The sequence below is a fragment of the Juglans microcarpa x Juglans regia genome, chromosome 2D, assembly GCF_004785595.1.
Source record: "Juglans microcarpa x Juglans regia isolate MS1-56 chromosome 2D, Jm3101_v1.0, whole genome shotgun sequence".
In the NCBI taxonomy this organism is placed as follows: domain Eukaryota; kingdom Viridiplantae; phylum Streptophyta; class Magnoliopsida; order Fagales; family Juglandaceae; genus Juglans; species Juglans microcarpa x Juglans regia.
In genome coordinates this window covers 26,805,438-26,877,526 of record NC_054596.1, presented here as the reverse complement: position 1 = coordinate 26,877,526, position 72,089 = coordinate 26,805,438, and the positions used below count along the sequence as shown (strand labels likewise).

General features: G+C 38.7%; 1 protein-coding gene and 1 non-coding gene across 4 annotated transcripts; one reads left to right on the top strand and one right to left on the bottom strand.

The window, feature by feature from the left end:
* The first annotated feature begins 40,886 nt into the window (after positions 1–40,886).
* LOC121251316 lies at positions 40,887–40,994 on the top strand. The gene has a single exon (XR_005937984.1). It is a non-coding gene; the product is annotated as a small nucleolar RNA R71 (small nucleolar RNA).
* A 10,957-nt stretch (positions 40,995–51,951) lies between these two features.
* Positions 51,952–63,944, bottom strand: LOC121250309 (phosphatidylglycerophosphate phosphatase 1, chloroplastic/mitochondrial). Of its 3 annotated transcripts, none has more exons than XM_041149406.1 (6): positions 63,902–63,944; positions 54,755–55,211; positions 54,573–54,650; positions 54,213–54,307; positions 54,015–54,122; positions 51,952–52,335 (listed from the first exon to the last, which is right to left on the bottom strand). In XM_041149406.1, exons 2-6 carry the CDS (start codon positions 55,053–55,055, stop codon positions 52,219–52,221), a joined length of 699 nt encoding a protein of 232 aa, XP_041005340.1. In that variant the 5' UTR covers positions 55,056–55,211; positions 63,902–63,944; the 3' UTR covers positions 51,952–52,218. The 3 variants fall into 3 exon arrangements, with proteins under 3 accessions (XP_041005340.1, XP_041005342.1, XP_041005341.1); XM_041149408.1 differs by having other exon boundaries at positions 54,213–54,286; XM_041149407.1 differs by lacking the exon at positions 63,902–63,944 and adding an exon at positions 59,717–59,958.
* Positions 63,945–72,089: the final 8,145 nt, after the last annotated feature.

Sequence of the window (72,089 nt, the reverse complement as noted above, 5' to 3'; positions counted from 1 at the left end):
GGGATTTAAATTATGTTAAAAACTCTAACTAATTAGATGGTTTTATTCTCTTAAATATATTAAATAAGACTTCATCATTTTATTAATGATGAAGGAATATTATTTTATAAACTAATGTTTAGTGTAAATAATATTCTATCTTAATTCCTCTCAATTTTTTTAAGTTAAATCAGTGTTTAATCTCTTACCGTTAGATCGTTTTGAGGATTCCAAGATGAAGGGCCTGATTTAAAAACCCAAACCTCCTCTCTTTCTCCCTCACTTTCCCTGTCGCTCTCTCTCCTCTCCCCTTTCAGTTTACGTTGCAAGCTTCCCCTCTCCCTCAGCAGAATCTTCTTCAGCCCAGCCTCACGCGGCGCGGCCGTGCACCATCCAGCCTCACCGCCACCACTAACGGCCTCCTCTCACGCTGGTGAGCTCCCACCATTGAACCCATCCTCCATGTCACAACCACCCTCTCCCATGCATGCCCGCATCTCCTCATGCAAGGGTTCACAATGCGTAGCTCCTAGCGCTGTTGTACGCGGCCACCCAGGCCACCGAGCACCCCTGACCTCCCTTTCCTCCTCCCCTTGACCCGAAGCCAGTAGCCCCTCCCTCACATGCAAATGTTCTCTCCCTCACGCACGGGTTCTCCATACCCATGGCCATCACACCATCACTAGAGGCTTCTCCTCCCACCGACGACCACCCCTAGCCATCCCCACACCCAGCCGAGTCACATAGCTTTCCCACACCCTTTCACTCTCTTACGGGTGTTTCTCCACCCTTTGGCCCAGATCTGTCGTTGTAGGCTGTTGTGCCGCCTCCCCAACGCCACCACAAGCTCCATCGCATCTCCCTCAGCTCCTCCATGGCAAGCCATGACCAACCAAGCTCCCCCTCCATTTCTATGCTTTGAGACACACGGGTTCCCCTTGGAAACCCACGGCTCTGCCGTGCTCTGCCACCCTAGCCACCATGAGACCACCCTTAGCCTCCCTTGGCCTCCCCTAGCCTAGCTCTAAGCCCAAACCGCCACTCTATGTGGTGGACAGCCACCATACATGGTGGACAGCCACTGTATGTAGCTAACAGCCATTGTACACGGCCTTCCGCCACCCATGAACTCCCCACCATGTCGGCCACCCTCGCGTAGCCCAGATCCACCCATTAGAATCCTAGATTCGATCCCCGAGATAGCCCGTTGTAAGGTTACAGTAATGATCGCTACCGCCCAAGCTAGTGGCTTCTGACGCCATTGGCCATGTCGGACAGCGAGCGACGCATGGGTTAACCCTGACGATGGGATAACCCTCTCTCCCTTGTTATTTGTGTTATATGTTAGTTGGTTGATTAGGTTGTGGACTGTACTGTTAGTAATTGTGGAGTTCGTTGTGTAGTGAAGTGTTGGGCGTATCTGTGTAGTGTGCTGTAAAGTGTGGGTGTGAAATGCGTGCTATAGTAGTGATGTGGCGCAGTGTGTGAAAGGAGTACACATGGAGTGTACTCCAGGTGATGGAGTGATGCACCATAAGGTGTGTAAGCCATAGTGGTGATGTGGTGTAGTGTGTGTGAAGGGAGTACACGTGGGGTGTACTCCATGAGGTGAAGCGATACAACTTGTGGCGTGTTGCGAAGATAAGGTTGGTTGCGTGGTTGATGAGCGTAGAGGGTGATGAGTAGTGTCAGAAACTATGGAACAGTGTCCTGAAGTAGTTATGACGTGGCCTTTACTCTTAGGTGACGGGTGTTACCGTGTAGTTGACTTATGGCTGGGAGTATGTGTGAAGTGACTGAACAAGTGTAAAAGTGGCGCAGCGGAAGCATGATGGGGGAATATCATGAAGTGACATGGTTAAGCACGAAGTCGTGCTTGTGATGGGTGAGGAGTTAGCGTAAGAGTGATGTAGCGGGATGTCAGGTGACTTGACAAGGTCACGGTGTGGCTTAGGAGTAGTCTTGAGCTACGACGTGACTTAAGGTGTAGTTATGAATAGAGTCTTGTCGTGTTAAGTGTTGGGATGAACTGTCAAGAGGGATGAGTAGCATGAAGAGTAATGCTAGCCGGGTTAAGAGAAGATTGGTATCAGAGTATGGCCTTGTTTACACAAGCATGTGATTAACATGTTATATGTTGGTCTTAAGTGATAAAGGGGTAAGGTACATGTGTAATCTGGTGAGGCACATGTACTGGATGGATTCACCATATGTAATGGGTAATCTGTCCTAAGCATGGTTACACGGTGCTTAAGCCTCAGAGTTGGCTTAGAGCCGTGTGGCATGTATGGATAGGAATGAGGACTTAGTGTGGGTTAAGATGCATGAATGTAGTGACGGGTGTATTGTCTAGGATTGAGATGCATGACTTCGTCGGTCGGAATCATGCATTGGAATGTGATCAATAATAAGAATTAGATGAAGGTCTTAGTGTCTTCATCATAAGGTGAATCATGGGTTCAGTCTTGTGGATAAGCACTCGAAGTAGAACGTTGAGTTTGGGAGAGTTAGTGACCGTAAGTGGATCCTGAAGGTTTTAGCATAGTAAAGGGCATGAGATAGAAGGAGAGTATTTTCAAGTGAAGTGTAGTTCTATTCTAGTTTAAGTTGCTTATCCACTAGATAGAGAATGACATCAAGGTTATGTGTATGCATGCAGGTTGCCATCTGACACGCACATAAATGGACTGCATGATATGAAAGTAGCATGGAGTCCAGGTAAGTATTGTATTCATAATCTTCTAGAGTTTTCTAAACAATATGAATGGAAAATGAAATGCTTCTCTTTACGACGCTTACGAAACGAAACAAAACGATGTTTATGAAAAAGCATGCAAGTGTTCGAAGGTATATATGTATGTACGACCCTTCTAGGCAGCCACTTTTTATGCAACCAAAGTATTAATTATATGCATGTGAATGGATGACTATACACAGTATCTATTGTATGTATTTTCACGAAATGAGATGAGAGGCTTATTCCTTGTGCTTTAAGCGATGCTTTAATGAAGCGAAGAAAGTGTTTTAAATGTCCCTATGAACTGATGTTAAAATGCCCCTATGAGTTGATGCTTTATGGATGCCATGAAAGATGATGTTCAAGCTTATACTTTTAAATGATGTTTTTCCATGAATGAACTGTTAAATGAAAGGGCTAAAAAGGAAATGATTGAAAGGACTGAACGTTTAATGTATAAAAATACGTAACAGCCATATAAATGAATGTAAAGGGTACCAAAGGACTAGGCAGATTGCAATGCTGGGTAAGTAGTACTGGAAGTGCACCTAGTACTGCCCCTAACTAAAAGGGACTCCCAACTCGTAGCCAATACACGGGGTGTAACAGTGTGTACCAGCCAAAGAAAGTGATAAGAAATAATGTATAAATGTATGAATGCATCGAACTCTTGAAGAAATGAAAGCACTGACGGGAGATACATTATATGAAAGAAAACCCATTTTTTAAAGAAAAATCCCACCGAGTGATGTTTTTAAAAGGAATGCATGTCTCATGTACGTATAATATGTATGGAGTGATGAATGCATGAATGAAAACCTATGTTAGTATATTTTAACTGTATGAAGTATTGCTTACGAGTCATTGACTCATTTTAGTTTTTATGTATGCCCCTCCCCCCACAGGAACTAAATGAGCAGTACGCGTTAGGACGGACACGACCTAAGGAAAAGAGCACGGAAGTCTAGGCATGAGAGTTTTAATTGTATGAGAGGACTTTTTGTTGTAAGATTAATACTTTCCGTTGTAAACCTCTTTTATTTTCAAAGCACATTTTATTTTATAACATAGAGTCTTGCACCCTGGATACGGAAGTAAAGAATTTTAAAACGAATGGAAATTCCCATCCTCCTTTCTTAAAATCGTTTTATAAAAGTCCCACCACAAGGACGGATGTTATAAGTATGCAATAATCGTAGGGGAAAAAGTTCAAACCTAAGTAAAGATTGAGAAGTTAAAAGTATGGTACCAAATAAAGAAAACTATTAATCCCAAAAGTACTTGCTTACAGACTCCCAAATAGAAAATGAGGGTTTAAACCACAACCCTTGTCATCAAAATATCATTGTACTGTGTTTACATAGCTGAGAAAATGTCCAATTTTCCCTTATCCTTTCTATGATCTTTTGCAGGTCCTCAAAAAAGTTTAACACTTCATAGATGAAGTTCTCGACTAACTCTAGTCTTTCTACTAATCTTCGCTCCACAGAGAGTTCCAGACTCTTAGGGGTCTCCTTAGATCTTGGGGGATCTTCTCTCTTGCGTTTCTCCATCACTTTCGCCTAGACCTATTACAACTTCTACCATTTTGGGAGAATGACAGTGGAAACTACCACGGTGAGATTTCAAAAAATCTTAGCAAGTTAAATCAATAATATACAAAAAGATAATATAAGCATGTATAGGCAAACCATAGTATGAATGCATGGGCTTGAATTTGACCAAAACTTATTTCATTCTTGTATGTGTTCTTTTCAAAACATTGACCAGTAATCATGTAACAGAGTGACAAAATAACCATATAAGAATATCATTTTTTAATCCATATCAATCAGTTATAACCATTAATTCATACAACAATGTAGGTGGACACCTCACAACTCCCTTATGCTCTGTTGGCTCCTTGCCATCACATTGCCAGCCATCTTGATCGGGTGTGATTACACCAGAGACCATATGATACAACAGTTCACAATTCGCCTCCACCACATTTTCAATGTGCTACACTGTGGCGCCCTCGACCCTCACGTGTTATTTTTGTGGAGTTCGTGACATCGGGATGATGACCACACGGATTACGCACCCCAACAAAGTGTGTACAACATGCAATAAATGTACACAATAATATTCGCAGCGGAAAAAATAAAAGGTCTTTCTTTATTAAGTACCAGAATTGTTCAAAAAGCAGTAAAATAACTTTACAAGAATTTTACAGTTTTTCAACAGATAATTTTAAGAAAACATATAACTTAAGGGAAACAAATCTCGCTGAACAACATATCAGCAACTTAAGCTTCTGGCAGAGTCGGTCCTTCAGGTTCATACTTGGGCTCTGCGTCAAACTCTACGGCACTATAAAACGGAACCGTAGGGTAAAACACCACAATGAGATTATGACATCTCAGCAAGTAATTAACCAAAACAACATCCAAGAGATTTAAAACATATTTATATAACCACGCGTCCCCATACGGACAGAATAATAAACCACATTCAATTTTTCAAAAATACCATTTTTATACTTACACCAAAAATTCTATTTTTGGTCCCAATTATAATTATTACGAAATTACGCATGCACCACGGTCTCCTCTATGGATCGTTCGCACACCCTGGCTCTCTTCGTCACATCACGAGTAACGTCCATGCATGAGACTTTGTAACGAGCGATGCCCAGTTCTGTGCCCAGTTCATACATGACCAAGCATCCTCTTACCTCGCCAGCCGAAAGATCACGGAATCGGTACGAGAGCGTTACCGTCTTGTCCGTTCCCTTCGTCGCCCTAAGACAACTCAGGGGATGTCACGTCAGTCTGTTACATTCTTGAGTGACTAGAGAAGCTCCACCGAGATAATACCTCATCTCGGCTTGGGGTCGTGATACACACGCACCCATATATTCAGTAACCAATCCAACAGACCACGTAACATCACAGCACATTTTAATAAAAACCATAAATATACAGTTCAATCATTTAATAGGAATATACAATTAAAATAATTCATTTATAAAACTAATCCTTTATTTACAATTTCACCATTTCACAATACACGTCAAACCCCGTCCTCCAAACCGGCCCAAGGCCCAATTCTAACAAATCATTACAATCAACAGTTACATCAGAAATGACAGTTTACAAAATACAATTACAAAAACTTTATTAATAAAACTGGAAAATTACATACACACGAAGATGGGTATTTCTGAAAGATCAAGCGAAAGAACGTTTGCTCAAGGTGGCGGCTCAGCAAAACAGTGCCAAAAAATTGGGTTTTATCAAACGGCAACAACAAACACCAACCGATCGATTTTCCCTCAATTAGAACAAAACCAAGCACAACAAAATCTCAAACTCTCAGATTTAACACCCAAAACTCACAAATTTCAGAATCAAAAGCACTCGGCAAAGCCACAAAACCACTTGGGTTCACTCAAAAATTCACAGACCAAACATTCCAATTACAAAGGGATGAATAGTTTAAGAGAGACATAGATTGAGGAATTCGGAACCACCAAAAACTTGAGGAACCCGTGGCCTTAAATAGGTCAAGTGTGGCGGTTGGAGGGACCGCGTGTCACACAGGTGGAAGAAAAGAAAACGGCAGCTTAAGCCGTGCGTGGCAGTGCGGGTTGACAGCAGACGAATGATGGACACGGAGAAACCATGGAAACTCGAGGTGGAAGGTGGTGGTGGCCGTGTGAAGCCACGGCTTGACAGCAAGGCGTCGGAGCCTCCATCGAACGACATGGAGGGGAAGAAGCAAGATGGAGGTGGCGACAAACGGCTGAAATGGGTGACTAAGGTCCGGTTGGCGTCGGCAGCTGCTGCATGGAGGAAGAGGAACTCGCTGGAAGAAAGAAGAAGAAGAAAGGAGGAAGAAGAAGAAGAGTTGCTGCTGCACGGCGCAAGAAGAAAATGGATGAAACCCTAGACTCCATCAAAACGTCGCCGTTCGATTTAAGGGAAAGCTGGTTACCAGATGCCTCACAGGCTGGGCTCATTACGGGTTGGATCAAACACAAGGGCTGGGCTTACACTTTGCACGGGCTGGGTTTAATTAAAACACACACACAGCCCAAGAATAAAAACAATAAAATTCACAAGCCCAAACTAAAATAACACAATAACATAATTAAAATAATACACTAAATTTAAAAATATAAGGAAAAATACACCAAAATAAATTAAAATAAAATAACACAATTAAACTAACTAAACTTATGAAATTCTGGGATCTCACATCCTTCTCCCCTTAAAAGAAATTTCGTCCTTGAAATTGCGAAGTTCCTTCATTGATTCCGAAACAAGATATAATACAAAACTCAAAGCAAACTTGAGAAAGAAAACAAACATTCAAAACTACGCGAACAAGTAAGGGTAGAACTTTCTCATGTCTTCTTCTCTCTCCCACGAAAAATCCTGAGCTAAAGGATCTCCCCAAGATACTATAACTAGAGGTATCGACTTGGATCTCAATTGTTGCTCATTTCTGTCCAAGATCTGAGTTGGAACAACTTCATACATGAGATCGGGCCAGAGTTGAATGCTCCCTGGATCAACGAAACGTGACTCCTGCTGACTAAAGCTCTTCTTCAATGACGACACGTGGAAAGCATCATGAATCTCTCCAAAATATTCTTGCAAGGCAATACGATAAGCAACTAGTCCAACCTTCTCCAGAATCTGAAAAGGGCCAACATACCTCGGACTAAGTTTCCCTTTTTTACCAAAACGCTTAAAGCCTTTCATTGGAGAAACTTTGAGGTACACCCAATCACCTTCCTCAAATAATAGATCTTTTCTCCTCGTGTTCGAATAGCTTTTCTGACGACTCTGCACAGCTGCCATCTTGTCTCTTATAACACGAACCTGATTCCTCATTTCCTGAATAATCTCTGGTCCAAGTAGGTTCCCTTCGCCAACATCATCCCAAAACAAAGGAGATCTGCACTTTCTCCCATAAAGATCTTTATAAGGGGCCATTTGGATAGTCGCTTGAAAACTGTTATTATAAGCAAACTCTATAAACTACAGATGATTTTCCTAACTTCCCTTAAAATCCAAAACACAAGCTCGCAACATATCCTCAAGGGTCTGAATAGTGCAATCTGATTGGTCGTCAGTTTGAAGATGATAAGCACTGCTGAATTTCAACTTGGTGCCCAAAGCTGTCTGCAAACTTTTCCAAAAGTGAGACGTGAATCGTGGGTCCCTATCTAACACTATACTCTTGGGTATTCCATGAAGACGCACAATTTCCTTGACATATATCCAAGTCAAAGTTCCCAAAGTATCAGTGTTAGAAATAGGTAAGAAACGGGCACTCTTGGTCAACCGATCAATAATAACCTAGATTGAATTCTTCCCACTAGGGGTCCTTGGTAGACCAATTACAAAATCCATTGCGATGTCGTCCCATTTCCACTCAGGAATAGGGAGTGGTTGAAGATAGCCAGCGGGCCTCTGATGCTCAGCTTTAACCTGCCGACAAGTTGTACATTTTGCAATAAACAAAGCAATGTCTCTTTTCATTCCCTCCCACCAAAAATTTTTCTTCAAGTCTCGGTATATTTTTGTACTTCCAGGATGAACTGAATAAGGCGCGGCATGGGCCTCAGCCAAGATTCTTTCTTTAAATTCTGAATCTGTAGGAATCACCCTACGATTACGGAATAAAAGAATGTCATCTCTGCTTAGACTGAAATGCGCGGGTCCTTGTGACTTCTTGACTCTTTTTTTAATATCTAACAACTTAGAGTCATTTTCCTGCAGAGTCTTAAACTCCTCAAAATCAAGAACTCGAATATCATGAATTGAAGTCAACACCTCTTCCTGTTGTGAACTCACAGCAAGAAGTCTCCTTATTTCAGAAAGGAAAGAGTCTAACCTTGATAACTCAGCCTCATTAACTGAATAAGACTTCCGACTTAGTGCATCTGCAACCAGATTTGCTTTTCCTGGGTGGTACTTATTCTCACACTGATAATCACTGATTGACTCTAACCATCTCCTCTGTCTCATGTTAATATTTTTCTGTGAGAAAAGATGTTTAAGGCTCTTATGATTAGTGTAAATTTCACAAGTCTCACCATATAAATAGTACCGCCAAATTTTGAGAGCGAAAACCACAGCTGTTAACTCTAAGTCATGCGTGGGATAATTCTTCTCATGATCCTTCAGTTGGCGGGATGCATACGCCACAACTCTTCCCGCCTGCATAAGAACACATCCCAAACCAAATTTGGAAGCATTACTAAAAACCACAAACGGCTTATGAGGTTTCGGAAGTGCCAAAACAGGTGCTGTTGTTAACCTCTTCTTCAGCTCCTGAAAACTCTTCTCGCATTTGTCGGACCAAACAAACTCCACATTTTTCCTGGTAAGAGTAGTAAGAGGTCTAGACAATCGAGCAAAGCCTTCCACAAACCTGCGATAATAACCATCAAGTCCCAAGAAACTTCAAATTTCGTGCAACGTTGAAGGACCTGGCCATGCCAATACAGCTTCGACCTTACTTGGATCAACTGCTACTCCATCACGGGACATAACATGACCAAGAAATTTAATCTCCTCCAACCAAAATTCACACTTGTTCAGATTTGCAAAGAGTTGATGATCTCTTAACTTACCCAAAACCAATCGAAGATGACTGGCGTGCTCTTCCGGTTCTCGAGAATAAACCAAAATATCATCAATAAAAACTATCACAAAGGAATCTAGATAGGGTCAGAATACTCTATTCATCATATCCATAAATGCTGTAGGGGCATTGGCTAATCCAAACGGCATCATTTTAAACTCATAATGCCCATACCTAGACCTAAAGACAGTCTTAGGTATATCCTGATCCTTTATCTTCAATTGATAGTATCCTGATTTTAAGTCAATTTTTGAAAAAGTAGTAGCACCTTGAAGTTGATCGAATAAATCATCAATTCGAGGTAAGGGATACTTATTCTTAATGGTTACTTTATTGAGCTCTCGATAATCTATACACATTCTAGGGGTACCATCCTTCCTTTAACAAGCAGCACTGGTGCTCCCCAAGGTGAAAAACTAGGCTGAATAAACCCCTTATCAACTATTTCATGCAATTGACTTTTCAGCTCTTTTAATTCCACTGGCGCCATTCGGTACTGGGCCTTATGAACTGGTGCCGCAGGTGTTTCTAGATCAATGGCGAACTCCAAATCACGAATAGGTGGTAAGCCAGGCAAATCATCTACAAACACATCAGAGAACTCCCTCACAATCGAAATATCTGCTAAAGATTTTTTCTTCAAAAATGCAGACACCACATGAACCAAGAAGGCATCTGCCCCATTTGCTAAGTCCCTGTTTGCTTGAATGGCAGATATAACTGCAGGTTTCGCCTTTATCTTACTGACTGCAAACTCTAAATACTTTCCCCCAGGTAGATGGAAACTAACAATCCGACTACGACAATTAATGCTAGTGAAATACTGATATAACCAATCCATTCCTAAAATAATGTCAAACTCAAGTAATTTAAACCTTATCAAATCTGCCTTAAGAGTCATTCCATTAATAACCAGAGGACAACCTAGGGTAACCTTCGAACACCACACAGTTTCCCCATTTGGTAACTTCACTACCAAAGACTGAGATAAGGGTTTAAAGACCAGGTTGCACATCCGTGCATACGTGACAGAAATGAATGACTGAGATGCTCCCGAGTCAAACAAAATGCAAGCATAATAATCATACAGTTGAACTCTACCTAAAAAGATTTAAAACTACCAATTAAATCTAACAAAACAAAACACCCAGTAAAGTAACTTCAAATGATTGGATAGAAATCTATACCTGTGATGACTCCAGCATTTTGGGTTTCCTGAGCTTCATCATCTACCTCACCAGGTGTCACTGCGTAGACCCTAGCTTGAACAGTTAGTCTTGGGGTAGTCCTCCCACCACGGTAACCGCCTCGGTTCGCCTGCATCATAGTAGGGCAGCTGCGAGCAAGATGTCCTGTTTGCCAGCATCTGAAACACTGAATCCCAGACATGTGGCACTCGCCGACATGCGACCTATTGCATTTGCCACATACTGGCGCTCGACCCCCCATTCGTACTCCGGTGGCCATCTGCAGTCGGGCCCCAGTCCTGGAAATAAACTTAGGTGCAGACTCCGAACTACTTCCTTCCCCGAAAACTCTTCTCTTTTGCCCAATTAGAGCAGCAATAGGATCAATAAACTCCCGCTCTGCAATTGAAGAAACCTCCACTAATTGCTGAAAAGTCAGAATTTGCAAACAAGCAACCTGTCTACGGATCTCTCGCTGTAGACCCTCCTGAAATCTCTCGATCCGCATCTCCTCTGTAGCAATCAAATGTGTAGCAAACTTCCCGAGTTCTATAAACTTCCGGGCATACTGCTCGACCGTCATCTCCCCTTGCACTAAATTGTTAAACTCTCGTGCCTTTTGTTTCCTCATAGTGTTCGGGAAGAAACGATCATTGAATTCTTTTTTAAACCGCGGCCAAGATACCGTTGCAATTGATCCTAACTCCATTTCCAGAAGCTCCCGCTTGTTCTCCCACCAAGCAGTCGCGTCACCTTGCAACAGGTAACTTGAGTATAACACCTTCTGAGTTTCAGTACACCCACAGATCTCAAATGTCTTTTCAAGATCACTAATCCACCTTCTAGTACGAAGTGGATCTTTTTATCCAGAAAAAGCAGCGGTCCTATGAGCTAAAAAGCGTTCGTACAGACAACGTTCTGTTGCTCCCTTTGCGGCGGAAAATTCTGTTGAAGAAATTCTGTCATACGGGTTAAAGCTCTAGCAATGGCGAGATTCCCATCAGTACGAGACAAGTCTTTCTCAGGTTTCGGATGTGGCATTCCTGATCGGTCCATCTTTCTGATAAAACGTGTCTTTTAAAACTCGATTACAATAAAATTTTCTGGTATTGCACCTAGGTATTTATAGGGTTTTACCAAGAGCCAGACCGCTCTGATACCACCTGTGGCGCCCTCGACCCCCACGTGTTATTTTTGTGGAGTTCGTGATACCGAAATGATGACCACACGGATCACGCACCCCAACGACCAGTGCTCAAAGTGTGTATAACATGTAATAAATATACCCAATAATATTCACAATGGAGAAAATAAAAGGTCTTTCTTTATTAAGTACCAGAATTGTTCAAAAAGCAGTAAAATAACTTTACAAGAATTTTACAGTTTTCCAACAGATAATTTAAAGAAAATATATAACATAAGGGAAACAAATCTCAAAACGCTGAACAACATATCAGCAACTTAAGCTTCTGGCGGAGTTGGTCCTTCAGGTTCATACTCGGGCTCTGCGTCAAACTCTACGGCACCATAAAACGGAATTGTAAGGTAAAACACCACAATGAGATTATGAAATCTCAGCAAGTAATTAACCAAAACAACATCCAAGAAATTTAAAACATATTTATATAACCATGCGTCCCCATACGGACATAATAACAACCCACATTCAATTTTTCAAAAATACCCTTTTTATACTTACACCAAAAATTCTATTTTTGGTCCCAATCATAATTATTACGAAATTACGCATGCACCACGGTCTCCCCTATGGACCGTCTGCACACCCTGACTCTCTTCGTCACATCACGGGTAACGTCCGTGCATGAGACTTCGTAATGAGCGATGCCCAGTTCCGTGCCCAGCGCGTACATGGCCAAGCATCCTCTAACCTCGCCAGCCAAAAGGTCACGGAATCTGTACGAGAGCGTTACCGTCTTGTCCGTTCCCTTCGTCGCCCTAAGACAACTCAGGGGATGTCACGTCAGTCTGTTACATTCTTGAGTGACTAGAGAAGCTCCACCGAGATAATACCTCATCTCGACTTGGGGTCGTGATACACACGCACCCATATATTCAGTAACCAATGCAACAGACCACGTAATATCACAACACATTTTAATAAAAACCATAAATATACAGTTCAATCATTTAATAGGAATATACAATTAAAATAATTCATTTATAAAACTAATCCTTTATTTACAATTTCACCATTTCACAATACACGTCAAACCCCGTCCTCCAAACTGGCCCATGGCCCAATTCTAACAAATCATTACAATCAACAGTTACATCAGAAATGACAGTTTACAAAATACAATTACAAAAACTTTATTAATAAAACTGGAAAATTACATACACACGAAGATGGGTATTTCTGAAAGATCAAGCGAAAGAACGTTTGCTCAAGGTGGTGGCTCAGCGGAACAGTGCCCAAAAATTGGGTTTTATCACACGGCAATAACAAACACCAATCGATCGATTTTCCCTCAATTAGAACAAAACCAGGCACAACAAAATCTCAAGCTCTCGGATTTAATACCCAAAACTCACAAATTTCAAAATCAAAAGCACTCGGCAAAGCCACACAACCACTTGGGTTCACTCAAAAATTCACAGACCAAACACTCCAATTACAAAGGGATGAATAGTTTAAGAGAGACAAGATTGAGGAACTCGAAACTACCAAAAACTTGAGAAACCTGTGGCCTTAAATAGGCCAACTGTGGCGGTTGGAGGGACCGCGTGTCACACAGTTGGAAGGAAAGAAAACGGCAGCTCAAGCTGTGCGTGGCAGTATGGGTTGACACCAGATGAATGATGGATACGGAGAAACCATGGAAGCTCGAGGTGGAAGGTGGTGGTGGCCGTGTGAAGCCACGGCTTGACAGCAAGGCTTCGGAGCCTCCATCGAAAGACACGGAGAGGAAGAAGCAAGATGGAGGTGGTGACAAACGGCTGAAATGCGTGACTAAGGTCCGGTTGGCGTTGGCAGCTGCTGCGTGGAGGAAGAGGAACCGCTGGAAGAAAGAAGAAGAAGAAAGAAGAAGAAGAAAGGAGGAAGAAGAAGAGTTGCTGTTGCACGGCGCAAGAAGAAAAGGGATGAAACCCTAGACTCCATCAAAACGACGCTGTTCGATTTAAGGGAAAGCTGGTTACCAGATGCCTCACGGGCTGGGCTCATTACGGGTTGGATCAAACACAAGGGCTGGGCTTACACTTTGCACGGGCTGGGTTTAATTAAAACACACACACAACCCAAACAAAACACACACATAGCCCAAGAATAAAAACAATAAAATTCACAAGCCCAAACTAAAATAACACAATAACATAATTAAAATAATACACTAAATTTAAAAATATAAGGAAAAATACACCAAAATAAAATAAAATAAAATAACACAATTAAAATAATTAAAACTTATGAAATTCTAGGATCTCACATACACCCACTAGTGTTAGGTGTTACTTCACTCCATAATCCTTTAAAAAAAACTCATTCTAAGTCCATTGACTGTGCTTCGTCAACCTAGGGGTTACTATTCCAAAATAATCACTATAGAGTAGACAGAGGAGTTCCACCAGGATATTCTCTCATCCTAGCATTTGGGGTCATAACAAAATCATTTATTTTAATACCCAACCCAAAACAACATGTGACCATGTAACTTTCATACAACAATGTCATGTACTTATTTAACACACAAAGAGTGCTCTACTTTTATAGATGAAAGAATTAGAACATGCAGAACGTATACTTGGGTATAACATATGGAAACTTCAACAAAGCATATGCCATTTCTCAAAACTTCAAACATGTCATTTGAATCAATAAGCAACATTTGAGCATAACATGCACATATAAGAGATAAGCCATAGCATGTGACAAGTAACAATTCTATAATCCAATTTGAATGACAAAATGCAAAGTTTATACATGACATAAATACATTATCCAAGAGTCAATCAGATGCTAACTTACAAAGTTTTAAAAGTATTGTCTCGACGATCATGCAAGCTGAAAGTGTATGTTTCAATTATTAGACTACTAAAAGCAATAATACTTCAAACCAAACACGTGCTTCGTGTTCTTGGGTTATGCTTCTTGCCCCTAATTGGTTCTAGGGCTTCTTTGATCACTTCATGACCTTTCTTTTATCTTAAGCCTCATAGACTCATGTCCTGAGGAAACCCTAGGCCGAATTATATTAGCACTTTCCTCACTCGGTTAAGACCATGTTGGGTGCTAGTTCATCCTTGCAAATCCTAATGGCCTTTTTTGTACATTGTCTGAAAGGAGCATACTTGTGTGTGTATAACAACCCTATGCCAGAATGTTTCTTGAAGATGTACAAGAATTTCTAACTTGTGAGTTACTAGAAGGAAAGCCTTCATGGAAACCCTAGTGGTGGCCGAAAGTGTCCTAACCCTACAAGGGTTCCTTCCTTTCCTTTTTTGCCATTGATGATTCGGGTTCTTTGACAAGAAAACCCTATACAACCCATATTCAATAAGATTAAGTATGGTTGCGTTTTAATGGTAAAACCAAGTACTACCTTAAACCCGTGAGACTCATAACAAAGCCATAACACAAATCCCTCAACTCTCTGAAGCCGAATCCTTTTCAACCCAAAAACCCTTGTAAGTGCGTGTGTGTTCAAGAGAAGAGAATGAGATAATAGCTTGAAGGTTCTTACTGTGCAAACCTTCCCAATGTAGTGTTGTTGGTTTCCTTGTGTTATGAAATATTCTCTGTTACATGTTATGTCGTGTAATCAAATGTTGTCTATAACATGTTATGTCATGCTACAAAATATTTTCTACCAAGTACGCCATGTTTTTCGTCTTACTTTCATGTCATATTACACTACGTCAGGACTTCTACCCTTTCGTATTCATGTCATGTTTCGTCTCAGACATAGTTTGTGTATTCGAGAATAGTCATGTCAAATTATTCATGTCAATCATGACCCTAAGTGCTAGGATGGGGTAATATCCTAGTGAAACTCATTTTTTATGCTGGAGTGACTAATAGATGTGAAATTCCCAAGGTTGAGGAAATACAGTCAACAGGTTGTGCATGGGGCTTAACTAGCTTGTCACCGTATCACGCCAGGTGTAACACCTTGCTTAATTAACCATTAGATCAACCCTGAATCATTCTAGATTGGGCTTTTAATTTTGGGTTATTGCTTACATTAAGGTTAATAGTAAGGTTAGCTTTAATCTTGGCACTTAGTGTCGTTAAGCTAATGATTAGATAAACAAGTCCAATAGTGAATTTAGTGAGGCTTTTAGGATCTTAGAGCATTCATGGGCCTAGCCCAAGAGCCCTTAAGCCATGAACCCACACACTTGGCCCTTTTAAGCCCACAAGGCCCAAAGCCATGTTTGGGTTTATTTCGATATTCAACTTGAAAGCCCAATACACCATACTAATGGTTTCCTTAAGCCCAAATCATACCCTAAGTACCCAAATTAAGTTTCCAAAGTTGGCTAAGACCATTAACCATTATATTTGAGGTCAGTGAACTTTAAGCCATGCTTTGAACCTTAATTTTTTTTAATCTTTTCTTAAATCTTTTAATTCTAATTTTCTTGAATTACTACTTCATTACATCATAATTATACCTTGCTAGTACCCTAGCTAAACCTCCCTATATGTCATTAAGGAAAATGACATATCAAACCCAAAGCTTGCATCAATCGGCTTTGTGTATTGTCCTTTGTATGCTTGGACTGTTTTGCCCTTAGGCCCAACATTTTGTGGTTTGTCCCCAAAGGTAATATTTCCTCATGAGACCCTTTCAAACCTAGTTTGAGCGTTGGACGAAAATTGATTACACAAACCAACTCAAATGACCAAACCGGGTGCACCTTGGTCTAGTTTGTGTAGGAACCAATTGTGTTGGAATTTAACCAATCATCTGCCATGGTTGAGCCACCACCCCACACCAACTCCTTCACCACCTAATCCCTAAGGGGCCCCATGACCATAGGTGCATGGGTGGTTTGCTTGACTTTTTGTCAACTAAACCATGCCCCACGACCTAGCCACCACTACAGGACCATTATAGCCACAGTAAGGAAGAAATCATGGTGGTTTCAAGCCACTATTCCCCCTGCACAAGAGGACACAAACAGATGAAGACAATATGAAATTTCAACAAACAACCCTCCATTGCATCATCATTTTTTGAACTATACCTCCAAGATCACTTGGCAGCCAACCCTCCACCTTCTACCACCAGAAAAAGCCTTCAAGAAGTGACCTTGCACTTGCACAAATTAGCCATGATGATGATTGAAGACAATGATCAAAACTGTCCAAAGAAAATCACTTTGAACCCATCAGCCCCATGGTTGGTTTTGTTGGCTTTCCTTCTATTTCTTCTGCACCATGACTTGACCAGCCCCCATAGGAGTAATGTAGCAAGTATATAAGTGAAATCATGGTGGTTTAGGGCACTGTTTTGGTCTGCACGCACAAGATAACACAAGTGATAGAGTGAAAATCTAGAAATTTCAGCTTCTTACACCACCTTCCACGAATCACCTTGGACCAACGTCAACGTCCCCTCCCTTTGGCAGCCTATAAAAGACCCCTTCACCCCCTCATTTCCTCCACACCTCAGCTCCAAGCTTTCTCTTGAGTCTTGAAAACACTTCCCCTGTTAGAGAGCAATAGAGTGAAACCAAGTAGGTTTTTGGTGAGTTCTTGAGTGATCTTGAGCAAGGCTGCCTTGAGTGCTTGTAAGGCCATGGAATTTGTAAGTTTTCTTACTCTTGATCTTAGTTAGCATGCCAAGCTTTGTGTCCAAGTGTTGGTATGAAATTTGGTTGAGTTTTGATAAGGTTATCAAGCTTAATTCAAAACTGGGTCATTAAAGGATGGTTTGAATGATTAAATGATTTTAAGTAGAAATTTAGCTATGGCATGTCTTAAGCATGACTTTATTTAATTTATTATTGTCTTAGAATAATTATGGAAGGTTTGATTTGTCATTTTTTTTTTTGATAGAAGAACTGATCTCATTAATTATAATTGTCACTTACATCAACTCAAGATAAACCAAGTGATGACAATTACAACATTTCCTTTGATTTGTCATTGAAAGCATGTCATGATAGGTTTTAAATCTATATTGTTTTGATCATCAAGTATGAATTAGTTTTGAATAAATTGGAGATTTAGGATATTTTAGCCATGATTAAGTGTTGGGATACACTTGATTACCCAATAATTAGCTTTCATTATGTCATTAAAGATGTCAGTGATCATTTTTTATTAAAGAAAATCTCATATGCATGCATTCATAGGGATCAATATTTAAAAACACACTTAGGCATCAACTAGAGTGCATGCCACGGGTTAGGACTGTTTGGGCAAGTTCCACTTTTATTTTTGAAAATCAAAGGGCATAGATGGTTTTAGAATGCCAAAAATATGAAGTCCATCAATTTTTGTTAAATTTGGAGTTTCTTTGCAATTAGTGAAAATTTAGGGCCTTAACGGGAATTTTTAAGGGTCTAGGGGAATTTTTGTAAATACCCTTTTTTAAAGCATTTGATTTTGAACCTCAACCATAGAAGTATTAATCCTAACTTATGCACTTGATTTCAGCTCTTACAAAATTTTTTCGATTACTCAGGAAGTTTGTAAGTTGTCCTCTAACTTACACCTTGACAGATTATTTATGATTTATTGATAAATGCCTCATTCATGCTTCAATTATCACTTTGAGCGTAAAATATCATGTTATATGCTACATTGAGTGTATATTTACATGACATCTGATATTTCTACCATTTTAGAATATTGCATCTAGAAATGTAGTTTCACATAAATAGCTTGCTATATATGCACATGACATAGAACGCATTTTTTTAACTTAGCATGAAAATAATTTTTGTCACGATCCCAAAGGCTAGGATGGGGAATTATTCTATTGGAACTCCTATGTCCACTCTGGAGTGTTTAAGAATGGAATGGTAACCCCTGGGTTGACAAAGAACAGTCAACGGGCTTTGAATGAGTTCTTTTTAAAGAACGTCAAAGCGAAGTCAATATGTTATGATACCTAATGCTGGTGGTTGTACATGTTATGATGTTATGATATTATATTTTATTACCAATACATTTAGAACAAGTCTGTAGACAACATAGTTTCAACGTGAGTTGTACCACGGTTACCGGTAGGTACTCATAGTGCACATGGGGAACTATGGCGATACCACACGTTATGATTAATTTATGAATTGTTAAAAATGATGAAATGTTATGATGAAAATATTATCTTTTGACGATTAAAATAAAAATGTTCTCTGAATGAAAATATATGTCTCCGTTTTTCTGAAAATGTTGAGGAATCTGGATGGGAGACACATGTACATTTTTCTACATTTCATATTTTTCATTCTTCATGCATAATTTATCTTTGTACCAGTTGGTTGTTAACTTACTAATGCTTCATGTAAATCTCACCCCTTGTGGACTCACTATCATTCTACTTGGAATGATAGAAGCTGTGTCAAGATACGAGGAGGATAGATTAATGGAGCACTGGATCCGACTAATTGGGGAGGAGCCTGACCTCGAGAGGAGACTAGATTTGATCATCATGTTTACAGCCCTCGTCCTTCATGCTCTAGAACGCATGAATCGATTAATTTAACTTTAAAGACGTTAATATCTAGTTGTGTTAAGTTATGCTATGATTTGGCTTTGAACTTAAGATGATCAATAATGCATTGGGATGTTTTAGTTATTCTGGCATAAGTTATGCTTTCACCCTTATATCCATTGCGGTTATTGCATACTACTAGTTACATACTAGAATGCATTGCATATTAACTATCACGAATGAGGGTATGTAACCTTATGTTACATATCTCGATGCTCTAAGTCTTCGTTCCATCCCAAGCAGAGGTTGGAGGCATCACATGGTGGTAGCAGGGCAATTATGTCTCTAGGTAAATCTACATGTCCTTAGGAATAATATGCCAAGGTATAGGATTTAATCTATAGACTTGTTGGACTTGGAATCTTGGGGTAGGAACTAGATTTGATACACGTGCCTAATAGGATTTGGAGAACTGAAGCAGCATGGCACGTGAAAGATGGGAAAGAAACCCTAAAGGATCCAATAACCATCAGGATCAGGACCGTTGTTTTGATGGAGGACATGACTTGGCAAATGCGATTCGTCAGATGACGGAAACCATGAAACCAGTAATAGGAGGTGATCCTGTGTCAAAACCAACAACGCCCGTAGTTTGAGAGGCAGGACAAAACCGTGGGTGTTCATACAAGAAGTTTCTGATATATAGATACCCCAAGTTCATGGGAACTGAAGGACCCATAAAGGCCAACAAGTGGCTACTAGATCTTGATAGGACCTCCGAGATCAGTGGCTATACTGAGGAGAAAAAAGTACAGTATGCGGGGCATCTACTTCAGGGTGAAGCCCGTATCTGGTGGGATACGAAGATCCAGCTTTTAATAAGAGAGTTGGGAAATATCATTGTTTTGACCTAGGATAGGTTCAAAGAAGAGTTTGATAATCAATTCTTCCCTAAATCGATTAAGACCTAGAAAGCCCAAGAGTTTGCCACTTTGGTGCAAGGCAATCTCTCAGTTGAACAGTATGCTACAAAATTCATGGAGCTAGAGAGGTTTGCTCCACATCTAATCACCACTGAAAAGATGTAGGCTCAAAAATTCCAAGGAGGACTGCAACCCAGGACTCTGAGTTTCGTAGCTAGGTTCGCATCAACAATTTCGAGGAGTTGGTTAACATGGCTGTAATAATTAAAGTAGAGCAATCAAGTGTGGCAACCCAGATTAACCTGGAATAAGGCTTCTTCCTTCCCTGCCGAAGGGAATAATGCCAAAAGAAGGATTATTCAAAGGGCCAACAAGGACAAAGGAATTATGACAGCTCCACCTGCTACCTGCAAAAAGTGTGGAAAGAATCATGGTGAAGAATGTTGAGTGGGTTTAGGAGTATGTTTTCGAAGCGGGCAGTTAGGACATATGATTCGAGAGTGCCCTTAGACTGCACAAGGTGGAAAGAATGCTCCTAACAATCAGCCCAATTAGAGGCCACCTGTTCAAGCTCATGTGTATGCTATCACCCCTGAAGAAATCAACGAGGAGATACCCAAGGAGGAAGAGACGGAAGTCATCACTAGTGTTTTCCTTTAAATATCCCTCTTTAGAAATAAGTTTTTATAATAGTTGCTTAGTACTCAATAGTTGATTACACCGTAGGTAAAATCACGTTATACGAATATATGGCTTGTGCTTTATTCGACTTTGGCGCTACGAAGTCCTTTGTGTCCTCAATGTTTGCACGCATGTGTAACCTACCAACTCATATGTTACCTCAAGCTATAATAGTGTCAATTCTTGATGGGCACACGATCACCTATACCCGCACATTGAAAAACTGCCCTTTAACCTTGAAGGAGAGATTGATGGAAGTCGACTTAATCGTCTTCGACCAACTAGGGTTCAACGTTATACTAGGAATGGACTGGCTATCCAAACACTGTGCTAGGATAGACTGTCGAAGCAAGGAAATTATCTTTGATTCACCAGTAGGTAGGCAAATCCATCATACGGGAGGGACTATGAAGGCTACACCCTTTCTAATTTTAGCTTTGCAGGCAAGGAAGTTCATCGTTAATGGTGCAACTGCCTACTTTGCATTCATAGTGGAGGATTATGGTTGTAATAAGAAGATTCAAGGGATACCTATAGTTGAGGAGTATCCTGAGTTTTTCACTGACAATCTGCCAGTATTACCCCCCAATAGAGAAATAGAGTTCATTATAGAGTTAGGGCCCTTTACAACCCCTGTCCATAAAGCCCCTTATCGTATGGCCCCCTAGAACTAAAAGAACTAAAGGAGCAGATAGAAGAGATATTGGAAAAGGGCTTTATTCGATCTAGTTCATCACCTTGGGGTGCGCCTGTTCTGTTCGTTAAGAAGAAGGATGGATGGATCATTAAGGATGTGCATTGATTATAGGGAATTGAACAAAGTAATGGTTAAAAACAAGTACCCGTTACAGCGTATCGATGACCTGTTAGATCAATTGCAAGGAGCATCAGTGTTCTCAAAGATAGACTTAAGGTCTGGTTATCATCAGCTCAAGATTAGGGATAAGGACATTCCTAAAATGGTGTTTCAGATTAGATACGGTCACTGTAAATTCTTAGTGATGTCCTTTGGTATAACCAATGCCCCCGCTGCATTCATGGATATGATGAACAAAATATTTAGACCCTACCTGGCTAGCTTTGTAGTCGTATTCATCGATGATATATTGATATACGTGAAGAGCGAAGAAGATCCCAAGCAGCATCTCTGTTTGGCACTAGAAAGGGTAAAAGAACATCAGTTGTATGCCAAATTTATCAAATGTGAGTTTTTGCTTAAGGAGGTGAAATTTTTAGGACACGTAATCTCAAGTCAGGGAGTATCAGTTGATCCCAGCAAGATCGAAACTGTGGTAGATTGGAAGCTTCTAGCTAACGTGCACAAAATTCAAAGTTTCCTGGGATTGCCTGGTTACTATCGGCAATTCGTAGAAGGATTCTCTAAGCTGTCATGACCCCTTACGACCCTAACCAAGAAACTACTAAGTATATTTGGATAGAAAAGTGTGAGCAAAGTTTCGTGGAACTCAAGAAAAGACTCACAACCGTGCCAGTACTAGCCCTACCAGAACCCCATAAGCCCTATGTGGTTTTTAGTGATGCATCCAAGTCAGGACTTGGGATGTGTGCTCATGCAACAATAGCGGGTTGTCGCCTACACTTCATGACAACTAAAGAACCATGAGCAGAATTACCCCACTCATGACTTGGAACTAGCCATTGTAGTTTTCGCTTTAAAGATTTGGAGTCATTAATTGTATGGTGCAAAATACGAAATCTACACCGATCACAAGAGCCTCAAGTATTTATTCAGTCAGAAAAATTTAAATATGAGGCAAAGAAGGTGGTTAAAGACTATTAGCAACTACCAATGTGAAATCAAGTATCACCTTGGCAAGGCTAATAAAGTAGCAAATGCGCTGAGTCCGACGACGCAAAAGGATGATCCCAAAGGCCCCGTCTTGGAAGTAGAGTCCCTTTTGCACAACATGAGAGTTTGCTGATCAAGGATCTTCCTACCAAAGCATACCTAACCACAGCACAAGAAATTGTACCGATGGAATGGGAAGAGGTGAAAAAGCGCCAGATGGAGGATTCCAAATGGGCAAAAATCAAACAGAAGGTAGAAAAGAAGGAGGGACCAGAAGGTTTCACCCTTAGAGATGATGGGTTGTTGTACTGCTAAAACCAGAAGGTTATTCCATTTATTCAGGAGATCAAGGATAAGATATTAAGGGAAGCACATCAGACTTCATACACGGCTCACCCAAGAAGCACAAAGATGTATCAAGATTTGAAACAACACTTTTGTTAGGAATGTCTAAAGAAGGATATAGTAGAGTATGTTAATAAATGCTCAAGTTATAGAACAGTCAAGACAGAGCATCAAAGACCCACTGGAGATTTACAGCCACTTCCAATCCCAGAATGGAAATGGGAGGACATATCCATGGATTTTGTGATTCGATTACCAAGAACTTCGAAGAGAAGCAACTCTATTTGGGTCGTGGTTGATCGCTTAACAAAAAGTGTTCACTTTTTGGCAATGAAAAACACCGACCCCATGGAGAAGTTATGTAACGCCCTGATCCCGGAGGTCTGGAGAGTTAGCTCTTAATACTTAATATCAATTCCAATACCACAACTATAAAATCTAGAAAACTCAATAAAATATTAATTCATTTACTCAACCCAAATAAAATATTAATTCATTTCCTTCACCGAAACAACAAAGAAATTCTTAATAAAATAAATTAGGAACTCTCTAAAAACTCGAAAATATCCTTAACTCATCATGTCAAAATAACCAAAAATAATCTATTTACTAACTATGACTCTCAAATAAGTACTTGTACCCTCAGACACTTATTCCTCTACGATCATCACACATTGCTAAAACTTCCTACTCTTGTTCTCCAGCTGAACCATCAAGATTATCTGAAAAATGTTTGGAGATAAGGGATGGGTTATCAACAACTCAATAAGCAGATGACATATATTAGTGTGTAAACATGAGCATTTATAGAGTTCAGAATGCAGAACAAAATACTTTCTTTTAGAATGTAGAATCAGAATATTTGTTTTTAGATTGCAGAGTCAAGACATGTTATCAAAAATATCAAAGCGAAAGTTCAAAAATATTCATAATCAAAATCCTTTTGGCATAGTATAAACTGAAACATCACATCTTATCTTATCATATCAGAATAGATACATATTTAACTCCTGTGGTAGGATTGTGCAAACCCCGGTGGCCAACCGAGTAAAAATAGAATATGAATCTTCCAAAGTACTTTGGCATAATATATCTGATTCATTATCATCATCATATCAGAGTATCATATCATAACAAAGGCCATGTTTAACCCCTGTGGCAGGGTTGTGCATTTGCAGATAACCAAGCATATGCATATCAGAACTGAAACAGAATATCACTATTCTTTCCCGTGGCAGGGCCATAACATATAAAAACAGAAGCCATGTAAAACCCCCGTCGTAAGGTCTCTAACCAAACAGAGCAGAAACAGAATCAGATGCAAAACCAGATAGTCATGCCAAAAGTTTTTCAGATGCCACATCTTATCAAAACAGAGTACTGAATAGAATCAGAACACAACAGAATCGGTTCACAAAAAACAGAATTTATGCACAAGATTTCATATTCACTCTCTTTTGCATAGTTAAGAAACAAAATGTAAAAAATAGGCTCATGTCTACACCAGTCATGCCAGAAAATACTTTATTCTCATACAAAATTTCATGAGTAATGCAACAAATAACTAAGATCTTTTCAAATTTCTTTTAATAACAAAACATGCATATTTTCCAAAAATTAACCCCAGCCCATTTTATTTTTATGCAAAGTCTAGCATAAGAACCCTGCTTACCTGAACTTTTTAGCTTATCAGAAATTCTCCACAACAGTACTGAACGAAAATTAATTCTCACCTATAAAATTATCATGTAACTCCCATAAATTTCAATAGAACAGATATTTTGATTCTTAAACCTGAAATACTAAAATAACTTGTTTTTCCTAAATGTCTAAAATTCTCTTAATCCTAAAAATATCATCACTTCCCAAATTCATCAATATTCACTTAATTTCTTTGACTAAAATATTAAAACCTAACTTATTTACTATTGAAACAAACTATAAAGTTTAATACTAGATAATATAATTATCCCAAAATATTTTAAAATAAACCATAACTATTTTCTAATAGACTAAATCATATCTAAAGTGTAAAAATAACATTACACCATTATTGTTTACTCTTAAAATAAATCTTTACTTAATAACATGTTAAAATACTTAAATGATTTATGTAATCATAATTAAATAAGAGTTTATTAACACATTAAAATTTTAAAACACATTAACATAACTTACAGTTCATAGGGTAAAAAAAAGTAATTATCGATATTTGTGTAAAATATGGCTTAGAAGCATGCAATTACACTCACATAAAAACCAAATTCTTAGAATGGAAATAGAGGCTACGTACGCGATGGAAGTTCACTGTGAAGAGTGGAGCTGCAACAGAGTTGGGTATGGTGGGCGGCGGCGGTTACTACGGCGGAGCACGTGAGGCAGCAAGGCTAAGGTGGCGTGAGGCAGAAAGAGCTCTTGGTGGAGGATGATTGCAGTGGCTCAAGGTGGGAACAGTGGCAATTTGCCGTGCTTGGAGGAGCAACTGTTTGCTCTATTTTTGGGTAGTAAAAATAGAGGAGGACTTGCGGTTTTACAAAAGCTAGGCACGGTGGTGATCTAAGGGAGGAGCAATAGCGTGGTTGGCTTGGCTTTAAGGTGGCGAGGCTGCTAGACGTAACAGCGGCTATGGGCTGCGGGGAGGTCGTGAGGGTTCAACTTTGTGGGAGGCTACAATGTAGTTCCAATTTGTTCTTGACTCTCGATGATGGTTAAGCAGCATCTCTGTGTTGAATGGTCGAGGAGTATGGGTCAACGAGAGTTGGGCTGGTGGCTTGTGGTGGCATTTTTCGACGTGGGGTCACGGCTAGCTATGGGGGTACTATGGTGGCAGCGTCAGTTTTCACGTGAAGATGGAGGCCGATATGGGTCTTGTTGATGGTGGTTGATGAAGGTAGCAGCGGCTGCATGGTGGTTCTGTCAAGGTGGTGGGTGCTACAGACAAGGTTGTGAAAAGCTGCAGGTAATGAAGCACGCTTGACACTTCGGTACAAGATGGACGAGAAACACCTCTCAATGCTTCATGGTAAGGATCAATCGAGAGGAGCTTTGGACTGAAAGTACCTAGAGGTGGTGCGGCGGCAGCCAAGTCTAGGATTGAGGATGTTCGATATATGCATGAGATTGAGGGTTGTGTGAAACTCGGAGGTTAAAGTGTGAATATATAGGTGACCAAAAACAAATCCTAAGAGATAAGCGATGAAGAGACGTGCAAACATGGGCTATGGGAGTGGTGCGAAGTGGGGGCTAGGGGTGTTAATGGAAATAGAATCTAAAATAATAATGGGACAAATGAGTACGCAATGGAATCAAACGTGCCTGAGGGGCTATGCATGAAGTGTATATATGTATATATAGAGAGTAAGGAAACCCTAGAAAGGATGAAAGGGAGAAACTGCATGAGAGACGTCCATGCTTTGGGCTCTACATGATCTCAGGGCATGGGCTTTTGACACATTTGAAAAATTAGGCCCACGTCTAGTAGTACATAAAATTTAATAAGTGATTTTTTTCCTGTGTTTTGGATCTTGACTGAACCTAAAAAAAATATATACTCGTAAATCCCAAGTGGGTTTTTCATACATAAAAATCCAAAAATTTTAGAAAGTGAGCTTGGTGCTGGGCTCGGGTGTTACATTCTCCCCCTTAAAAAAATTTCGTCCTCGAAATTTGCTAGTTCCACAAGCAAAACCTAAATATTTATCCGCTACACCCATTCCATGCCTACCCCAATCTTCAACCATATTGTCAAACCTAATTAATATTCCAACATTGTCAACCTAATATTCCAAATTCTAACTCTCCAATATTGCCAATCATATTCTCCCATATTTACACGTTCGTGCACACTATAACTTCAAGTCTAAAATATAAACCTCAATAATGCAATTAAAGATCAAATAATAAATTCCAAATTCTCCACATAATTTAATAGCCTCAATAAATAACAAAATAAACTCTCAAACTATCATATCACCAAAACCACGCTTTTGTTGCGCACTCTAACAACTTGTAATCCTAAACACATTGTAACCCATTCACGTACATCTAAAATTAACTAAACCCCACATTTAACCAATCCATACATTTTTAACTGACCATAATCAAATTCACAAATTATAACAACATGATTATAGTCTCTAAAACATCACTATCACAAGTCTGAGCCTCAAGTTCCTGACCAAAAACTCTTTCCAAGATGTCAACCTGAAATCCAAACTTTAAATCCTGTCAAAATCATTTCTCATAGTCCACTGTACAAGCCTACCAGAAATGAAATCTTAAATATCATAAAGATCATTTCCTTAAAATATGCAAAATCTAAAACCTCATATTTCGTGAGACTCATTCCATAGGTCCACAAGTGCTAAAATTTTACATATCATCAAAAATCATATCCTGGAGCCAGCAGAATTCTACGACCTTTGGGCTCTGCATGATCTCAGGGCATGGGCTTTTGGCACATTTGAAAATGTTAGCCCACGCCTAGTAGTACATAAAATTTAATAAGTGATTTTTTTTCCTGTGTTTTGGATCTCGACTCAGCCTAAAAAATAAATATACTCGTTAATCCCAAGTGGGTTTTTCATACATAAAAATCCAAAAATTTTAGAAAGTGAGCTTGGTACTGGGGTCGGGTGTTACAAGTTAACTCGAATATTTGTTTCAGAAATAGTGCGACTACATGGCGTACCAAAAACAATTTTATCTGATAGAGATATGCGTTTTACTTCTCATTTTTGGCAAAGCCTTCAGAACACTCTAGGCACCAAGTTGAAGTTTAGTAGTGTCTATCACTCTCTGACTAATGGGCAAACTAAACAGACAATTCAGACCTTGGAGGACATGCTGAGAGTGTGTGTTTTGCAAGAAAAGGGCAATTGGGAGAACCTCTTACCGTTAATTAACTTTGCCTACAATAATAGCTTCCAGGCCACCATTCAGATGGCACCCTACGAAGCTTTATACAAAAGGAAATGCATATCTCCCTTATACTGGGATGAGGTAGGAGAAGGGAAGATTTATGGTATAGAGATTTTTCAAGAAATGAAGGATCAAATGCAGCTTATAAGGAAAAGGACAAAGGCTGCCCAAGATAGGGAAGAGCTATGCCGAACATCGGAGAAGGAACCTCGAATTCAAAGTTGGCGACTGGGTTTATCTCAAAGTATCGCCCATGAAAGAAGTCTTTCGATTTGGAAAGAAGGGGAAGTTAAGTCCAAGATATGTATGACTCTTTGAGATACCGAAAAGAGTAGGAACAGTTGCTTATAGACTGGATCTTCCCACTGACTATTAAGGAATTCACAATGTCTTTCATGTATCTTCCCTTAAGAAGAGTTTCGAGAGACAGATACCAACAGTTGTTGATATAAGGGATATTTCGCTCCAACTTGACCTAACTTATGAAGAGATTCCTATTCAGATCACGGAATGGAAGGATAAGGAACTTTGGAATCGAAAAATTCATTTGGTTAGGGTTCTGTGGCGAAATCACAATATTGAGGAAGCTATGTGGGAAAAAGAATCCGATATGAGAAGCAAATACCCCTACTTGTTTGGCATTTTTTTACATCACATTGGCATCCATTCATGCATGGCATTCATCGTCATTTCACCCTTGTGATCCGCATTCTTTCCCGTCATTCAGTTGCACCATGGTTGGTAATGGTAGGATAGTCCATCAAACATATATGACCCGCAGTCGACTTTGGGAGGTTGAGAGCTGAGCAGCGACGGAGATGATTAGACTGTATGGCTGACGTATTTTGGGCCCAACAGGAGAGGATGGAGTACCATAGGACTCACATCCTTGACCATGATGGGAGAGATCATATCCTTCTGAGGAGAGCATACCCGTACGAGGAGCGTCAGCCTTATGACCCCATCTATAGGATGGGAGAGACTAGGGCCAGATGGCTTAGATGCAGTATGAGATTGACTTTCTCAGTTGCACCAAATCAACCTGAGTCGAACCAGGCAGCAGAGCAGAGTCAGTTCGAGTAGGAGCCACTCAGTCCTAACCCCACTCCCCTTGACACATTCTGATACTTCTGACTCTTCCCGAGTCGTGTTCGTTTCCATGAGAAGGGAGACCCCTGGCTTGAGGACAAGGAGTATAGGCAGTGGAGATGCCACGAGGAGAGACTTAACACCTTTTACAATTTAGATGTGGATGGGTACTTTTATAACTGCTTAGATGAGACATCAGAGGATGGTGACGAGAGGCCCCCATCGAGCCTTGAGCAGTAGCACAGTTAAGTGAGTCACACTCAACTTTTGCGTATTGTATCTTTTGTTTGGACCCCAATTGCGAGGACAAATTCTTGTTTTAAGGGGGAGAGGATGTAACACCCTGCTTAATTAACCATTAGATCAACCCTTAAGCATTCTAGATTGGGCTCTTAATTTTGGGCTATTACTTATGTTAAGGTTGATAGTGAGGTTAGCCTTAATCTTGGCACTTAGTGCCATTAAGCTAATGATTAGAAAATCAAGCCCATTAGTGAATGTAGTGAGGCTTTTAGGGCCATAGAGCGTTCATGGGCCTAGCCCAAGAGCCTTTAAGCCATGAACCCACACACTTGGCCCTTTTAAGGCCACAAGATCCAAAGCCATGTTTGGGTTTATTTCACTCTTCAACTTAAAAGCCTAATACACCATACCATTGATTTCCTTAAACCTAAATCATACCCTAAGTACCAAAATTAAGTTTTGAATGCTGGCTAAGAACATTAACATCAAACTTGAGATTAGTGAACTTTAAGCCATGCTTTGAAACCTAATTTGTTTAATCTTTTCTTAGACCTTTTAATTTGAATTTTCTTGAATGATTACTTCATTACATCATAATTATACCTTTCTAATACCCTAGCTAAATCTCCCTACATGTAATTAAGGAAAATGACATATCAAACCCAAACTTTGCATCAATCGGCTTTGTGTATTGTCCTTTGTATGCTTGGACTGTTTTGCCCTTAGGCCCAACATATTTGTGGTTTGTCCCCAAAGGTAATATGTTCCTTAAACATCTCATGAGACCCCTTCAAACCTAGTTTGAGCTTTAGAAGAAATTGGTTACACAAACCAACTCAAATGACCAAACTGAGTGCACCTTGGTCTAGTTTGTATAGGAACATTTTGGGTTGGAATTTAACCAACCATCTACCACGGTTAAGCCACCACCCCACACCACCTCCTTCACCACCTAATCCCCAAGGGCCCCATGACCATCATGAGAAATTTAACTCAGATTTTTGCCACCCAAAACCATCCAAAAACCGAAGTTCAAATCTGCTAAGTAGAAACCACTTGAACCTGCCGGTTAGCATAGTTGGCTTGCTTGAATTTTTCTCAACTAAACCATGCCCCATGACCTGGCCACCATTGTAGGACCATTGTAGCTACAGTAAGGAAGAAATTATAGTGGTTTCAGGCCACTATTCCCCTGCACAAGAGGATACAAATGGATGAAGACAATCTGAAATTTCAGCAACCACCCTCCATTGTATCATCGTGCACATGGGGAACTATGACGATACCACACGTTATGATTAATTTTTGAATTGCTAAAAGTGATATGTTATGATGAAAATATTATCTTTTGAAGATTAAAGTAAAAATGTTCTCTAAACGAAAATATGTATCTCCGTTTTTCTGAAAATGTTGAGGAATCTGGTTGGGAGACACGTACATTTTTCTGCATTTCGTATCTATCATTCTTCACGCATAAGTTATATTTGTGCATGTTGGTTGTTAACTTACTAAGATTTCATGTAAATCTCACCCTTTGTGGACCCACTATCATTCCACTTAGAATGATAGAAGTTGTGTCAGGATATAAGGAAGACGAATTAGATGGAGCACTGGATCCGACTAATTGGGGAGGAGCCTGACCTCGAGAGGAGACTAGATTTGATCATTATATTTATATCCCTAGTCCTTCATGCTCCATAACTCATGAAGCGTTTAATTTAACTTTAAAGATTTTAATATCTACTGAGTGGGAAAATTCATCCCGACCGGGATCAATTTACTGTTGACCACAAAATCCAAGTTTCGCAATCAATCTGTTGGCAATCAAATCCTTCCGAGCTCTGCAATTCAAGCTACATATCACTGAATCTTCTATTTTAGATAATCTTGTTATTCTTGGGATAATTCTTTTTTATGTTAACATTTATTGTTAGAAACTAATTTCCAGATCTTTAGACTAGATTGTAGCCACAGTTTTCTTGTTTTGTAGATTTGAATTTCAGCATCCATTTAATCTCGACTTGTGGGATGAATAGAGGGAAGTTCTGAATCAGAGTCTAGAGTTTTTATGTTTTAGAGTCTGAGTCTGAGTTTAGAGTTCCAGAATTTATTCTTGAAGTGTTCTTTTGAGAAGGCAAAACTGGAGGGCAGAGGCGAGAGCCGTATGCTTCATCAACCGACTTCAATGAAGAACACCAGTTTTATTCTTTTTCTTTTCAATTACATTATGAACTAATTCTATTTTCTAGAGTTTTGATGTAGCCTTGCATTGAACACAGTTTATATTTCAGGTTATTTTATTTTCAATATTTCTATGATTAAGTGTTTATTCCTTGTTCTTAATGCTTACAATTTTCTAGCTAATTATTGTTCAATATTTTGGATTGTAATGAGACTGAGAGGTGATTAAAGCTCTAGGATTAAACACCCTTAGTTGAGCGAAAGCAGAGATGCTTTATAGCGACTAGTGTGATTTTCAAGAAAAATCTAAAGAACTTAATGAGTCTCCAATTAGTTAAAATCACATAGAGATATGGAGTTATTAGTTGAATATATTTTTGGTATTGATCGAGAGAAAATATTGAATAGTTAAGGGGTTTTTATCATCAACTTGGGATAATTGAGATTCTATAATAAGAAAGAATAAATTGTGTGAGATTTGCTAGGTGAAGTCAGATGCTCTAGATCTATTCTTATTATTTTTAAAATCTTAATTTTAATATTCTTTTCTTCAGTTTAATTTAGATCTATGCCAAGTCACATTATGCTTATTATTTCATGCCATGTTATGTTATGCTTATTATTGACTTTGATTATGCATTCATGCCTTTACTGTCATGCATGCATCATTAACCTGTGTGGAAGTTTTCTATTAACTTGCTGAGATTTATAATCAAATCTCACTATAGTAAGCTCAACTAACATTTTCCTCCGAATGGTAGATCTTGTTACAGGACCCGAAGGAGAATAGAAATTTGACAAACTAGACATAGTCGATTGAGCGACGGTAAGACGTCAATGTTAATATAGTAGTCAACTTAAATTACTACTTGCATCTCCAATACTCTTTTGATCATAGCCATTTTGGACTAGCGTTATGATCTTAATTGTTTAGTATGTTCTTTTGTATGAAGTATATTTTTAAGTATTTGGAATATTTTCAATTTGGTGCATAGTATTGCTAAAGAAAAAAAATTATCCTTTACGAATATTTCATAATGCTAAATGTATGGTAGGAACATTGCATCTTTAATTGTTAAGAACGGGGGCAGGTAACCTTGTGTTGCATGTTCTGAAGCTTCAAATGTTAGTCCGATCCCAAGCAGAATTTGGGGGTGTCATAGGGTAGTATCAGAGCAATACATCTCTGGGTTATAAATCCACATGTCCTTGGAAAATGCACCAAACATTAGGCTTGAGATTTTAGTCTTCACTAGGCTTGAATTTCTTGAAGTATAAGAGATAGTATGTGGTTGTGATACGTGTACTCGTGTGTTTTAGGAAGTGACACATGACTCAAGGTAGAATACTTCAGAACCTTGATGGAGACATCAATCAGGAGAATCAGAATCCCCCGATGGACGGAGGATTAGCTGAAGCTGTACGTCTGCTGACTGACGTGCTTAGACATCGGTAACAACAACAAATGCATGCACCTAGACCTGAAGTTAGGGGTTGTTCTTATGAGAAGTTTATAATTCATAGATATCTAAACTTTTCTAGTAATGAAGGACCTCTTAGGGCAGAAAAATGGTTTATAGATCTCGAAAGGACGTATGAGATATGCGAATGCATTGAGGACCAGACGGTTCTATACGTTGGATACCTATTCCAAGGAGAAGCTGGAATATGGTGGGATACCCGAAGGCAGCTTCTGATATGGGAACTAGAAACCCTCGCTGCTTTGACATGGGAGAGGCTCAAAGAAGAGTTTGACAATAGATTCTTCCCAGATTCTATCAAATAGCTAAAGGCGCATGAGTTCACGACTTTAACTCAAGGCAATTTGACTGTAGAACAATGCACCGCTAAGTTTATGGCTTTAGGAAGGCTTGCACCACACTTGATTTATACTCAAAGGATGCAAGTGTAGAAGTTTCAAGCAGGACTTTAGCCAAGGATTCGTAGTCAACTAGCTTGCTTAAGAATAGAGAATTACCAAGAGTTGGTAAACGTGGCCGCGATAGTAGAGGCTGAGCAGAGAGGTCTGGCGATCCAAATCAATACCAAATGAAAGAGGACTATGCTTTTTGCTGCAAACAGTAGTGCCGAGAAGAAGAAGTCATTTTCCAGCCCAGCAAAAGGCAAGGGAATAGTGACAGGAGGACAGATGCCGTCTTTTTACTTGTTATGCCTTAAGTGTGGAAAGCTTCATCACGGAGAATGTTGCAATGGTTATGGAGTTTGTTATCGATGCGAGAAATTGGGACATTTGATCAAAGATTGTCCCAACATCGCACAAGGTAGTGGAGCTGGTGATCACAAGCCAAGGCCCCACATCCCAAGGCGCGTGTATGCTGTAACCCCAGGTGATATCGATGCTGACGCATCAGAGTCTTAAGGAAGCTGGCGTTGTGCCTGGTATTTTTCTAAGACCTTTGTATTGTTAAGCTTCGTTAAGGTTGATTAGATTGCAATTGATGGTATTATTGTATTATTGATATTTTGGGTAATGTTAACTCATTGAGGTTTGTAACTTGTACTTTGTTTGATTCAAGCGTGTCCTTGTTTTTGGTGTTTGTGGTATTGTACGAGAGTCCAATTCAGAATCTGAATTGTTACCAAGCAGTAAGAGTAATAATTCTCATTAAGCATATTATTGTCCTTATCGATGTAGATATAGAATACCCTTAGCAATTAGAGGAAGGATATTGAAGGTTGATGAACTAGTATTCCACGTATTTGGAGTTTATTTTGATTTTGAGGATCCAATGGAATTTGTGTTAGGAAGAGTAAAGTGTTTGGGAGAAGCTTTGGCCTTAGTAGGATTCATTTATGATAGTAGTTTTATCCAGCCGCCATTAAATGGTTCCTAGCGAAGCATTGTCTTTGTGGATGCATAGATCGCCCTTATATTGGAGACTTTTATATGAGAAGTAAAATTTTGCTCTTCAAGATTTATGTGGACAGTAGAAATAGATCCTTTTGTTTAAAGTAAGAATAAGAGGCAGCTCATGATGGATAGAAAGAGTTATGCCAAATCATAAGAGAGAAAGTCTTGCATTTAGGTTAATAGTTGATCATTTATCGAGGTACCACCTAGGAGTAGGAACGATTCATTTTTTATTATAAAGGAGTAAACTAGTCCTAGGCGGATAGGATTCCTTGATGAATTAAAGAAAGTGTATCACTTATATTTTTCTAAGGAAAAGTTTTGGGAGATTATCCACTTGAAGTTTTAGATTTAGAGAGTATGCTGGTACGAGTTGATCTACTTTGTGGAAGATTCCAATACAAGTGTTGATTTTAGAGAGAGAGTTAAGGAATGGTAGACTTCAGGGGTTTATATATATATATATATATATATGTTGTGAATAATTCTTTGAGTAGTAAGGAAAGTAGTGATTTCACTTAGAGCAAGCATTCAGTATCCTAGAAGGGTAGCCTAGAAGTCATTAAGTTTAGGCAGTGACCTTTGTGAGTGTTATACTTTTCTCTATTATGGTGGTATTTATTTTGTGTAATCATGTGATAGTTATAGATAAGAATAGTGTGGGCTACGAGAGGAAGGTGTTACCTCATGAAGAACGTTACCTACCTCTACGCTCGACTACGTGGTTAGACCGAGATAGCTTCAAAGTGAGGATGACACAGGATGGAGCTGAGTCCAGCAGAGCAGCAAAAGGGCGTGCTGCAGCAAACACTAAATCCGCAGCGTCAGGATCATCCATGCCATCACCTCACCATGAACGTTTGTTGGTAGAGGGTCAGGAGCTAGATAGCGGCGATGAAGAGGTCGTGAAACACCTCCAACCAGGCTAGTTTGGCAACATGGCTTATGATTTAGAGGATTACATGTTATACTACTTACCTCAGTGTTTTTAAAAATCACAGTGTGGAATGTCCAAATTAGGTTAGAGAAGTTTTACTTGGATACTTGGCAGGATCTTAGCCACACTTGGTGAATAGTATTGGACACTTGGCACAAGGAGGAGCAATGAGATGAATTGTGAAGGAATCAATGTGTGAGATCATGCCACCTAATCAAAACTATTTTCCATCTAATCAACCAAATTGTGTTGAACCAAAGAAGGTCTCAACCCTAGCGAAACCCTAAATGTTTGTGATCCAATTGAAACCCCAAAAGCTTGGTTGAAATCGAAACACTAACCGATTTCCCTAAATCCTAAAGTTGGCCTCCAAACCCTATTTGAACCAATTTCTAGCATTGTATTTAATCACTTGATTAAATCACTTCCTGGTTACGTCCAAACTAATATGCGGTGTTATAGTATAGTTTAGGGTGTCGATCCACAGGGAGTCAGAAGAAACACAAAAAGACGCAAGCTTAAAAGAAAAGATCAAATTATAATATGATAAGAATCTGAAAATTCTACCTAAAGCACGTAATTAAAATGAGATTAGGGCACGGATAAGAAGGCATGTAAAGCTTTGAGCTTCCATCAACCGAATCCAATATTTTCACTTTTTCAATCCAAATAATATACACAATTAAGAATTATAGTATCAAATTTCTAATTAGAAGACATGACATTATATTCATCTACTTTCTCAAATTTAATTCTTGAATCTATTCTCCATTTACAAACTATGGTTTTCATACATAAAAATGAAAATCAGATCTTAAGAAGACCCTATGTTCATAAAAAATAGTGCAACAAAAGATCACATCAATGGTATGAAAAGCTTGTTTAAGTCACAATCATATATTCATAATCCTATAGCTCAACAAAATCAAACCATAGCAAGATTTAATATAATTGTCTCAAACTTATAATATCCAAAAAAAATGGAGAATTGAATCCTAGAATCTTAAACAATAAAGCTTGACATATGAATTGAAATAAAGTCAAAATATTTTTACCAATCAATTTTCACCCTAGGCTTTACCTAAGATTTGGTTCTCCATAGAAGAACTAAATAATAAAAATGGAATTTTTCTCTTCTATAGAACTGTGCCTCCTCCTCCCTAAACACTCACAATTTCGTGCCAATGAAATGCTTATATAGGGTAGGAAAGAAACCCTAATGCTTTTCATATTCTCGTATACAAAATCGGCTAAATTTTAGGACTCATCTTGGCAGCCACGTTGCACTTCAGGATTTCAGATCTTGAAATACTTATGCGAGACAACTTTGTAGCCCTTTAAGATAGCTTTCCAACGCGATAATAATTGCATCAATCCGATATTTGAACGGAAAGTTATGATCAAACTACTAAAGTATGTACAGGCTGTCTTATAATGAATTTCGGATTGACTTTTTCTCTTGAATCAAATTACTCTCAAACCCCATCATTATCCTTATTTGAAGAGTCCTACACTCGTTGAAAATTCTTAGATTGTTCCAACGTTTTGCCCATTTAAAAGTCTTTTGAATTTGACTGGGTTTGGACTTCCTCTTGTATAAACTCTGAAATTAAACATAAAAATCTGCTCAAGAGTATCCCAAAGTAGCTAGAAATTCAATTCATGAATACACATTAATTCCCATAATTTTTATTCACATTTTAACATTTTAGTCCAATAATAGGGTATTTAGAGTGCACTTTCATACACTCATCACACCCCCTAACTTGCTCATCGCTAATCCATAGCAATTTCTATGCTAAAGAGATGAAAGAGAAGAGAATCACTAAAATAGGCCGCCAATTCACATTTTTTAGATTCACATATCAAAACAAACTAGGGAATCCAATAACCCATCAAGATCGATCCACTTATAGAACTTCACAAAGTGTGTGTGTTCTCCAAGCCATAACCATCTTACTGCTAACCTTGACACATGCAACATCAAGAACATCTCATGCAAAAGGTTCAACTCCATAACTCATGGGTACAATAGTGTTTCATGTAAGGGCTCTCTCTATGGAGTTGACAAATGGTGTACACACAATCACATGGAGATTTAGGTAATTATGAACCAGCAACAAGCAAACATTGATTTTATGATAGAAAAACTAACAAATGAGAATATTCAACCATTCTTTCCACATGCTTACTTGAGATCAGAACGATCAAAACAAATAGTTGTAATGTGGCTTAGGTTAGGCTATATGACAAGAAAAGGAAAAGGAATCAAAAACTTCCAAGTACATACCTAAGGAATTTTATTGAATATCTCAATAAACCATATCTCTCATTTGATTTACTCTTCAACCTTTCAAATCACCGAATAAAGCCTTTTTTTTCATTTGTTACTTTTTTATTTTCAACTCAACAATTTGGTGAACAAGTATATGTCACCCTGATATTCTGTCATTCCTGCTTTGGTTTTTCTTTTTTTTTTTTTTTTTTTTTGCCTTTAAAGCTCACTCACTTGAACACCTTGTAACTCATGTTCTTCCATTTTTTCTCTTTTTTTTATTCCTTGAAAAAAAAATAATAATAATCCACAACTAGTACGCACTTCGAAGTAACAAGGGTAGGGCAAAATCAGTGTATAGGTTATACTTTAATATGGAGAGGTATGGATAATATAGGTATATGAAGGGAAAAAAAAAAGCTATATGTGTTTCTTGGCTCAAACATTAATCCTAAATTGACCTTCATCATATCTCAAGTATATCCACCATCTTGCCACAAATCATGGTGCCCAATTCAACAGATCAATGAACGCTTATCACAATTTACTGCATTTGTAGGCTCTCAATCATCTCCAAAACTCACATGAATACTTAAGTAAAAAAATTCTCTAGCTATATGTGTCAAACCACCATCTTACCGCAAAATTTGGATGAGTGCATTAGAGGTTCTGTGAATGCTTCAACAAAAAATGATTATGGTGGGTTTGGTGAATTCACGAAGATGACTATGAATGAAAATGAGTACACATGTGAAAAGGGTGCAGGTGTGATGCAAATTAAAAAAAAAAATCTGACACATGAAAATATGCCACATAGTTCCAACAAGCATTTTAAATACTGAATTTACACCACCACCCTCCCAACTTAAATGAAACATTGTCCTCAATGTTTAGGACTCAAAATTGAATGGGGGGTAGCTAAAAAGGGTAGAATGCACTTGATGAGTGACGTAGGTAACTCGCTAAGCACCAAAGACGGTATCCTGAAATGACAAAATGAAACTAACCTACTAACAAAAACAAAGGAAACAACAGGAAACAAAAAGGAAAAGAAAGAAAATAAGAGAAAACAAAACAATAAAAACAAATAAAGAAAAACATACATGTGTGGTGTAGTCAAGGTTGATAGACCAAATCCATAAGTGGAATGTCTTCCACTTCTAGAACTTGCCTATCAATTAATACTTTAAGGCGTTGACCATTTACTTTAAAGATCCAACCATCCTTAGGATCCTCTATTTTTACCGCCCATTTGTAAAAACATTCTTCACTACAAAAGGGCCGGTCCACCAAGACCGAAGTTTTCCTAGGTACTTATGAAGTCTAGAATCATATAAGAACACTCAATCATTAGGTTTAAACCTTTTTTCTCAAAATATTTTTATCATAAAACACTTTCATTTTAGCCTTATAGATTTTAGAGTTTACATAAGCATCATTTCTCAACTCCTCTAACTTAGTCAACTGAAGTTTTCTAAGCTTACCCGTATTTAATTTCGAAGAAATACTAATAGGAGAAGTGTCACCTAGGCCAAGAAATGCATTCTTTAAACCTGAGGGTTATGGTTTCAATTCCAATTTGGGACTCTCCATGCTTGAAGGAATTTGTTTTTCACCTTTCTTAAGCAACTCCTCAAATTTTGGTTGCCAAACCTGTGTTCCATAATCCTGAGTTTTATAAAAAATAGCACAAATATCAATAACATTAGATGAATCATTCATAGTATCAAACTCAGAATTAGCAAGAAAGTATTTAAGAGAATCAGAATCTTGAGTTGTGTGAACTCCCTTGTCTATGAGTGTGTCAATCATGTACATTTGGTGGCACTCGTCATCCTCTATTGGTTGTTTTTCAATATGGAAAATATTCACATCAAGAGTCATATTCCCAAAAGAGAGTTTCATTAGACCAATAAGAGCATTAGCAGTAGTGAGGAAATGTCTACCTTAAATTAAGGGGATTTTAGAATTAGAGTCAACAAAAGAACTGGTATCAAGGATTAAAAAATCAACAGGGTAGTAAAACTTGTCAATTTGGATCAAAACATCCTCAAATATTCCTCTTGGTTTCTTAACTGAATGATTAGTCAATTGAAGCACAACAGAAGTGGGCTTAATTTCACCCAAACCAAGTTGCAAATAAATAGAATAAGGCATCAAATTTACACTAGATCCTAAATCTAGCAAGGCTTGCCCAAACTTATGATTCCCAATATTACATGCAATGGTTGAACAACCAGGATCCTTGTACTTAGGAGGAATTCACTACTTAATTAGAGTACTAACTTGCTCTGTTAGAAATGTTGTCTTCTTAACATGGTGCTTCCTCTTAACTGTACACAAATCTTTGAGAACTTTTACATAGGAAGGAACTTGTTAAATAACATGCAAAAGAGGAAGATGATCTTTACCTGCCTGAGGTTCTCCAAGATTTCATTGCTAGAATCCAAAGTTCTCATATCAGATTTTAAAGTTTGAGAAAATGGTACTTTAACTGGGCTCTTGATTACCTTGGCTTCCTTGGGAAACTCGGCACTGTTATTTTTGTGTTCCTCTTTGACATCCTCTTGCTTATCAGTTGTTGGGATGTGTAAGGACTTACCACTTCGTGTCACAATGCCATTGATCTCCTTCAAGTTTCCTTGAGCCATATGTTGACATTGGGGTGTGGATTGAGCTTGAGAAGGAAACTTGCCACTCTCTTTCACACTGAAAGAGCTCATCAATTTGGAGAATTGACTTTTTATCTCCTTGTTTTCTTCAACAACCTGCGTGATCAAAGATTTAAACTTTTGGTTAGTCTTACCTTATGCTTCAATAAAAGCATGCAAAGTATCTTCTAAGGAGTTCCTAGAAGAAGAAAATGCATGATATAGTGCAAGATATGATCTAGGGGGGTTGTGTAGGTGGCTGGTTTTCAGACTTCCAGCTAAAATTGGGGTGATTGCGCCACCCTGGATTATAGGTATCAGAGAAAGGTTTAAAAGGCTTCTTGTACATACTTAAGGCATTACATTGTTCCTCGTACATCCCTCTCATCTCAACAAATGTGAGACAATCTTGGGCGAGGTGATCTACCCCGCCATGCACAAAATATAGTCCAAAAGACTCTGCATGATTAGTCACGTGTGTTGGCTTTAAGTCCTTAGTCTTTAACACCTCTTGCTCCCTAGTGAGCATCTCAACTTTAGCTTTTAGGTTGTCCTCTTCCCTGAGATGGTAAATTCATTTGGGTTTCCTGCAGGTCGTGACCTATTTGCACTCTCAGTAGTACTAGGTCTAGTTCAAGTGTGAGCTTTTTCAGCAAGCTCATTAAGATATTCAATGGCATCCTCAGAATCTTTTTGTAAGAACTCACCATTACACATCATCTCCACAAATTGGCGCTCTCTAGGTGTAAGTCCCTTATAAAAATAGCTTACTAAGTGCCAATTCTCATACCCATGGTGAGGACACATACTCAACAACTCTTTAAACCTCTCCCACGCCTGATACAGAGTTTCACTGTCTTTTTGTGCAAATGTGGATATTTGTCTTTTTAAAGCATTGGTCTTATGTTGAGAAAAATACTTATTAAAGAAGAATTGAGTCATCTCATTCGATGACCCAATAGATCGTGGTCTCAGCGAGTATAGCCAACTCTTAACTCTATCCTTTAAAGAGAAAAGAAAGAACTTTAGTCTCACAATGTCATTAGTTGCATTTTGACTATGGAAAATTGCAACTACTTCTTCAAACTCCCTAATGTGCAAATAAGGATTTTCATTCTCTAAACCATGAAAGGTGGGAAGTAGTTGTATCATCCCTGTTTTAAAATCAAGTTGACGAGTGTTGATTAGAAACATGATGCATGATGGTGTGGTAGTGCGTGTAGGAAGGAGGTAATCCTGAAGAGTTCTAGTGGGTTGATCTTCGCGTTCACTCATTTCTTCTGGAGTAGATGGATTGTCAAATAAAGGATTTAAAAAGTTTGATTCTGACTCTAGTACAAGCCTACAAGCAAATCTACCCAAGGTGTCTCTATATTTATGTATGCAAGGTAGAGAAAAATGCAACACTAAAAAAAATCAAAAAGAAAAATAAAATAAAATAAAGATGCAGCAAGCTAAAAGTGGGAATGAAGGTACCGCCTTTACAAATTGCTGAAAAGAAAAATATCTAGCAATTCTTCTACCGTCTCCCTGGCAATGGTGCCAAAATTTGATTACACCCAAGCTAGTATACGGTGTTATAGTATAGTTTAGGGTGTCGATCCACAGGGAGGCGGAAGAAACACAACAAGACACAAGCTTAAAAGAAAAGATCAAATTACAATATGACAAGAATCTGAAAATTTTACCTAAAGCACATAATTAAAATGAGATTAGGGCATGGATAAGAAGGCAACTAAAGCTTTGAGCTTCCATCAACCGCATCCAATACTCTGACTTTTTCAATCCAAACGATATACACAATTAAGAATTATAGCACCAAATTCCTAATTGGAAGATATGACATTATATTCATCTACTTTCTCAAATTTAATTCTAGAATCTATTTTCCTGTTACAAACCACGATTTTCATATATAAAAATGAATATGAGATCTAAAGATGACCCTATGTTCATAAACAATAGTTCAGCAGAAGATCACGTCAATGGTATGAAAAGCTTGTTTAAGTCACAATCATATATTCATAATCCTATAACTCAACAAAATCAAACCATAGCAAGATTTAATATAATTGTCTCAAACTTATAATATCCAAAAAAAATGGAGAATTGAATCCTAGAATATTAAACAATAAAGCTTAACATATGAATTGACATAAAGTTACAGTATTTTCACCAATCAACTTCCACCCTAGGCTTTACCCAAGATTTAGTTCTCCATAGAAGCACTAAATAATAAAAATAGAATTTTTCGCTTCTCTAGAACTATGTCTCCTCCTCCCTAAAAACTCCTAATTTCGTGCTAATGAAATGCTTATATAGGGTAGAAAAGAAACCCAAATGTCTTTCATATTCCCGCATACAAAATTGCCTAAATTTTAGGACTCATATTGGCAGCCACGTATGCACTTCAGAATTTTGAATTTTAAAATCATTATTAGAGACAACTTTGTATCCCTTTAAGATAGCTTTCCAACTCATCAAGAATCGCATCAATCCGATATTTGAGCGGAAAGTTATGATCACACTACTAAAGTATGTACAGGTTGTCTTCTAGCGAATTTCGGACTAACTTTTTCTCTTGATTCGAATTACTCTCAAATCCCATCATTATCCTTATTTGAAGAGTCCTACACTCGTTGAAAGTTCTTAAGTTGTTCCAACGTTTTGCCCACTTGAAAGTCTTTTGAATTTGACTGGGTTTGGACGTCCTCTTATATAAACTCTAAAATTAAACATAAAAATCTACTCATGAGTATCCCAAAGTAAATAGAAACTCAATTAAAGAATACACATTAATTCCTATGATTTCTATTCATATTTTAATATTTTAGTCCAATAATAGGGTATCTAGAGTGCACTTTCATACACTCATCACTTCCACATGCTATTAATTCCTCAAATTCATGTTATGACATCATTATCCAATACTTTAAACCTTGAATTTTGATTAGGCCAAGAACAATTAGATTTGGGTTTGATAGCATCACAAACCTTAACCAAACCCTCTCTAAACCCCAAATTGAAGCCCACTTGGTGAAGACCCATGAATTTGGCCACCTTGGCAAAACTTCTTGAAGATGTTTCCTCCCCTACATGGCAGGCCATCCACTACCCTTGGCTACACCCAATAGTGCCTTGATGGGAGAAGGAAAATCCATCCCATCAGCCCCCATACCTCATGGCAACAGCAAGCAATCCTTGCCCCTCACTATTTTTCACTTTATGTGCACCTCAAATCAAAGGTCATTCAAGCCCATACCTCCCCCCTCCAGAAGTCCAAAATCGTTCAAGACACACTTAACTTCATTTTATCACTTCTTCACCCCATTCTTAGCGAGAAACCTGGAAGAGCTCTCTCAGACAGTTTTCTGAGTCATTTTGTGTGGCACTTTTTGACTCTTTGTAAGTAATTTCTCGCAATGAATCATTCATGGAAGTTTTTCTTCTTTGAGTTAGTTTCTGTATATATCTTATTTGTTTCATTCCGTGGTTCTTTGTTCTATTAAAAGTTGTTTTAACTATAGAAAGATCATTCTGGGCGTTAAACTGGGGAGTGTGTTATATTTTAGAGTTTTTGACCAAACTAATGGCCATATCTTGGTTCGAGAATTTTATGGACTATTGTTAACATTTGTTTATGAATGGTCATTGAGGATTTGTTACATGACTAAAGCTTTTGATGAAATATTTTCTTAGATATACAAACTTAGAAACTGGAAGTGGAAAAATAGTTTCTATTTTGAGAAAGCATGAATATTTCGTGATTTAATCTTACTTCAATGGCTTTGATATTTTTATTTAATGATACTAAGCCTATTATATGCATCTTAGGATGTTGGTTTGAAGATATTTAGCATTAGTTTCAAAAATATGATTTTTCTATGCAAGAGAATTTTGGTTAGACCTAAGATTTGATGTTTATGGGTTAGATCTATGTTTTATTTATTTTTACCTATGTGATTTTAAGTTTGATGGTTGGATCTTCTTTAAGACACATTTTTAAACTGTGAGATATTTTAGTTCAAAGATCTCATCTTTTTAAGCCATGGATCAACAGATTGATCAAAGCTAGTTAAGGAAAAGTTTCTGTTTTTGGACTAAGTGTAGAACTGAAACTTCAAGTATTGTTTTGTGATTTTTGGTGACTTTTGTTTGATGATTTAAAGTATGGTTGATCTTAGAAAGATGTTATGAATATGTTAGATGTAAGATTTGATTTTTTGGAATCATTGGAGATGTTTTGAATAGGGTCAAAACTTGGGTTTCAAGGGTTTGTTTTTGGTTAAAAAGTTTGGACCTTTTTACTAAAAATTTAGTTGGTGATGATTAGAATTTATTTTAATGGATGCTTAAGTATGTTTTTAAACTTAGTATTGGGAGATCTTTGTTGCAAAATTTCGGTTTAATCATGAGTTTTGAATTTGAAAAAATTGCAATAAAAATCAAGGGAAATAGCCTATTTAAGTTTCGGCCACTATAGAGTTTTAATGGTTGTGTTTAGTTTTAAATTTTTCTAATTTGATATTTTAGTTTAGGATAAAATTTACATGATGTATGTAAATTTTGGTGATTTTTAGAGTTAGGATGAAAAATCCTTAAATTAGGGGTAAAATGGTCAATTTTCTACATGTAGAGGGTAAAATGGTAATTTTGCTCTAAGTTAGTATTTTTCCATATTTTTAATTGTTAGTGATTCAGTTCTAACTTTTAGAAATCACTACTTTCAGTTCCTCGTGATCGCGCTTGAGTTTTGCTTAGAAACACGAAGGCTAAGGTCAATTAGCTCTTAACTTACTATCAATTTATTGTGTATGTGATGGGTAAGGGAACTACAGTTATGTTCGTATGTTATCATATATGTCATGCCATGCCACGTCATTACATGTTCATCTGTTACACATGATGTATACTATCACGAAATACTTATCTGTTAAACCATATATTCTGTCACACATTCCTATCTATTGTAAGTATGTCATGTCATGTATGCCATCAGTTATATGTATGTCACGTCACATAAGATTCCTTGTTACACGTTATGCCATGTTATGAAATATTATCTGTTACATATTATACCGTGTTACAAAATATTGTCTATTATATATTATGTCGTATTACAAAATATTGTCTGTTATATGTTATGTTATGCTACAAAATATTTTCTTTTAAGTACGTCATGTCTGTCATCTTACTTTCATATCATGTTACACTATGTCAGGACTTCTGACCTTTCATATTCATGACACGTTTCATCTTGGTTACGGTTTGTGTATTCGAGAACAATCATGTCAAATTATTCATGTCAATCACGACCCTAAGTGCTAGAATGAGGTAATATCCTAGTGGAACTCATTTGTTCACGCTAGAGTGGCCAAATAGGTGCGAAATTCTCTGAGTTGATGAAATACAGTCAACAGGTTGCGAATGAGGCCTAACTAGCTAGTCAGCGTAGCACGTCAGACCCTAACGCCGATAGAGCCATATTTTATTTTACTTGTGTCTACAGAAATTGTGGCACAAACAATTAATGGGGCAACAACTGTGGAACATACACTAAATGAGACACAACATTTGTGACACGTAGAATACGTTGGGCCACAACGACTGTGGAGTACGTATTAAAGCACTCACAACTGGTGTAGATACCTGTGTTGTGATGCGGTGATCGGTAGGGACCCGTGTAGCACTTGTATGGTCACTTTATTAATTAAGTCTATTGAATAAGATTCCAAGTTCATGTATTTCACGTTCAAGTCATGTCTTATGTTACGTCATGTTTCAGTTCACGTTCTTGTCTAAGTCAGTTCACATTCAGGTCACGTCAAGTCAAGTCACAATTTAAGTCTAGTTCTGTTTAAGCAAGTCAAGTTCAATTCAATTTCAGTTCAAGTTATGTCAGCTCATGCCATGTTATGCCAAGTCACGTTATGCTTATTATTTCATGCCATGTTATGTCAAGTTATGTTATGCTTATTATTGACTTTGATTATGCATTTATGCATTTACTGTGATGCATGCATCATTAACCTGTGTGGAAGTTTCCTGTTAACTTGGTGATATTTATAATAAAATCTCACTATGGTAGTCCCAACTACCATTTCTCCCAAATGGTAGATCTTGTTACAGGACCCAAAAGAGAACGGATTCCACCAACTGGACACGGTCGACTGAGCGATGGTGCGACGTCAATGTTAATATAGTAGTTAACTTAAATTACTATTTGTACTATATAGTTACATCTCCAGTACTCTTTCAATCATAGCCATTTTAGACTGGCGTTATGATCTCAGTTGTTTAGTATGTCCTTTTGTATGAAGTATGTTTTTAAGTATTTGAGATATTTTCAGTTTGGTGCGTAGTATTGCTAAAGAAAAAAAATTATCCGCTACGAATATTGTATAATGCTAGATGCATGTTAGGAAAATTGCATCTTTAATTGTCATGAACGAGGGCAAGTAACCTTGTGTTGCATGTCCCAACGATTTAGATATATGTCCAATCCCAAGCAGAATCCTGGGGGCGTCACAACCTCACTACCCAAACGCAACCCAAGTAGAACCTTACACGAAACCCTAGTAAGGGTTGAACATCTCTTGCCCCTATAAAGACCAAGAACTCGGTTTCTTTAGGAGATAAAACCCTAGACATACCATACTCAATAAGATTTAAGCATGGCTGTCTTCTAGTGATCGAACCAATTACTCCTTCATTCCCATGAAGCTTACAACAAGGTTACAATACAATCATTTACTCCATCACTCTGAAACCAACAACTCCCTTGCAAGTGTGTGCGCATGCATAAGAAGAAAATGAGGTGGTGGCTTGAAGGTTCTTATCGTGCAATCCTTTCCCACAGAGTGTTCTCAAATCTCTAATCCTGCCTTGTACAAAATGGGTGTTTGGATGGAAAGAAAATGATGTTGGATTCTTCCTAAGGGGGGCGAGATAGAGATAAGAGGAGAGAAGAAAATTTTGAAACCAAAATGACCTTTGAGCTCCCTCTAGCAAGTGTATGGACGCCGACCAAAAATGCCCCATATTTATATTTCCCTTTGCTCCCACCTTCTCTCTCATATCATTACTTTGTTGTAGAATCCCAAAAAGTTTATGATCTTCTACATGCATGGGCGCCAAGTGGCATCCCTTTCTTGCAATGGCCAAAAGTATCTTCTTCTTCCCCTTATCATTACTTCTCTTGGAAACATAACAGACTCCTCATGCATGAAGGACAACTAGTGCCTTTTGTCCTAGCTGAATCCCCAAGTGTCTTTCAACATCCCCTTTGTGGTCTAGATACAATGAACCTATGGAAAGAGACATGCATGGTTGCAAAGTGGTAGTATGGGTGGCGTGTACTTCACATGACCTAAATCTTAAGGTCTTCTTCCTTCATCATTTGCCTTCTAGAAACTCCAAAACCTATCTTCCATGCTTGCCAATTGGCATGCTCCCTAGAAAACCAAACTCCCCTCATGATTGCATCTTCTAGAAATTCTAAGTTGCCTATGCATGAATGCCATGTGGCAAAATCAGTGAGGGTGGCGTGTGTCCCTTAGTATTTCCAAAACTCCCTTCTTTTCCTTCCCTCTTCACTTTTTGGTCCAAGTACAATGAATCTATAGGATCTAATTGCAAGACTGCCAAGTGGCATTGTAGGTGATAGGGTTGGCGTGTGCCCTAGATGAGCCGAAACTCTATGGCTTTCCTCCTTCTTCACATGACTTCTTCTAGCAGCTTGGAGCTTCATTTCATAAGGGACAAGTGGCGGGTGTCTCTTAGAAAATGAAATTCCCTTTCCCTAGGAGCCTAATGATTATGACCTAGGGAAATTCAAGGGTCTCTCATGCACCAACTCTCTCTTCCTTCCTAAACCCTAATTAGGTTTTCAAACTCTAACCCTCATGTAGCCAAAAATTGCAAGGTATATGGCTTCTTCTTGGGCTTAGGCGCCTATTACACCATCTCATAATAAGACCCACCTTAACCTCATGGTCCTAACCTTCACAATCCAATGGGCTTAATTCTAATTAGACCAATAACGAAATTAGGGTTTAACCTCAAGCTCCTAGCTTGGGCTAGGAAATCACAATTTAAATTAGGGACAGGCCCCCATACTAGCCCTCGGGTTGCACAGGTTACTCTTCCTCATAACCCTCCTTGTTTCCTACATTTGCATCAAAACCTACAGTTTCAAGGAACGAAACCATAGTGAGATTACCATGGTGAGATTTCGAGGAAATCTTAGTAAGTTATAACTCAAGACAACAACTAATAATGCAAGTAATAGCGATAAATATATATCGAAATGAACTTCAAAGTAAATAGAAGGAAGATGATACATACTAAGGTGCCAGCCTCCAGGTAAATAAAGTTTTCAAACATAATATAAAAGTTACCGAGCATCCATGCCCAAATCATCACATAATAATTTAATCCTAGACCCTAAGTCCATTCTACAACATGAAAACCATCTTGCCAACCATTACCGTTTGTTAACGTGCGTGCCACAGTCTCCCCTTAGAATGACCGCACATACGACTTCGTAATGAGCAACACCTGGATTGGTGCCCCATCCTTGACCATTGCATCCTCTAGTCTCCGCTAGTCTAGAGGCCACAGCTTCAACCCGAGAGTGTTACCATCTCACACGTTGTTGCCTAGCAATAATCCAGAGGACGTCACCCAATTCGTAAACGCTCCCGAGTAACCAAAGAAACTCCACCAAAATAATGCCCATTTCTACTTGGGTCGTGATCCATTTGCACACCCATATACTCCTTTTAAAACATGAAAGTAGGTACTTTAACAAAGACAACCATTAAATCACAATGGGGTATTATGCATACGCAAAAATATATAGAAAAAAAGGGACGAAGGCATAGTAGATCGTAACATCGCATATTTGTAGTCATTAACCAACATTGTTAGTGTTGTCATAGAGAAGAACCTAGCTTAGCAGTGAGCCTTCACTAAATTGCTTGTTGATAATCTGGCCCCCCTTGGTTCGATGTAAACTCTAGTGTCTGAAAGCATTAGAGTACGAACTCAACCACAGAGTTAGGATTTTCGCCTTCTTTCGATGATTACTGCAGAGAGAGAGAGAGAGAGAGAGTGTGTGTGTGTGTGTGTGTTTACTAGATTTTCGAAGATCTCAATGTGTGGGAGAGAAACTCAATGATACGAAGCTTTTGTATGGTGCCATCTGCCTCTCACAAACCTCATAGTTTTCGACGTGGGTTGGCTAGTAATCTGACAATCCTCCATTGTCCAGGTATACGTCGGATGGAAGGGATGACAAAGACAGAAGGGAAAAGCTTTGGGCGTTTCAGAAATTCGACTAAGGAGATAGAAAACTCAATATGTCACTTGTGAATGTCACCCACATGGTGGAGAGCTTCTGTGCATGGTTTTTGAGTCTGTGACTCCCCTATCTTATGCAAGCCTTTTGTAGAAAACATTGTCATTTGAGTTTGATATCTTCATGATGGCACCCGCTTGCCTCCTGAGCACTCCTAAGTTCCTTCCAATCATGCTCTACTAACTTTGAAAACTTCACTTTCTAGCCCAATTTTCGAGGCTAGGAGCATATCCTTATATCCTACATTCTCTATGCCTTGCTCATGGTACACATTTTTCCAACTCCAGCTCATGAGGAACATACCCTTCGCTTGCTTTTGAACTTGATTGCCTTGCCTATCGCCTGTCTAACCTATGCTTGCCCAATGTTAATCTCGCATTCCTCTTGGTCGCCTTGCCTTTGTTCACCCAACATGATGCTTACTTCATTCACATGTTTCCCTTTTTACCTGAACCTCTGCCCGCCAAGGGTTGTGCTAGCCTACGCCTCGTTCGCATGAGGTTTTTGCTTGCCTAGACCGTTCGGCATGGTCTTCCTTTACATTTGAGATGATACTCCTTTGCCTAGTCAAGCATGCTCTTTCTGTGGAGAGTTCTTGCCTTTGAAAGGGCCCAATCCTCACATGAAGGGTGGAATATGTGCTCATGATTTGGTCCACATACAAAGTGAAGTAGAAAATCTCATCTAATTCGCATTACATCTTGGTCAATTATCGATCCAAAATGAGAAATGATGGAAAACTGGAAATCATTTCTAACAAGAGCTTTTTCCAGTGCATTGTGTTTGGGGGCATGTTATTAGTCGTTTCTTGTATACCATACCATCTAATGTGCGTCAAAATGTTTCGATACACGAGTGATTTAAGCCTCGCATATAGAAGGGATTTCTAGGGTTTATTTTTGGTGCATTCTTCCTTGTCGTGTTCTCAAAAGTCTAACTACATACTTTCTGCTGATGTCTTTTCCATATAAGAAATATGTTGAAAATCCGAAAATGAATAAAATTCCAGCTTAGTAAACTAATTCGTTATAAGAAGAAAAAAAACACTTGCTGCATGAATTACCACTTATCTCCATTGTTAACTTTGGCACTTTCATCCCAATTTGAAACTTGAGTTGCAATAGCAGACTCCATATGTTTGTAGAGTTCTTCTACACAACCACCTACTGTTCTCCAACCTCCGCACACCAAGCCTACGTGGCATTTTTTTTTCTAAATATGAAATGTGCATTTTGACCAAGGAATGAAGGTAGAATATGCATTCTCATCCTTCCTGAGTTCTTCTTACTCTGTCTAAACTTCACACAGACACTCTTCACATGGCAAACCCTAGATCTAGGGTTGTAAGATAGCTTCTTTTGCCCAATAAACTCATTTCCTTCTTCTCCAATCTCTATCGCCATTGCCAATACCCTCAAAGCTATCAATCTCTCTCTCTCTATTGAGAACTTTTGCTTTGTCGCCGTCCTCCTCCACACTACAAGAACCAGATCCCATTCCCCTCTCTCTCTCTCTCTCTCTCTCTCTCTCTCTCTCTCTCTCTCCTTCGAGCTACTCAAAAACCTTGACTCAAAATCGCTTCCAATCTCCCAAAGACTCCACCTAACCTTCTCTCACATCAATCCAATACCTTCCTTGGTCCTCTCCACACCAATCTGTACCCCAATGCCGACCATACGGTTCTGGGGTTTAATCATTGGCTCATCTCCAACCCTAGTTTCACTCACACTGATAAAATCCTATACTACTTCATTGATTACTTCGGCCGATGCAAGGATTTCAAGGCAATCCACGAAGTCCTCGTGAATGGAGTTGGACTCGTTGTGCCTAAAACCCTGGAATATGCCATTTACAGGCTCATCTATGCTAAGAGGTCAACTGATGTGTCATTTTTCCAGAGAATGGAGATCGATTATGAGCTCAAGCGAGACAAAGAATTGCTTTTACTGGTGGTGGAGAAGCTTTGCGGTAAAGGGTATGCAAGTACACCGAATGAATGGTGAAAAACTAGGCGAAAGAATTTTTCCTTAAGAGAATTTGCGATTTGTTGGTGAAAGGTTGGTGTGTGGATGGGAAGCTTGATGAGGCCAAGAGATTGGCTGAGGAGATGTATAGGGCAGTGTTCGAGATTGGGACAATGGCATACAACATGATTCTTGACTGTGTTTGTAAGATTTGTAAGGAGGACCTATTTTGGCTTCATTCGGCCAACTACTATTTGCTTCCCTTAGAAAGGAATCTGAGAGAAGGGGAGAAAGGATCTCGTCGAGTGAGGGAGGGAGGGAGAGAAATTGAATCATGACAAAGTCGACCAAATCGGTTCGTCACATTAGGTGTCTGGTGTGTGGTGTGCGTTCCATTAGACCTGAGGTTGAGTAGATTATTTCATTTTTGTAAAGCTAAGAATGAACATAATCCCCTCGTGTGATTATTGGCACATAGTGTCCTAACACAAAGTCACAATTAATCTCGAGAGTGCACAAACCTTTGGCAAGAAAGTTTTCGCAAGTGCACCATAAATTATTCAAAGGGCAATTCTCCCATATCAGAACCCTAAAAATTGTCAAGGGTTCGAACAATTGACCTCAACAAAGCATGCTACCAAGAGGCTCTTACCACTTGAACTAAGCCCTAGTGGTTACTCTCTAAAATTCTCAATATGGAAGGTTGTTAAAAAAATAAATAATTTACTGAAGAGTACTATCTTTTCAACCCATTCCAGACCATTTCCTATTGCATTATATTGACGTTTCTTTTCTCACGACGATGGGGTATTTTTTACACAAAGCATGGCATCTGACAATAGTATGTGACTGGTTGGCTTCAACCCTCTCCTAAACCAGTGCTTAACAAGGGCTGTTTCAAGTTTCCTCACCTGCAATTACAATCGAAATACTTTAGAATGGAGTAATGCATCTTCTGGTAGAGCATAATAGCGGAAGTTTTACTTGTATATGGAAGTCATTCCTATGAACCATGTTAAATGCATATATTCTCAAAAAAGAATTTAAATATTCTTTTCTTCCAAGAACATCTAATGATTTGTATAAACATTATCTTGTTCTATTCTCTATCTTCGACATGAATATTGGAAACCACTCGTACATGTTGAAAGAGTGAGCCTCATATCATAAACATTTCCTTTGTTTTCAAAGGGATGTAGGTCCTTCAGAACACAGCCTTGCAATGATTACACAATTAAATTCATCCACTATCATTGATCTGATTAAAAAGCAGATGATGTCATTTCAACACTCACCCTTAAATATTGTCTAGTCTCAATTAGTGAGCCCAACACATGACACATTTATAAAAAAAAAAAAAAAAAAATGGGAGATAAATAGTGGAAGTAGGACTTGAACTTGGAATCTCTGCTATGATAATAAGCGAGTCCACTCAAACCGAGAAACTCAATCAAAAATTCAATGAAAACTCATTCCCAACCTACCATGTTAAATAATCAATTTTCCTAAAAGCGTAAACTAAGAGAAGATGTGAACTTGATCATTTAATTAACATTTCAAAAATGAACAACCAACTTGATGCAGTTTCGGCATCAGGACTGTCATTTACCTCACATCTTATAACAAACTTGCGAAGGGGATGAAGAAAAGTGCTGGCCATAAAATTTACTTCTTAATGTTTAGTAAATTTTGCATGAAGGGTGGAAAAATTACCATCAAAGTAGTCATTACAAATTTTCTTTTTATTTTTTTACTCAAAGCATGTCATGTAATGAACGTTGGATGTTCTTTTATAAATAAAGTATTTTGTAGAAAACAGAACAAAAAAAGTGAAAAATATACTTAACCAAAGAATGAGAAAATGAAGGGAAACATATCCGAATATTTTACAATTCTTCATCTGTATCAATTGTAGAGACAAAACGATACAAACATAAAGAAATAAAGGCCGAGACCCTAGATGCATCAGATCCAACAAGCACACAACGCTGACATTAAGATTTCCTTCTTTTCTACAAAGCAGAATTGAGTGTTCGTATTCAATTTTAGTCTATGATCTCTTACCATTATCTTTGATTCCATATTCCCATTCTATGCATTCTCTAACCTTTTAAAAATGTGTATTTCATTTATTTTTAAAAATCGAGAAACCCAACTTTTATACCCTGAAACCTCCTACCCTCAGGTCAACTTCTAAGCAAATACTCTCAACTTATTTCAGCAAATAAGTCTAAGCTACTTATTTCTGTAACTCCTACCGACCTATCAACTTCAAAACCCTCATAAGCACTAACCTCCATTGCAATAGAGCATATGGTCAAAATATAGGTGTATTAAATGTCCCAATAAGGTTAATTACTAAACATATGAGTGGTGTAAAAGAACATGGCCACCATAAACAGACATCATATGCTGTGTAAAACTTGCTTACATGCCAGTACCAGGGACAATGAAAGAAGTCAGGACTATACAATACATCAGCCGGCTCATTGGCAATGTCCAACTTTAGATTCCTTTCTTCTTGCAAGAATTTTATAGCAAGTTCCTCGGAAGGAAACAGAGAGGAAATCAATCTAGAAGGAAAACCAACCTGCCTAACAATGAATGGCTCCTCAGCGAGACTTAAAGGTTCAGTTAGAATAGTCAGAAATCCATTTCGGTTTCCATAAACGATATCTGTAAATGGCCGGTCACCCACCTGCCACACATATAATGATGCTATAATTATCCTTCTAAATGAAAAAATGAAGCCATATATTAAAGCTGTTCAGCAAATTCTTTTATGTACCATGATAAGTTGTGAGGATTTACAGCCGAAGTGATTCTCAATTTCTTCAGCCCTTCCAGCTGGTTTCTTCACCTCTAGAGCACAACATATAGATGCTCACATCAATGTAATGTAATATTGGCATTTTTGAAATAAAATATCAATGAAATAACACTGGCATGCCAATGTATTAGCAGGGAACTGATGTAAGTTTAAAATGCCCAATGTTTTAAAATCTGAGTTGCTATTTCTGCTCAAAATGAGCCCAGCATTATATAAAGCTATAGAACATGGTAGGTATATAACATGGATGCACAATTTCTGATTAACACTGAAAAGGAAACTTCTATTTCAGTGTAAATAGGAGAAGGAAACACTCACTATGCATTATTACTTTGATTCCAATTACCCCCTCAAGCTCCCTAGCTTTTGAACCATCAATGTCATACTCATACAGCCCTAAACCATTAAATGAACAACGTAACACAATGATGTTAGCAAAAAATAGAAGCACCTGAATAAAAATAAAGCACAATTTGCAGGTGTGTAATGCCAAAATTTACCTGCCGAATTGCTGAACACTGCAATTTCTGGGCCAAAAACCGATTTACACAGCTCAAGTGACGAACAAAGAGGGCCCCACAATTTTAAAGAGTAAGGTGCAGTAAGAGTATTATCCTTATCAAATACAACACCCTTGAAACCCCTCCTGTGCAGCTCAATCCAATCAATGTATCTTATGTCAGGCACGGAGACATGCGGAAGTGCCATGTGCCTGTCCTTTACAACCACCATAGCCGAAGAAACAATGCCCTCTAAGTTGAGTCTCTGGCCTAGTGCTGCTTTCAAATCTGCAGACCACATGTTCGTGAAAAGATCTCTAGCTTTCTCAGATTTGCTACTTATAAACAAGAAAAAAGAAATTCTCAGATTGGCTATCTTATTTTCACTGTTCTTGTTTGTGGTTCTGGGATTTTGGGTTGTAATAATCTGATCAGCAATGCCACTCTCGACACCAGTCTGCAAAACAAGGATTGATCAGTTTTATTCAATGCTTTTGTTAGCCGATGGATATGCAATTACTTTGAAAGAAATATGCATACAAGAAATTGATGTTACAAAGAAAAGAAAGGGATCCAGCCAAAAATAAAAATATTTTCCAGATAAAACATATTGGAAGTAAGTTCTCTCCATCACTTCTAAATATAGTTAAAACTACCGAATACCATGGAAAGCATGTTACAGCAATGAATAACTTTTCCTTGATAACGATGTTGCATAGTATAAGTAATCGTTTTATTTCACACTTGCACCCAGCTAATTAGATATCAGGAAGAAGTTACTATAAAATTTAGAACTTACAGAGATGGGAGAGACAAGCAAACATGAAGTTGATGGTGTAATTCAAAACATGAAGGCGGAAAACATTGTAGTTTGTCTTGGAAGGAGGTCAAAATGTTAAAAAGCAAATCATAGTCACCCCGGTCTTGTCTTTGTGTAACAAAAGCAATATGATCATAAACACCAATTAGATACAAACAGAGAGACAGGCTTTAGTGTGACAATGGCATTCACAGCTTCGGCTCTATCATGGAGTTCTTCGTCATGGCTGTATAGCTTCGAAGGAAACTTGAAGGAAGCCACTAAAATATCGGACAAAAGAACCTTTTGGCTCAGAAGAAAGCCACCAAGACCTGCAAGGTAGAAATATAGTTCATCTTTTAAAAACAAAATAGGTTTCCGTTACTACCCCTTATATTTGCATCTTTAAAGTGTGCTTGACATTGCTCAGCTGTTGAGAAAGTGAAGGAAAAGAAAACTAAGGCCCTGTTTGGATGTTGAGTTGAGTTGAGATGAGTTGAGTTCTTTATGAATAGAAGTGAGTTGAAATAGTGGAGTTTTGTGGGGCCCACCTAAGATGAGTTTAGATGTGTTTGGATTTTAAGATGAATTTAGATGTATTTATGAAAAGTTGAAAAAGGTTGAGTCCCGCGTGTAAAGAGGTGTTGAGTTGAAAAAGGTTGTGGATCCCACATGCAAAGAGGTTTTGAGTTGAGATGAGTTAATGATTTGAGAGTTGGGTGTTTGGATGTTAGACTTAGCTTAAAATTAGATTGAACTGAGTTGATCTCAGTTCAGTCCAAGTTCCAAATGGGGCCTAAAAATACGCTTTTGGTTTGCACAGAAGAACGAAAAAGAAAACGAAAGCTGCATTATTCACAATTGGGCTTCTCTTTCCCTCCAACTTTATTAGCAAAAAAACTGCTTAGGAAAGGAAAAAACAATTAAACTGAGTTTTGGTAATATTATTATACTTGAGAGTTGGTGTGGGAGGAATAAGATAATTTTGAAGGAAGACGTGAGAGACTTAGGAAAGAAGGGGTAGCTGCTTGGCGAGAAGGCTGGCATTACAGAAATTATCTACTGCCCACGGGCAAGGCTTCAGATTCTCACTGCCACTCTGCTCAAGTAATGTATGACTGAACCATCTTATCTTTAGATTGTGTTAGTTTCATTTTCTCTCACATGTCTAATTCAGAAGGAAAATTGATGATTTGGTCAGCCAAGGTTCTATATTTCGATTTCAAGTATATAACAATAAATTATAAGCTTGGTCATGGTCTTAGTAGTATATAAATTAATCCCTAGGGGTTGGCTCAAATGCTAAAGGTCTTGGCCTTAGTTGCATGCTCCCTCTAGGTCTAAGCTTCACACTATCTAGGGTGCAAACAATTTCTAGAGGCCATCAGACTCAAGGACTTTCTCCTTATAGCTTTGCCGAGGGCTTGTGCACCCCAAGGATTAGTCGGGACTTTGTTTCCAAACACCCAGTGCCAATAAAAAAACGATAAATGTAACAAATTTAAGGAGCATGGGCTTTGCCTACTCTTATGAATAAAATACCTTGATTACCGATCAAAAAAAAAAGAAGCATGGGTTTCATAAGTTAGGAAAATTGTCATGTAGAAATGTACTACATAGCAATGGAGCATAACTAGAGTAAGTAGAAACTATACGGGAATGTCTATCTCATAATAGGTAGTAGATAAGAGTAAAATGGGTAGTGGATTTGGAATTATAGGTTAACTATATGCGAATACTTTCTTTTGATAAGTAGTTAAATGCGAATACTGACCAAGGTTTAAATATCTAAGAACTATAAAATACTCACCAAGAGCACGGAAAACAGAGATAAAAGGTAGTGTGGCTTTTCTATTTGTGCATAAGCTCTAGAATTTGACTTCAATGATCTTGCATAGCATTAACATGTTAAGGGACAAATAGCGATTGAAGCTACATGTCCTGGAATGTAATATCATATTCTTTATCCATATACTTCCCTGAAAGTTAAATGGTTCAAGTTATGGCTTTATAACTATCTTTGATAAGTACCTATATAAATAGTTTCATGGTTATAACATTATTTTGATGACATTTACTCGTCAAAAAAACAGAATTCCGGTTGCTCATGTTGATCTAAGGCTATAAGCACTTTGAAGCAAAAACATTTCTTCCATTTAGACAATGGGTTACTGATACAATAGTCCTGTGATAAATGTCAGCCAAAATATACATTGCATACATTTGACATGATGTCACCCCCAAGCATTGGATTCTAAATTTGGGTTGAACCTCAACCAGGGCCCATGGGACAGGTTTGTCTTACTGTATTAAAATTCTATGATTTAACTTTGTATATTGTTATTGTTTGAAGGTATGGATTTCAGGGTTTTATTTCATATGGTAGTAAGTGGGTTATAATAGCGGGCTTGTGATTTAACTTTTATATATTGTTATTATTTGATGGTATGGATTTTGGGGTTTTATTTCATATGGTAGTTAGTGGGTTATAAAAGTGGTCTTGCTGTCCGGCCCATGGACAGATTGTGGCACCAGCTTGGTGCTCAAGTAGTTGAGAATAGTCGACTTATATATGGAATCTTTTCTCCACACAAAAGTCAAGCTTTTGTGCATGACCATAGGGCTGCCAACAGCCCAAAGCTTCAAAGACATTTCTTAAGTAAATAAGGAAGGTATTATGTGGTTTAATTACAGGAAAAACGGCTTGGGACAGATTAGGAAGTTTCCCAATCTTTTGGGCAGCAGGATTTATAAATTTCTGAGCATATTAGGCAAGTTTTTGACTTATTAGCACAAGGAAATAGATAAGGGAAGTTGATTTGATTTGGGGGCTGGAAAATTACCAGGAAATTGCCCTATAAGAGGCTACCGAGATTTTAGAACTAATTATCAAGGTCTTCCTTTTCTTTATAGCAGAAGTTGACTTGAATGGCAAGCTGTCACTGCCAGGAAATTCCCCATTAGGAGGCTGCCAAGATGTTTGGATTGATTAGGAAAGAGATAAAACCTAGAGATCTTTTAGGTGCAGAGCTCTACATTTAGCATTAAAAGCCAGCCAACCCGAAAACTCAGCCCCTAATGTCGCCACTGCAACCTACTGCAAGTCCAAAAAATCTTCCTTGTGGTGCTAGTTTGGTGCCCAAGTTGTAGACTTATTTGCCATTCAAGCCGCCAAGAAGAATACAAGTAGCTTATGTTTTTACGTCATTATGTTATTATGTATAGTTTTATAAAACATTTGGAAAATGCTAAATATAATTAAGAAAAACTTACAAAATGTCAGTTATTGATATGTTGAAAATCATGAAATTTAAAATTCAAAAGAAAACTAACAAAATGAGTCTTGTAAATAAAATTGTAAGTAAAAGTATAAGTACACGTAGCACTACTCAACATTTTTATGTTAAGCCATTTTCATGATTCAATAAGATGATCAAAATTTGTATGATATTGGATCTCTTTCTGAGTGCAAGCTACAAAAGTAACATTCCTAACCCACGGGAAGGGGTGTTACACTAGTTCTAGCAATTTCAAAATCCTGTTCTCTGTTGCTTTCATTGGGTTAGAAAAACAGCATTGCTGGTTCCAGTTTCCTACCAAGAGATCCATTTACTCTTAAACTCTGGCTATATCCTTATAAATTTAGCTCCTCCACCAAGCGCTAAATAAAAGATTATTTCAATATAATGGCCTAATTTCCTACACCTTTGATTACAATTTAGTTCTTCTTGTACCTATCAAAAAATAAATAAATAAATATGTTCTTCCTTAGCTAGTAAAACCCTGTCACAGTGAACAGCTTTGGAAGCTACACTATGCAAACCTAGATTGCTTTCTCACTTTCTGCGTTGTTATAGCATAGGAGGTAGGATTCTATTCTAGTTGACAAATATCATATTAGTGTGCTCTATAAATATGGAGTTGTTAGGTTATACATGTCAAAGGAATTAGCTGGCAATTTAAAGTCAGCGGATTCTATACTTTGTACAGCTTTGACAGCTATCTTCTATGTTTATAAATCTTTTATTCTTTCCTTAATTAGGATATACTAGTTGTAGGCTATCTTTAGACAGTCTGTATATGGTAGTTTAGCTGTTTTTAAGGGCTGAAGATCAGCTTGTATTCTTTATATAATGGGAATTCTCCACCGAGATAAAACATACTTTTGCTCAAAGCTCTCTAAGTTTATCATGGCATCAGAGCAACAATTCTGAATTCTCTTGTTCTCAAGTCCAACTCTGCCCTAGTTCAGTCCCTTGTTCTTGATTATTCTTGATCAAGTTCTCTCGGCCTCATGTCTTCAGATAAGTCTGATGCTTTCTTGGTTCGTTTTAATGGAAAACACTACTCAGCTTAAGCATTCCACTTCAAGATATTTGTCAAAGGCAAGGATCTATGGGGCCATGTTGATGGCAACAAACTGCTCCTGACAAAAACAAAGACAAGGATCAGCACGCAAGTGGGAGGTGAAGGATGCTCAAATCATGCGTGGATTCTAGGATCTATCGAATCCAACATCATCTTGAACCTTCGACCCTTCAAGACTGCAGCCGAGATGTGGACTTACCTGAAGAAGCTCTATAGTTAGCACAACACTACTCGTCGGTTCCAGCTTGAACATGACTTGGCCAATCTCCAACAGGACTCTATCTCTGATTTTTACTCTAGCTTCATGAATCTTTGGGCTGAATATACTAATATAATCTATGCTACCTACCTCCCGAAGGTCTTAGTTCTGCTCAATCTATCCATGAAACTACTAAGAGGCATCAATTCCTAACGAAATTGAGATCTGAATTTGAAGGCACCAGGTCTAATCTTATGAACCGAGAACCTATCCGCTCCTTGGATGCATGCCTCAATGATTTGTTTCATGAGTAGCAGCGCCTTTTCACTCAAACCACCATGGAACAATGTAGATCCACCTCTGTTCTCGTGGCTTATGCAGCACAAGTCAAGCCAAAAGGCAAGGATATGAGCATTGTTCAGTGCTTTTGTTGCAAAGGATTTGGCCATTTCGCTTCAAACTGTCCCAAAAAATTCTGCAACTATTGCAAAAAGGATGATCATATTATCAAGGAATGCCCTACCTGACCCCCCATGTAATGGCCCAATGGACCACATGGCTTATACTTCAAAATGACTAGTCAATGATACAATTAGAGCCCCGTTGGAATCTTATAAAGAGCAAAAACTTCTCATTCCCAAGCAACGTGGGAACCCATTCACCACTTACCCTTATCCTTATCATATGGGGTATCGAATCTCCCTCCCTTAAATTCCCGACATCCTCGTCTGGTCTGTCTGTTGTAGGTGGCACGGCTGAAGTCCCACATTTCTGGTTGGGATAAGCTCTGATACCATTTGTAACGCTCCAATGAAAGGGCCCAAACCACATGGCCTATACTCCAAAAGGAATAGCCAATGATACAATTGGAGCCCCATCAAACCTTCTAAAAAGCAAGAACTTCTTCTTCCCAAGCAATGTGGGATCTCATTCACCACTTACCCGTATCCTTATCATATGGGGTATCATACCCCAAGAGATCTGAATCAGTTGAATCAGCATATACTGTCTCAGTTGACTCTTCTAGTACTGGTAGTTCAATGGATATAGCTCCTCTGACACAAAGTGATCCTGCTCCTGTTCAACCCGTGACCCCTAAAATGATTCAGCAAATGATCATTTATGCATTCTCCGCTTTAGGAATCTTCGGTAAACCCTTCTCTACATCACCTCCTTGGTACTTTGATTCCGAGGCTTCCCATCATATGAAAAACAATGCTCATTTCCTTACCAATATAAACAAATATTCTGGAAATCTCAAGATTCATACTGCTGATGGTAACCATTTACCTATCACGGCCACCAGTGATGTTTCTCCCTCTCTAGCCGATGTCTTTGTCTCTCCTGGTCTTACCACTAATCTTGTTTCTATCGGTCAGTTGGTTGATAATGATTGTAAAGTGGAATTCTCTAAATCTGGTTGTGTTGTGAAGGATCAACAATCAGAGAAGATGATCACGAGGGGGGCCTAAAGTAGGACGTCTTTTCCCTCTCCAATTTCCTTTGTATCCATGTTTCTCTTTGCTCTTTGTCACTTGTAATTCTCCTCATGTTGATTACTGAGCATGGCATAAACATCTCGGACATCCAAACTCTAATGTACTTCATGATTCACTAAATTCTGGTTTACCTGAGAATAAAGAGTCACCATCTCTTAGTGTTGTTCAATTTGATTTCAATTCTTGTCGACTCCGCCATTTCCCACTCACACACCAAAAGTAGTCCAGCCTTTTAATATGATACATAGTGATGTGTGGGGTATGACACTGGTTACTTATCATGCTAATTACAAGTACTTCATCACTTTTATTGACGACTATAGTCGTTGTACATGGATTTATTTCCTGCATTCTAAAGATGAAGTAATTTCTGATTTTAACCTCTTTCATGCTTATATTTAGACCCAATTTTCTGCCAATATCAAAATCCTTCACTCTGACAATGGGGGTGAGTGCATGTCTCAATTGTATCAAGAATTTCTGCAAACAAATGGCATAATCACTCAACGGTCTTGTCCTTCAACCCCCCAACAAAATGGGGTGGCTGAAAGAAAGAACCATCACCTTCTAGATGTTGTCCGACCTTTCTTTTAGAGTCATCTGTGCCTTCTCGGTTCTGGTGTGAAGCTCTCTCCACTACTGTCCACCTCATCAACAAATTGCCTTCTCCCTCATTGAACCACGTCTCTCCTTACACTCGGTTATTTGGTCACACTCCAAATTATTCTAACCATCGTACCTTTGGTTGTGTGTACTATGTTCATCTTCCTGCACACGAATGCATAAAACTCACGGCTCAATCAGTCCAATGTGCCTTTCTAGGATATTTTGTACACCAGAAAGGTTTTCTTTGCTATGATCCAAATCTGCGTCGTATTCCGATGTCTAGAAATGTGATCTTTCTAGAAAAATCAGTATTTTTTCTCCACTCAACACGATCCCCTTTCTCCTTCATTTTCTATTTTTCCCTTGTTTACTAACTCTTCTGCAAATCCCATACCTTCTAAGCCTCTCCTAATGTATCAGCGACGCTCCTCCGCCACATCAAATCAGACTTCCACACCTCCCGAGTCCCCTCAACTTCATTCCCCGACTGCTGATCATGTTCCAACAACTACAACTGCTCCTGTCAGACATAGTACTAGGGTTCGTAAACCCCAGAGAGGTTTGGTTTCACCCCTCCTTTATCCTTGACAGCCACCTTGTCCTCTACTCCTATTCCCTCGTCTTATAAACAGGCAATGGAGCATGAGTGTTGGCAGAAAGCTATTGAAGCATAACTTCTCACACTTGAAGAAAACCAGACCTAGATGTTGTTCCATGTCCCCCATCCATGAAACCCCTTGGCAATAAGTTGGTGTTTTCTATCAAGCATCGTTTTGATGGATCCATAGACCGTCACAAGGCTCAATTGGTGGTTCTTGGCAACAAGCAAGAGTATGGCCTAGACCACGATGAAACCTTTGCATCGGTAGCCAAGATGCCCGCCGTGTGAACCATACTAGCTCTTGCTGCATCTCAATCATGGCCTTTACATCAAATGGATGTTAAGAACGCATTCCTACCCAGTGATCTCAAGGAGGAATTTAACATGAAACTTCCCTCTAGTATGCCTACTTCCTCACCTAATGATGTTTGCAAACTAAAACGCTCTTTGTATGGTTTGAAGCAAGCACCAAGAGTATGGTTTGAAAAGTTTCGATCCACTCTCCTTGGCTTTTCCTTCACTCAGAGTCAGTATGACTCCCTTTTTCTACAGAGGACATCTAAGGGCATAGTTGTTCTCCTTGTTTATGTGGATAACATCGTTGTCACTGGTTCCGATATGGAGGCCATCTCTGAGATTCAGAAGTTGTTGCATTTTACTTTCCACATGAAAGACCTTGGCCAGCTCACCTACTTCTTGGGGTTAGAGGTGCATCATAGGCCTCAAGGTATCTTCTTGAAAAATATATATTATTGGGTGCATTAATAAATCAATACATTTTCTTCAGCCCAATACTAGAGAAATATATATGTGCATGACCAATAAGAAAAATGTCGGGTAGATATCACAGAATCTACAAACGGAGAAATAATAAAAATCGAAAAAAAAAAAAAAAAGATGAATAGACATGCACAAAATATATGTCAATAATGATACATAAAAAACATGTCAATATGTGAACATATGCATAGACACACAAAACATATATATCTCAACATAGTGCCCATATGTCAATACATAAACATATTACTAAATTTACAAGGCCAGAAATATGTAATACAGTATATCACCAAACCTGAGTTATCTGCTATGAAGAACTATCTGCTGTTAGCCATTTCAAAATCTGCATTGAATTTCATGCTTTTCTGTTATCAATAAATAAGAACTTTATTAGTAAGAAAAGTAGGCATGGCCCAAGTACATGGGACATATACAAGAGCAACACCTATGCCTGATTTTCTAAAGATACAACAAAATCATGAATGTTCATACCATTAAAATCTATACAATCAACCAATGGAATAAGGTATTAATAAAAAAATGTTCTAAGCTCGTCCATTATCCATTCACAATCCTCAAAACTCCGTCCATTCCTCTCCATCCTTAAGCACCACCATAAACAGATTGGGACCATCTTCCACATAGCTATTTGAGAATTACCTCGGATGCCTCTCCAACTTGCCGGCAAGTCAACCACACTTCATGATATCACCCAATGTAGCCCCACTCTAGCAAAGATATCATTCCATAAGCTCGTGGCCACATGATAATGAAATAATAAGTGGTCAACGGGCTCCCCATTTTTCTTGCACATGTAGCACCAATCCAACACAATGATTCAGCATTTATGTTAGATTAGATAAGGTGAGGATCTTCCTTAATGAAGTTGTCCATGCAAAGAAAGAAGCTTTTGGGGGGGCCTTAGGCCTCGTTTGGTTACACAGATGAGATAAGATGAAATCAAAGTTGAATGTTGAATAAAATATTGTTAGAATATTGTTTTTGTTTTGGAATTTGAAAAAAAAATGAATTGTTTATTATATTTTGGTGTGGAAGTTTGGAAAAATTGTAATGATTATATGATGATCATCTCATCTACCAAACCAAACCAAGCATTAGTCTTCCATATGTTCTTCCATGGAAATGGATTTAGGGACTTGTAGAATGAACGAATAGCGAGTCTCCCCTTCTTGGATACCAAAGGATCTTGTTAGCTCCCCCATTCATTCTACTAATATATACAAGATTGAAGAAGTCTATAAATGAGTCAATTTCCAGATCTTGTGCAACTCTTAGGAAAATGGCATTCCATTGAGGGGAGCCTCTAGATAGGTCCAAAAGGTCTGCAATTGAAGCTCCTGTCTCCATGCAATACCGTAGATCTCTAGGTAAGCTTCCTTTAAGGTTCGATCGCCACACCATAAATCATGCTAGAATCTAACTCTGGAACGATCCTCAATTGCAAAGCATGTGTGAGAATGTTGTCCATCCTCTTCTTATGTGTTTCCAAAGCCCCGACCCATGTGATCCACTCACCTCATTTGAGAACCATCCTCAGCAATATCCGCTCACCTCATTGAATTTCATACTTAATTGCATCAAATTACCAATTAGCAAAACTCTTTCATGGCCTGGAGAATGGTCGTGGGCCTCCCATCCCGACCAGAGAGACTGGTCTTCTCCCATGGTTGGGACACCATGAGAGACCATAGTCTCTCCACCTTGAGACCTAGATTTGTGCACCTGGAGAGAGTCTAAGCAATATCGGAGCTGAACTTTCTCGTGGCTCTAAGAGATGGGACAGACAAAGTGTGGAAGAAGAAGATTGCATGAGACACTTATGAAGCTAAGAGATATAGCAGTTGTGTGAAGATCAGACAAAAGAGAGTAGAGAATGGGAAGGAGTGTGAGAATACAAGAATTTGTTTAACTCTTTGTCACCTTTTAAACTAAGTGCACCGAGTGTGCACACAAGAAAAACCCACACAGAAAACCACTTTATCTTCAAAGTGGGTGGACTCAAAAGATATTGGTACCAACATAATGCAAATGCCACAGTTTTACACCTATGGTAAGGTCAAAACAGAAGCATAAATAGAATGTCATGCCAAATGGTTTTCAGATGCAATATCATATCAGAAACAGAGTATTGAGCCGATAAATATCATATAATCATATAAAAATTTCAGACTTCATATTTGCTCCTTTTTTTACAGTTGAGAACATAGTACCAAAAAATGATCATGTCTACATCAATCATGAACTATAGAGAGGTAGAGAACGGGAAGGAGTGTGAGAATACGAGAATTTGTTTAACTCTTTGTTACCTTTTAAACTAAGTGCACCGAGTGTGCACACAAGAAAGACCCACACAGAAAACCACTTTATCTCCAAAGTGGGTGGACTCAGAAACAAAGATATTGGTACCAACATAATGCAAATACCACAGTTTTACACCCATGGTAAGGTCAAAACAGAAGCATAAATAGAATGTCATGCCAAATGGTTTTCAGATGCAATATCATATCAGAAACAGAGTATTGGGCCGATAAATATCATATAATCATATAAAAATTTCAGACTTCATATTTGCTCCTTTTTTTACAGTTGAGAACATAGTACCCAAAAAAACTCATGTCTACATCAATCATGACAACAATAGTTCATTTTCTTGTTCAGATACAGAGAATAGTGCAAAAAATAACTGAGGTTGTTTTCGTAACAAAATATGCAAGTTTTTCATAAAATCAACCTCAGTCAGTACTTGGCTAAGTCAAGTATAGGAAGACCGCTTACCTGAACTTTTTAACATCTTTGAATTTCTTCACAACAGTACCAAGTGAAACAAATAGTCACCTAAGCATAATTACCACGATCCTGAGTAAACAGAGTTGAACACTATTTTTATGAAATAAAACAGATCATTCCTAAACTCCCATCAAATCTCTAGTGGCCTGGAATACATTAAATGCACTTAAAGGTCAATTCACGTATGACCCAAATTTAGTAAAAACCATTTATCCAACTCTATTTTTTTGGAGTACCTACACTTAACCCACAGATAACGTACAAACCAAATCCTCACGTTTTAAAAAATACCTGGGTGAATATAACTACGCAAGACTCACCATTATCTTAGATGTAAAAACCATACCCCTTCATAACATCAACTGAACTGACCACAAAATCACTCCCAATATACTCCACAATGGCCAAACAGTACAAATCTACCATAAACATGATTTTCAAATTTGCTGCTGAGAGAGTAAATAAACGGAGACAGAGACAGAGAGCAAACAGAGAGAGAAAGGACGACTGAGAGAGAGAGAGAGAGAGAGAGAGAGGCTGGGAGAGGAAAACTTACCAGCGACAAACTAAGGACCGGACGACGAGGTGGAGTGCGACAGGACTCCGTGCGGCGGAGGAGCCTGGGCGATGCTGCGAGAGAGAGAGAGAGAGAGAGAGAGCGACGCGATGGAGACTGAACCCGAGAGAGTGAGGCGCGGATGGGGGAAAGACTAGAGATAGAGGAAGAACCGATTACCTGGGCAGAGGCAGAGAGAGATGATGACAGTTGGCGTTAGTTGCTCCCAGTTTTGCAAGGCTGCGCTGTTTGATCTGGGTGGCTTAAGGTGACTCTTGGCGTGGTGTAAGGATGGCGTCCACACGGTGCTAGCTAGGGATTAATATATTCATTTATAAATATATATATATATAAACACACGTGTGTGTGAAAAATCTGGACAGAAGCTGGTCCTTAACGGCACACGGCACACTCGACAATATGGCAAATTGGGTTTAAAATACACGTCACGGTTCGAATCAAAAAATGTCTAAAATCGTTTGGGCTCTCTCTCCTCCCGTTCGAAATCGTCTAGGGAAAGATTGGTAAAGTATGCGATGTGTATCAATATAAGTAATATATATTTTTTTACATGTGATTATTTAAAAAAAAATAATCATACATTATAAAATTTTACAATTGTTCTCGACTTAGTCATATTTTTCTATGTTTTAAAAAAATTTATAGATAAAAAATAAACTTGAAAAGTACCTAAAGATATACAAGTCGTTAGATTTTTATTGTATAATTTTAATAAGTGAAAAAAAAAATGTGAATAATTAATAAATTAAATAAATTATTCACATACTCTCTCTATCTCTCTATAAACTTCTCATCAATCTCGTGGGTGACTTGTCGGAAATAACTCGTCGAAAAAAGTATTTTTTCCCACCATAAATAAGACTTGTCGAAATAAGTACTTTATCTCGTCCAGTTTGATTCATGAGAAAAAAAAATTCTGTTCGTGGGAAATAGTCACGGAAGGGCTTCGACTCGTGAAAAAAAAAATTTATTTTCGGTGAAGGGTCATTGTGGGTTGATAAATTACCACCAAAAGTTTTCATGGAAAAAACCATTTTGTGCCCATGAGAAATAGTCATGTTCTGGTCTTCTAAACCATGGAAAACAAAGATGTATTTTCGATGAGGATATACCGTAGGTTAATAAATTTTCACCAAATTTTATGGTGGGAAAAAACATTTTTGTTTCCGTAGGAAATAGTCACAGGTGGTCTTCTACACCGTGAAAAATGAAGATATATTTTCCATGAGGATATACGATGGGTTGATAAGTTTCCACAAAAAATTAAGGTGAGAAATAACCTTTTGCGATGAGAGCTCCTCTTCGTGGTGACCATGAACAACGACCCTGTTGTTTTGGATGTGGCGATCCATTTCACGTTCCTTTATGTGAAACCTGATCTCATTCATTATACAACTGGGATATGATGCAATCCATGGATCTGGACCACATGCTAATGCATAGATGTCATCAGTCACTTGGACTATACTTGTCGCACGTAGCTGTTGAATCTACATTTCAAAGAAGATAACAAAGTTACAGTATAACTCATATTTTCAAAATACATTTTAATAGGGATATTATATGCTCACGCGTTCTTTGAACCACTTTGGCAATTTAGTCTAGTGCTTACTGGCGATGTTGCTAGTGTCTTCTTCTTTGATAATATTATAGTGCCCACTAGAAAACATATTGATTTACAATGCAACTAAATATATTTAATGAATATAAAAGTTATTCTAGATTTACAAGCATAGTGTACTTGCGCAAGGTAATGCTCAATCTCGACGTAATTGTTAAGCACATACCATCGAGCCCTCAAGAACAGTGGTTCTGGTAATTTGTAAGAGATTGATGACCTTAATGGACGCACCTTTTGCGAGAAAACAGATAAACTTCCTTCAGCTGAAGCTTGAGGAATGTCAAAGTTTCACTCGGCTCGGTTATATCTGGCCTCAATATCGTGAAGGTACATGGAGCAAAATGTCAAGCACGCCACATAAATGCTTCAGCAATTGAGACTTCAGGATGGGCCCTATTTCGAGTGTATCACTTGAACTTTCCAAGATAACTCTCAAACGGGTACATCCACCTATATTGCACTAGTTCGGCAAGCAATGCCTCATCTGTCAAATGAATAGCAAGGTGCACCATTAAATCAAAAAAGGCAGGAGGGAAAATCATTTCGAGTTTACATAGAATAATGGGAATATCCAATTGAAGTCGATGCAACACTGATAAGGTCAATGTACGTTCACATAATTCTTTGAAAAATGAGCTCAACTCAGTTAATGCTTGACGTATATCCTATAAATCCCGCTCATTTCTTCTTACGTAAACTTTTCTCTTTCTTACGTAAGCCTCCTTTCTAACGTAAGCAAATTTCGATGACGGAATTATGCAACAGTCTACCATTCTTTCCGACGACTGTAAGCATCGTCATGTGTGCCGAACCATGACGATGTGCCTCTCGAGATATTAGGTGACTTCTAAAGTACGCCCAGTGTTTAAATGTACTAGAAATATTTATATGAGGTATTTACAGTATCGTTGAGTTAAACTTGTTTTTAAATGAGACAATTATAATATTTTGAAGAGCTCCAAAATATTATAATTGTCGGAGATCATTTTAATATTAATTATTAAAATGATTCCAGTTATTTGAAATATTATGGGATTTAAATTATATTGAAAGCTTTAATTAATTTAATGGTTTTATTCTTTTAAAGATATTAAATAAGACTTCATCATTTTATTAATAATGAAGAAATATTATTTTATAAACTAAAGTTAGTTTAAAATAATATTTACCTTAATTCTTCTGAGTGCTTCTAATGTTTACGCATTTTGAAATCAGTATTTTAATATCTCAACGTTAGATCGTTTTGAGGATCCCCAAGACGAAGGGACTGGATTAAATATCCAAACTCCCCTCTGCTTCCCCCTCACTTTTTCCCCAGCTCTTTCTCTCTCTCTCCTCCCTCTCTCCTTCGGCGTATGTGATACGTGACCCTCTCCCACACCGAAGCTCTCCCGCACAGCCCGACGCCACCGTGCATCGGCAGCTCTCACCGCTGGCATCGTCGTACTCCTCTCCCTCCGGCGAGTCCATCCACGGCAGCCCCTCTCCCTCACGCTCTTTCTTCCTCCTCACTGGAAGCATAATGCCCGAATGGGCTTGCTGTCCTTAGCGCCGTCGTGCGCCGTTCTCCGACGTCACCACTTCCACAGCAGCTTCCTCTGCCACCGGCCACCACCCTCCAGCAATCTCAGCTCCTCCCATGCAGCCACCTTCCCCCTCCATCGCACACACGCACGCACGAGGAGACCCATGCACGGCTTCACCGTGCGCGACCTCTAGCACTGCCGTGCGCGGCACCCACGGCCACTAGGCGCCACCATGGACCTCTCTCTACCTCCCCCTTCCTCCTCCACGTGAACCATGGCCAGTAGCCTCTCACTCACGCATGGCCTCCCTCTCCCTCACACGCACTGGTTGCACGCCGTGCACCGCCACCCACGATGGGTAACCACCCTCTTCAGCCTCTTCAGGCCACCACGAAGCCAACCCAACCTCCCACGGCCCTGATCTATCACCCATGCACGCACACTCTCTCTCACTCTCCCACGGCCTCTCACCCACTGTGCGGCCAGATCCGCCACCGTGAGCCACCGTGGCGCCACCTCGACGCCACCACGAGATCCACCGCATTTTCCCTAGCCAAGCCCTAGGTCCAAACCACCACTTTACGTGGTGGGAAATCACTGCATGTGATGGACAGTCACTGCGCGTGACTGACTACCACTGTACACGGTTAGGTACGCTGTGTACCGCCCTTCATAGCCACCAACACAAGGCCTTCACGAGCCCTTCCAAGACCACACTTAGCTATCCAAACGCCCAAACAGTCAACGTACGTGGGTTAGCCGCCACGTACGACCTCTCCGACGTCATTGGCTGTGACGATCAGCGGGCAACGCACGAGTTATCCCGTCGATAGTATAACTCTCTAACCCTTATTAATTATGTTAGATATTGATTAGTTGATTAGGTTGTGGACTGTACTGTTAGTATTAGGAGAATGGTTGTGTAATATTGAGATGCGTTATGTAGTACGCTGTGAAGTGTTGGGCATATCTGTGTAGTGTGGTGACGTGAAGTGTTGTGTATGTGAAGTGTTGGGTATATCTGTGTAGTGTGGTGACGTGAAGTGTTGGGCATATCTGTGTAGTGTGGTGATTTGATATGCCGTGTATGTGAAGTATTGGATGTATTTGTGAAGTGTTGTGGACTATGCTGGGTAATGCAGTTGTGGAGGTTGTGTTGTAATGATGGCATGGTTGTACTGTGCAGTGTAGTTGTGGGGCATGTGCTGTATTGGCGATGTGGTATGTGGAGTGGGAACAGTACACGCTAAGTGTACTTTGTGTGTGGCGTAGTGTGAGATAAGGAGATTATATATAGAATATACTCTCCTGGCATATGTGGAGTGGAAATAGTACACCCTGAGTGTACTCTGTGTGTGGTGTAGTGTGAAATAAGGAGAATATATATAAAAAATACCCTCCTGGCGTATTATGGAATGGGATGAATACACGTGGAGTGTACTCCATGTAATGGAGTGACACACCATACGGCTGGTATGCCGTAATGGTGATGTGGCTTGCATGGATGAGAATGAGGATTAGTATGGGCCATGATATATGGAGGTAGTGACGGGTGTATTGTCTAGGATTGGGATACGTGACTTAGTTAGTCTGAGTCATGCATGAAGATGAGTTCAATAAGGAGAATAAGACGAATGTCTTAGTGTCTTAATTCTAAGGTGAATCATGAGTTCACTTTAGTGGATGAGCACTCAAGGCGAGACGTTGAGTTAGAAGATGTGGTGATCGTAAGTGGTCCCCAAAGGTTTTAACATAGTAAAGGGCACGTAAGTGAACGAGATAGAAGGAGAGTGTTCCAAGTATAGCGTAGTTCTATTTGTAGTTTAAGTTGCCTATGCATTAGATAGAGAATGACGTTAAGATGATGTATGCATGTAGGTTGCCAGCTGACGCACGCATGAATGGACTGCATGGTATGAAAGTAGCATGGAGTCCAGATAAGTATTACGTT

What these genes read in the sequence shown, in the direction of transcription:
- LOC121250309 (XM_041149406.1), bottom strand. Translation starts at nt 55,055, where the DNA reads ATGTGGTCTGCAGATTTGAAAGCAGCACTAGGCCAGAGACTCAACTTA. An exon ending in AGTGTTCAGCAATTCGGCAG is followed by an intron (nt 54,651 to 54,754) that starts GTAAATTTTGGC and finishes TTAATGGTTTAG; the next exon opens with GGCTGTATGAGTATGACATT. An exon ending in AATCCTCACAACTTATCATG is followed by an intron (nt 54,123 to 54,212) that starts GTACATAAAAGA and finishes TATGTGTGGCAG; the next exon opens with GTGGGTGACCGGCCATTTAC.